This window comes from Furipterus horrens, unplaced genomic scaffold (genome assembly GCF_987537825.1).
Source record: "Furipterus horrens unplaced genomic scaffold, mFurHor1.1.pri manual_scaffold_1, whole genome shotgun sequence".
Taxonomy (NCBI): domain Eukaryota; kingdom Metazoa; phylum Chordata; class Mammalia; order Chiroptera; family Furipteridae; genus Furipterus; species Furipterus horrens.
The window spans coordinates 2,935,455-3,004,900 of record NW_028327171.1 but is presented as its reverse complement, the minus strand read 5'-3'; the positions used below and the strand labels follow the sequence as shown (position 1 = coordinate 3,004,900).

The following is a 69,446-nucleotide window of genomic DNA, read 5'->3' as shown; positions in this document are numbered from 1 at the left end:
ACTCCAGGACAGCAGCAGTGACGTTAATAGCTAATGCGTAGTGACGGATGCGTGCGATCGTCACCTTCCGGCCTGTCAGACCCCGAGGGGGTGACGAACAGCACTCTCCCCATTTCCGAGGTGAGCAGGTGCAGAGTCAGAGGGATCCAGTCGCCCTGGGAAGCAGCAGGGCCTGGAGTCCCAGCCAGGACTCCCCGACGGCTCAAGGCGCCCTTGCCCCTGTCCTTGCCTCGTCCTGGGGCACCTAGCACAGGTGTCAGGCGGATGTTTGCTGTCTGCCTGCCCACCTGAGCGAGTTGTTTGAACAAGCAAATGGACCGCACAGCGGACATCTAACCTGTGTGTTGTCCTTGCTCAAGTCATCAGCCAAGGTCAGCGTGAGCCCAGGAGCGCAGGCTCCAGCACCCGGAAAAGGCTCCCGTTCTTGGCGATTCCTTGAACCATAAGAACCTTGCCCAGAAATCCACTCCCCCCGCCCCCTGGACATTAACACCCAAGCCTGACACCCCACCGGGTCATTCCTCTCTGACTGCAAACCGGGAATGTGGACAGAGAAAGCAGGCTTCCGCTGCCCCATGGCATAACTGCGAGCGTCACAGACCCTCCAGGGCAGGTTGGAAACGTCCATTTCGTCCACACGCTTGATCGTAAGAGGAAGCCATTAGGCTTTTACTAACTGTCTGTCCCATCCTTCCTAACAGACATGTTAATGAACCGGGAGGTCAGAATTGGAAATGCATTTTTTCTCATGGAAACCAATATCATAAACAGGGATTAGGTGTCCAGGGAAGCTCCCTCGTGTGAGTCCTGGGGGGAGGGGGTCAAACAGGGGAAGGAGGAGCCAAAACAAAGCTACCACACATTCTTATAAAATGAGTGAGTTTCCGGAATCTTCCCCCGCTCCATTGCACGCCTGGCCAAGGTCCTAATCTTATTCTTGAGAATCCCTGGTTTTCTCCTGAGGACCCCTGCCCATCTTGTCACACACACCCCCTTTTCATCCCGGTCACCTCCCATCCCCCTCAAACGAAACTATTATCCTCTACATGCGGGTAAACCCATTGAATGTTCTGAAACGCTAACAGTGAACTCTGGAGTGCTGACTGAATGCCAGGCTCTTATGAACAGGAAACATCTATTAACTAATAAAGTTCTTATAATAATCTTGCAGTCAAATAATGTTATCACCAGCACTCACTAGAGATTGAGACTGAAGGGCAGATGAAGTGCTTCCCAGACAAGGTGAAGCTAAAGGAGTTCACCATCACCAAGCCATTATTATATGAAATGTTAAAGGGACTTACTTAAGAAAAGGAAGATCAAAACTATGGACATTAAAATGACGACAGACTCACAACTATCAACAACTGAATCTAAAAAATAGAAACAAAACCCAACTAAGCAAACAACCAGAACAGGAACAGAATCATAGGTGTGGGGATCATTTGGAGGGTTATCAGCTGGGAGGGGGAAGGGGGAGAAATGGGGAAATGGTGCAGGGACTAATAAGTATAATCTGTTGGTACAAAATAGACAGGGGGAAGTTAAGAATAATATAGGAAATGGTGAAGCCAAAGAACTTACATGCACGACCCATGGACATGAACTAAGGGGGGGGTGGGATTGCTGGGGGAAGGGGGGTACTGCGCAGAGGGGAGCAAAGGAGAAAAATATTGGGACTACTGTAGCAACATAATCAATAAAATATACTTTAAATTTAAAAAAAAAAAAAGATTGAGACTGGAACAGAGAGGTAAGTGATTTGCCCAAGGGCACCCAGTGGGAAAGCAGCAGAGCCCACAGGTGTAGCTAGACAGCCTGGCTCCAGCGTCCATGAACTTAACCCCATGAACTTCACCTCTCCTAATATTTGGGGAGCACGCGCCAGGCATTGTACAGTGGGTGCATGACCTGGACAGATATACCCTGGGACCTACTGGTGTACCAGCCACTGGCCCAGAGCTGGGGACACAGTGACAGGTCATATGGCCCCATGTCCAAAGGGAACCACATCCTGGGAGGCCTCAGACAAGTAGCCCAGCATGGGAGAAGCCAATGTCCACTTGGGGACAAGTGGGAGGAGTGCCCACCCCTGGCCGGGGGCTGGGGAGGAGTAGACAGAGGCTTGGTCAGGTTGAAGGTGCACCTGAAGGATGAAGTTTAATGGGTCAAAGAAAGAAAAAAAGGTAGCATTCCAGGCAGAGGGAAGAGCGTGGGGGAACCCAGAGCAGGAAGCACACCAGGGAAAAGGGTGTCATGTGAGGAGGAGGGAGCTAAGTGTGGTGGGCAATGGGGAGCAAGGGGGTGACACAGGGATGAGAGCCCGAGGGAGGCTCAGGGAGTCTGGGACTTGCCTGAGAGCATGAGGCAGCCTGAGGGCGCTCTGCTGGGGCTGGCATGAGCTGACGGGCATCTAGAGAGGGCACGGGCAGGGGACGAGTGAGGAGCACGTGGCCACGGTCCACAATGGGGCACCTGGCACCCACTGCATCCTGAGAGGTGGGGGGCGCCAACCTGGAAGTCACGAGCCCTAACAGCTGCGCTGGGCTCAGCATCAAGGGGGGATGGGCAGAGGCTGCCTGAAGAGGGCCACCCAACTGTGGAGATGTGACTTCCCGACAGGAGTTCTGCCCTGGGGGCCGTTCTGCCTCCCAGGGGCCATTCAGCAAAGCCTGGAGACTTTTTGGTTGTCACAGCTTGGGGGCCTATTACGGGCATCCAGTGGGTAGAGACCCGGGATGCTGCTCACCACCCTAGAACGCACGGGACAGTCCCCACCCCAGAGAGTGATCCAGCCCACAGTGCCACCAGGGCCACACTGCGAACCCAGCACTGAACACAGGGACTTGCCACCAGCTCAGAGACGGCGTCCCGTAGGACAGACAGAGAGGGAGGAGCGGGCCCTTCGCAGCGGCTCAGATCAGGAAGCAGACGTAGAAAAAATCCTTGAAAAATATCCCAAGCAGAAGAGTGCATGTCCCCCTCTGCTGGTTTCTTGGAGGAGGGGCTGGGCGACAGGTCACCCACCACGGAGCCTCACTGCCTGGAGTAACGCGTGACAGTGGTCCCTGCATCCAGGACAAAATGAGATGACAACGTGCTGATCCATTTTAAACGCTCAATAGACCTCCATCCCTGCTGGTCCGTCCCCACCCCCAGGGTAAAGGAAGTAAACACACACGAGTATTGAGACTTTTTTTTCATATCAACACTCTTAACGTATTTTTTGTATATGTTTAAATAGTGTAACATTCTCTTAATAATTTACGAAATGTATGAATAAAATACAGATGTAAACTTGTGGGTGACATTCATTAATATAGTTACCGTAGTGGGATTTTGGAAATACACATTGAAAAACCATGTCTGTTTTTTGCTAACAGGTGTTGGCATGGATGACAGGCTGTGGGTTAGCCCAGTTCCCTGGTTTGGGGGTGTTTGGACTGGGGTGGGGGCTGCTCTACTTATTCCAATGCTTAAAAAATAGTCACACAAAGTTTCCGCCCTCCCAAAATGCAGCTCCTCCCCGTGGGGAACTTTTCCAGCTTCTGGCGAATGCAGACATGAAGCTACTGTGCACAGTCCTGGGGCCTCGCCGCCCCCCACCCCCCCCCTCACCCCCCCCCCCCGGGCGGCCTGGGGCTCTGCCCCTGGGGCGGATAGGAGCCTGGATTAAAGGGGCCGCCTCCTGGCCGAGCTGGGAAGGGATGTTGTTTCCTTGGGGCCTGTCTCCTTCGCTTTCCTTTCCCACATTCTAAGAAAGGCAGCAGGTTCCGCAGGGAGGGGCTGGCTGGGCTTCAGGCAGGAAAAACCACCAGATCCAGTTACCCGGCGCGGGGCCGGCGTGGGACCGAGGGGTCCCTGCCGGCGCCTTTCAGTGCGGCCTGCGCTGCCGAACCTTCTGTATTCAACCTATTATATTGAAAAGGGTTACTATTCAATAGTAAATTACTTCCTGGCTGAATTATAAAATGACTTCTGCCAATTCAAGAATACCAGGTAATTCGTTTTTGAAAGAGGTCCGCCATGCAGATCTTCACATTTCTGTCCCGCCGGGACTTGGCTCGTCCACCCTGGATTTTTCTGATGACTTTTCTTCTCAACAGGCCGGCAGCATCTTTATCAAAACCGCAACCCGGCTGCCGCCCCTCCCTCCGAAATGTGCACAGTGGCCGCACGCTGTTCCTTTAGGAGGGCTCGCCCTTCCCCTGACTCCCTCCCGAGCCAGCCGTGGTCTGGAGCAGGGGCCTTGCTTCCCTCCAGGTCTGCCCTGCGAAGGGCACTTATTCCCCAGGGAGCCAGAGAGTGAATCAATCCCCCGATCCCTCCCCGGGGTCCACAGGCCCCTGTTTTCTCCGCAGCGGCCGCTGTCCCTTCACAAGCCTTTTTAAACGCCGCTGGCTCATTAGGAGGGCAGATCACATATCCAGGGAGGATAAGCCCTTTTTCCAGGGCAAGGTCACTTGTAAAGGGGTTATTGGCAGGGGATCAACCTCCAGGAATTTAAGGCTTTGACTTGCTACCCAAAGGCCTGGCTCATGGGACCCTGACGCGCCAATCGGGGGGGACAGCCCGTGGAGCTGAGGACACACCTATCGGTAGCAGTCTGGCTGCCATGCCTCCACCATGCCCAGGTGAACGGAATCGGGGGCCATCCTGAGCATCCAGAAGCGGGCCCCCCGCCGGCTTTTTTGGATGTGAGCCCCAGCAAAGAAGACCCAGAGTCCTGGCTGGACCTGTGGAAATGAGCCAGGAGGGGACTTGAGAAAGAGGGACATTCAGCATCCAACGCAGGAGGGAGTTTTCCTCTTTTATGGGACCCGAGGGACACCAGGAACCCTCTCTCGCGCATGGGGAGCCGGGAAAAGACGGGCAGGCAGAGGCGGATGGGGATGAGAGGTGGCGGGAGACCAGAACAGAGGGATCCCGTGGAGCCCGCATGGGCTCCATCCCAAACTTGGTGGTTGTTTTTTTTTTTAAGTTCTATCTTATTGACTTTATTATTTAAAATCTTTATGGTACTTTTTCCATCACCAATGGGTCCCCTTCCACCCCTCCCCCCAGCAGTCCCCACCCTGCGGCCCATGCCCAGGAGTCCTTTTTCTTTTTAGCTCAATCCCTCCGCCCCCAACCACCTCCACCACTAGCTGTCATCTGCTCCCCATCTATGGGTCTGTCCCTAGTCTCCGCGTTCGTTCAATGTGTTCATTGGCTTCCACAGATGAGTGGACTCGTGTGGTGTTTGTCTTTCCTGCCCAGCTTGTGTCTCTCAGCAGAGTGTGCTCCAGGTCCATCCATGCTGTCGCCCAACTTCTCCGCTATGTGAGAGAATTTTATTTTGCTTAAAAAGAGAGAGAGAGAAAAAAAAAAGACCATATACGAAAAACAGGTTGGTGATTCCTCAAAGAAGTAAGCGCAGTGTTCCCACCGGACCCAGGAACCCCGCTGCGTGGCGGATACACCCAAAATAATCGCAGGCAGGGACTCACATAAATAAGGACCTGCGCACTAACGGGCGCTGCGGCCTTCTTTGCAATAGCCAAATAGTGTGTCCACTGGTCACTGCTGGCCCGTCCCTGGCGCCTTCCTCCTCTGACACGCAGGGTCATTGGAGACCTGCTGCCGGTACGGACGGAGGGTGGCAGGGCTCCTGAGCTCAGACCCACCGCCTGCGGTGTTGGCACCTGTCGCACCGGCTCCTGGCTGCGCAGCTGGGTTCGAACGTCCCACTTCAGAACCCTGTGTTTGGACCGGCAGGCACAGCGCCACACATTCTTCCAAAATCCAGGGAGGGGTTGGTGCTCCCCAGCCACCCCGAACCCCCACCCCGTGTCTCTGAAAGGCAGCTGCCGGCCCCCGATCCCACCAGGGGCCCACCAGCTCCCGGGGACCCCAGAAACCCAACCGCGAGTTTGCATCAACGTGAGCTGAAACGCAGGACCAGTGTCACCGGGTGTCTCACCGAGCCCCGGGGCCTCTGCTTGGCCCAGAGGGGTGCACACACAGGCCCCTCAAGCTTCGTCCTAAGCCGTTCATCCCAGGACGCTGTGAAGCCAACACACCCCGCAGCACCTCGGCAGTCACTCTTCTCTGCGCAGATCTGAGCCCTCCGCCTCCACCTCCGCCTGTCTGTCTGATGGGAAATGTCGGCTGCCTGCCCAGGCAGGTGCCCAGCTCCCCTCCCGCCCCACTCACCTCTCTCCTGTCCCCCTTGGGCACGTCCCTGGCTAAGCAAGGAGCCACGGTTTGGGAAGCCCGCCTCCCACCACGGGGTGGCAGTGTCTCCCCGGCTTGCGCGCGGGAACCTGGCCGCGGCTGGGAGGGGTTCCAGCCGCAGGTCCCCTGGCTCATTCTCTTACAAGTCAGTTGGGCGAAAGCCAGAGATTTTTCCAGAGTCTCTTGCTTCTTAAAAATGACCAATGTAGCCCTGGCTGGCGTGGCTCCGCTGGTGGGAGCACCGTCCCTGACTGAAGCGTGGCGGGTTCGATTACCAGATCCCAGCGCATATGGGAGGCTACCAATCACTGTTTCTCTCTTCCCGCTCCTCTCTCTCTAAAATGAAATGAAAACAAAAAAAGGTCCTGAGGTGTGGATTTTTTTTAATTTACCAGTTTAAAGTAATCAATAGCCCAAAGAGACATATTTTGGGGTGTCAGGCTCGGCTCCCCTCACTCTGTAAGTGTTACAGACATGTAAGAGGCGGCTCCTACCCATAGGGTCAAATCAAACAAGGAAAAGGAACCTGTCACAGGGGTTAAAAGCCACCCTGAGGAAGGACCTTAGGAGAGGTACCAGGGACGTCCTACCCCAACCCCTAAAAGGAAATCTCTCCGGTTGCCAGATGACAGTGGCATCCGCTAGGTCTCAGGACAGGCCAGCCCAGCACACACAGGGGGCTTCTAAGGACAGACTGTCGCCGGCTGGGGAGGAGGTGGGACCGGGCAACAATGCACCTTCGTCCCTCAGTCTGAAGAAGAACCATGACAGGCGCCACAGCTAGCTGGTCCCTGGACGCAGCCCTGCCCTGATGCCTCCTCCCTAGAGGCTGGCCAGAGGGGAAGATCGATTTACCTCTCGTCTCGACGTTAGAAGATTTCAACAGCGGAGAGGAGGGGTGTGTACGTGGGAGACTCAGGCCTGAGAGTGGAGTGATGACCCGTCCATGCTGCGTCCTCCGCGGCCAGGCAGAGCTTGGACATGGTTTCTAGCCCCCTCGACGCTTCTCTACACCCCCTTTCTATATGGCGGGACTTCTGCGGCCACAGAGAGAGTAAAGGACAGAACGGGAATTTAGACCAGACCTACCTGCCTCTGGAGCTCTGCAGGCGGCTGCACAATCCCATTACAGGAGCGGTGGTCTGAGCTCCCCACAAAGGAAGGCACTGGGCCAAGGCAAGTTCATGGAACACGCACGTCTAAGGGGTCTTAGACACCCCAGTCCCTTCCTCTGATGGCCTCAGGATGCCCAGGGTGACAGCCTGGCTTCAGGGCAGTCGCGGGGGTCTAGTTTCTCAGCCCTTCCCCAGAGCTGATGGCATTTCTGCCTTTGGTAACCAAGAGACACCCTGCATCCTTCGCTTAAATTCTCTCTTGTTTAAACCAGCGCCGGGGTCTTGGTTACCTGCAATGGGAAGAAACCTCACGTGAAAGCCCCCAGGAAGGCGTCAGCAACCTTGAAAGAGCTTTGAGGGGGACACAAGAGCCTGTGAGCTCTCTTTCCGAACTTGCAAAGGCCAAGTAACCAAATTCCAACATTTCCCCCAAACGCCAATTTATAACGCTAGCTTTCTGATTTTAAAAGTATCTCAGACCATTAAAAAATCACAGTGATTTTTAAGAGTAAATTTTAAGAATGAACCTTAAATGAGGAAAAAAGTTCTGTTCTCTGAAATAACAACAACAAAAAATAGTGTATATTTTTATTCACTTTACGGGAGGTCACGAAATAGAAACTTTGGACATGAGCTATTTCAGGGGTTATTCGATCAAGCAGCCTTAGGAACGGTTTATTCTCTGTAAAGACACTCAGAAATGCAGCTCTTTGCCTGCTATCTAAAATAACATTTTAAATGTCTATAATTTGCCCGAATGTGCGGAAATGCCTTTGGTTCGCTTAATAAGCATTCAGCGGGGGCCTTCTGCACACACAGCCCCGTCCGTTTCCAGAGCAGAACAGGAAGCGCTTGAAAGCCGAACCGTGAAACTTCCCCACCTGGCAAATGAATGGGCCGGTTCCTCAGCGCGCAGGCGGGATCGCAGAACCGGGCTGCGTTACGTGTAAGAGGCAGGAGCCGAGACCCAAAATAACCACGCGCGGCTTCCTGCGCCCTCCTCTGCTGCTGTATTCGGTGATCATCGTGGCAGGTGCCACGCGGGGGTGAGGGGAGGGAATGGATGCGGGGGGCGGATCCTATTAACGAAAATCTGTGCCCCTTCTGCCATTTCACAAAGGGAGTCACTGAGAGGAGCTTCTTTCCTTTTAAAGAATTAGTATGATATTTTTTGCTCATGGTGGCAGTTTGTGTTGTCCATTATGATTTTATCATTTTTGTTTTCCCCCATCCACCCACTGCCTCCCTTTGTCAACCATGAGCTTGTTCTCCACATTTATGGGTCTGTTTCTATTTTGTTTACTCATTTGTTTTGATTTTGATTTCATATATAAGTAAAGTCACACGGTCTGAGTCTTCGTCTGACATTTGACTTAACATAATGCCCTCCAGCCCACCCATGTTGTCACACATGTAAGGCTTCCTTCTTTGTTGTCTCTGAGTCCTAGTCCATTGTCCCCACGCACCACATGGCTTCACCCACCCGTCCGCCGAGGGACACCTGGCAGAGGGGTGCAGCGGACGGCAGCTCTTGGCCTGTGTTGGTCCTTTCCCTCTGGGTTTCCGAAAAAATCAGGAAGCAAGGGGATCTCAGGTTCCATTGCCACAGGTGGGCCAAGAGAGACAGGTATCCATTCCCAAAGGACGTGGAGGATGCTTGCCCATGTTTTCTCTACAACGGCGCTGCAAGGTCACTGACCTGACCTCAGAAAGGTCTGCAGTCACAGCTCAGCCTCACATTCACTTGGTGTCTGTCTGGGGTGTTGGCAGCCCGTCTTCTGCCTGTCCTTGGGAGGGGCCCCTGGTGGCGGGGGCTAATTATTGGTGTCAGCGGAGGCAACAAGGCACAGTGCCTGCCCTTTTCAAGCTTATAAGGTGTGACAAAGATGGCAGTGACTATAAAATTTTATTTCCTAAGTGGAAGGAGACTCTGACATTTTATTACTAAGTACTGTCGCCGGCAATTGGGCAGGATCCTGGCGACGGAAGGCACAATGCTAATCCTATTTATTGAGAGTCTCTGTCATTTTGCTCTATTTTGGGAGCGCTGGCCCGGGGTGTCTGAGCGTGTGCCCTACACAGCCACTGCTCTGGGGGGGGGTTTGGCTCTTCCTGAGGGTCATCACCCCTGAACCCTGTTTTGATGAGCACGGCTGGTGTTCTGCTTGGCCATTGGATGCGTTTGCTGGGGAGGAAATCAGTCACTTTCTTTGAGCCTCAGTTTTCAGGCTCTGGAGTAATAATACCTGCTCCTGAGGATTCTGGAAGCTAGTTTGTGTGCACACGCATTAACTATGTAAGGGATACTCAGATGAAGTCAGTATTCGTTTTGGGGTCAAACAGACGACTAAGAAAAAAGATCACCCTCTTTACTTTGCTGCCTGGGGAGAAAGAAGAGATGGGCAGAGGAGGGAAGCCAAAGCCCCTGAGAGACCTGAGAGACCGCATGTCTCTGTCTGTGTCTTAGTAATGACTGTGCTGTGCCATTGGCTGCAGGTGACTTTGTCCTCGCCCCTTGCCTGAGCTTGAACTTGCCCTTGCCTCTCTTAGCTCAGCGGCGACCAGCGTGACAGCTTGCTCCGTGTGCACATCAGGTGTCTGTTTGTCTGGGCGTTCCTTCCTGCCCCGCCCTCTGTCTGCGCGCTCTCAGGGGCTGAGGGTAAGTGAGCGTGGAAAGAGCCTCCTGTCCCAAGGGTGATGACACACCAGGGGCCCACCCAGCAACAGGAGTTGTTTTTCCAAAACTGGTGCCTGTTCCCCTTTGTCCCCTCTTCAGAACGTCGGCTGAGTGTACAGAGAGCCGCCAGCTCTGCGATGTCACACACTCTGCGCACGTCACCTAACCCCTTCCGCCTTCCTCACACTCTTATTTTAAAATACCAGCGGTACTCAGACATGATTCACATACCATAAAAGTCACCCTTTCAAGTACAGTTAGTGGTTTTAGATATTCATGGAGTTGTACAGCCATGACCATAATCCAATTTTAAAACATTTTCTCTACCCCCAATAGAAACCCTGTACCCTTCACAATCATTCCTTCCCTGCTCTCCCAGCCCTTGGCAACCACTATCTACTTCCTGTCTTTCTGGATTTGCCTTTTCTGCATATTTCATAGAAATGGAATCCCATATAGCCTTCTGTGACTGGCTTCTTGACTTAGCATGATGTTTCAAGATTCATCTGTGTTGTATGGTGGGTTAGTACTTCATTGCTTTTTATGGTTGAGTAATATTCCATTGTGCGGGCACGCATCTGGTTTACCCCTTCATCAGCTAATGCACCTTTGGGTCAATTCCACTCTTTAGCTATCATGAATAATGATGCTATGAACCTTCTTGTATAGGTTTTTGTGTGGACACATGTCTTCGGTTCTCTCGGATCGACACCTGGAAGAGGAATCACTGGGTCATGTGGCAGCTTTCTGTTTAACTGTTGGAGGAGCTGCCAACCTGCTTTTCCAAAGTGGCTGCACCGTTTTACACCCCCACCAGCAATGCAGGGTGGCCCCGTCTCTCCGGGTCCTCGTGTCAGGTAGAAGTTCAGGCGGAGGAGGAGCGGCGGGAGGGGGTCCATAGTGCTTGCAGAAAAAGCTCATAAAAAACACTGATTAACTGCCTCCAGCCAAAGTCTCTGTTTTTAACGGGATATCAAGAGGTGGTCTGGAGCAAGATAAGAATCTGGGTTAACAGACCTCCACCCATACCTATGCCTAGGAGGCCACGCCCTCCCCTGGAAGAGTGCGCTCCGCGTTCTCCCACCAGATCAACGTGTAATAACCTAACCCCCCCCACACACAGACACACACACTCACACACACACACACTCACACACACACACACACACACACACAAATTATACACGCCCTCAGGACCCAGAGACCCAGCACCTGTGCCTTGCCCACGCACCTTGGCCAGGCCCCTTCTCTCCCACGAGAACGTGCCACTCATGGACGTGGCTTCCGTACCAGGAGGCTGGCTGATCTGTGATTCTTTACTGCGTCTGCAAGAAGAGCCGAGGCACCCACAACACCCACGTGCACTGTTTCACGAACGGCCCTGCCTGCGTGGCACCGCTCCCACTGGGTTTAAGCTACTCGGAGACCCGGACGGGCCTAAGGCCGTCCCGACAGCACCCAAAGCACGCGGCGCGCTCTGAGCGCATCTCGGCTGCCGGCGGGACATACGTTTTATCGTCATCGGTGGCGGGTCCTAGCTCGAGGGTAAGCCCCCGACGGGAGGACACGCGGGGCCCCCCTCCCAGCCTTCCAGACAACCCGGCGCGCCCCCAGCTGCCAGGCGTTGGGTCCTGCCCGGAGGCTCCCCGCACACGACCCGGTTTTTCAGATGAGGACGCGGGCCAAGTCGCTAAGGGCAGAGCTGGACCTCTGTCCTCCGCGGCGAGGGGCTTCTGTACACGGCGGGGGTGGGGGGCAGAGAGGCCGATCCGAGGACCTCCGCTGTCGCTCCCCGAGAAGCTCCCCGCGGCACGGAGCAGTGTTCGCGCCCTTGTCCCCGCCTAGGGTCCCCGATCCCTCGTGGCCAGTCCAAAGATGGCCCCCGATGGCATAAACGTTGCCCCAGGACATGAAGGCTGGCACGCCGGCACGTGAGGGAGGCGCTGCCGGCCTGGTCCAGCCGCACGTGTCCGCGACTACGTGTAATAACACGCGGTGGGCGTCCGGCCCCTCGCCCACGGCCGCGGAGCCACAGCCCGCACTGGGTGGCGCTTCGGTCTCCAACAGGCGGCCTGTGCGCTTCCAGACGCCCCCGCAGGGGGACCCAGCTGTCAGCCCAGCTACCATCGGTGCCCGGGACGCAGCCTGGCGCCGGGCGGGCAGCGGGCACCCGCTGCTGGGAGAGCGGAACGTGCCCGAGAGGCCTCTGCCCTTAGTCAACATGGCTGCCCGAGGCTTCGGGATGGGGGCGGTGCGACGAGGGTCACGTGAGAAGAACGCCGTCCCTTTATTGGCCTCCTCTCCTGGGGGGGCGGGACGCAATAAATAGAGCGATTCCAGCCTTAAAGGACCCGTGGCTGAATCCGCCGGAGCTCCGCCCTCGAGGGCTGGGCGGCCTGGGCGCCGAGGGGAAGGGCGGTGGACGGCGCTGGCGCGCGGAGGCCGCGTCCGCCTGAGCCCTGGTGACCGCCTCCGGCTGCGGCGCGACTGCGAGGGGGTTAACCGCGGTCGGCGGCCCAGAGAGCGCGAGCCGGGCGCTGCGGACGAGGGCGCCGGGGCGCCGGGATGGAGGACGGCGTGGCGGGGCCGCGGCTCGGGGAGGCGACCGAGGCTGCCGAGGCGGCCGAGGCGCGAGCGCGGCCCGGGGTGACACTGCGGCCCTTCGCGCCGTTCTCCGGGGCGGCCGAGGCGGACCAGGGCGGCGGCGACTGGAGCTTCATCGACTGCGAGATGGAGGAGGTGGACATGCAGGACCTGCCCAGCGCCACCATCGCCTGCCACCTGGACCCGCGCGTGTTCGTGGACGGCCTCTGCCGGGTGAGGGCGGGCGCGTGGGCCGGCGGGCGCAGGGCCGACACCTGTTGCGGGAGGAGGCGGTGCGGGGCGCGGGGCGGACGGAGGACCCCGGGGACGGGGACGGGACGGGCGACACCTCCGGACGCCCTGCCTGCCGCGGCTCCCTGCTGCCCGGTTGGGGTGGGGTCGCGCTCTCCGAGGGCCCCGGGTTCCCCCCCCCCCCCCGGCCCGCCCAGCGGGCGTTCAGAGCCCGGCTGGGACCTGGGCTGATCTGATCCCCGCCTCCCGGCGACGCCCCCGCCCCCGCCCCGTGTCTGCTCGGGCAGGGGACGAGGGAGGAACCAGCACGCGAAGTGCCCGGGGAGCCGGGGCGCTCGCGCTGGCACCCCGGGGCCCCTGCGCTTCCTGGCTGGAGGAGGGGTCGCCTCGTTCGCAGGGACCGGCCGCGGCGGCGTGACTCACGCGTCCCCGTCTGCGCGCGTGGAGCGCAGCCAGTGTTTGGGTGCGCGGCGCGCTGCTCATTACCCTGCGGCTGGCCAGTTCCGGGCGACGGGTGCTGGGAGGGGAGGCGCTCGCTGTCGGGGCCTGGAGGACGTTCGCTCGGGGGTCTCGCTCCCTGGAGGAGTGACGTGCCACCCCGGGGGGCGCTCCGGGCGCCGGGAGCCCCTCCGCCTCCCCCACGCGCAGTTCAGACGCTGGCAGGCGAGGGGGCAGGTGTGAGTCATCGGTGGCGGGGAGGACGCACTTGTTTCAAATCCGCAATTAGCCTGCGGAACGGAATTCGGACGACACAGGCCGGCAGCGCGAAGCCCGTCCCGGAGAGGTGGCCCTCCTGGCCTAGGGGGTGGGAGGGCGGCTGCCCAAGGCGAAGCTTCCCGGGCCAGGCCCTGGCCCCGCTGCCTGCGGGGCGCTGTCCGAGGAGCCGCCGGCCCCCAGAGCGTGCTGGGCCCAGTTGTGTGTCATCTGCAGGCCACGTCCTTTCAGGAGGGGCCCCCAGGGGCTGGGACCTTGCTGCGCTCAAAGCAGCGGCGGCGTGAATACAGGGTCTCGGCTCCTTCCTGGGCCAGCGTCCAGCAGCATTTCCAGTCTCTTCTTGGGGGTCCGAGGCCCTGCTGGTGGTAGGACACCGCGCTTGGCTGTCTCAGGCCCAGTTTCTCCTCCTTCCCGGGAAGTGTGCGCACAGCCCTGGCCACCCCGTGTGAAATCTGCGCGCACTGCCAGCTCTTCATCTGAACAAATGTTTGTGGGGACGGCGCCCTGGGCAGGCACCACCCTAGGCTCTGGGGGCACAGCAGGGATGAAATAGCATCCCTGCCTCCGGGACTGACATTTCTGTTGGGGACACAGACGTAAACAAATAAATATCAAATGTGTCGGAGGGGATGGTGCCAAAGAAAGGCAGACCCAGCGGCGGCCCAGAGGCAGCGGAGGCCTGGGAAGGGGGTGACCGCTGTGTTCTGCATGATGGCCGATGGCCAGGGAGGACGTCTTCACGCGCCGGGTGCGCAGCGGACGGTGGGCTGGTGGCGGCGGGGCCCACGATCAGTCGTCCACCCCTCCAGGATTTCCTGAGTGCGCCTGCCTCCCAGTCTCCGCCGGAGGCCCCGGGGCTGGAATGCTGCGCACGCCGGGCCTCCTGCTGTGTTCCAGGAGAAGAGACTCTGGAAGGACGTGAGCACGGTTCTCTCAGAGGGGTCAGGGCAGGGGAGAAAGTAAAGCAGGACACTGTGGCAGAGATGACTTGGGGGGGGCAGGGTGCTGTCAGCCAGGCCCCACTGGGACCCTGCGGGGGTTCAGGAGGTTCTCATGAGGAGCTGGTTCTCAGGGCAGGACTCAGGGAATCAACAGGGGTGTTGCTGGAACCCCAGGAGAAGAGCTGCCTGGCAGGAGCTGAGACATGACGGTATAGCGTGGAGATGCTGAGCCGGGAGAGACATCCCCACTTTCCCCTGGGTGACACTGGGATGCTGAGCAGGGAGACACCCCGACTTGCCCCTGAGTGATGCTGGGATGCTGAACAGGGAGACACCCCCACTTGCCCCTGGGTGACACTGGGTTGCTGAGCAGGAGAGACATCCCCACTTTCCCCTGGGTGACACTGGGATGCTGAGCAGGGAGACACCCCGACTTGCCCCTGAGTGACGCTGGGATGCTGATCAGGGAGACACCCCCACTTTCCCCTGGGTGATGCTGGGATGCTGAACAGGGAGACACCCCCACTTTCCCCTAAGGGATGCTGGGACGCTGAGCAAGGAGACACCCCCACTTGCCCCTGGGTGACGCTGGGATGCTGAGCAGGGAGATATCCCCACTTTCCCCTGGGTGACGCTGGGATGCTGAGCAAGGAGACACCCCCACTTGCCCCTGAGTGATGCTGGGATGCTGAGCAGGGAGACACCCCCACTTGCCCCTGGGTGATGCTGGGATGCTGAGCAGAGAGACACCCCCACTTGCCCCTGAGTGATGCTGGGACGCTGAGCAGGGAGACACCCCCACTTGCCCCTGGGTGACGCTGGGATGCTGAGCAGGAGAGATACCCCTACTTGGTTTTTGCTGATGCAGGAAAGCGCCGCCTCGAGACAGTGACCCCCAGTGCCCTGGGCTGTTGGTGGTGGTTGTTTGGTCCCCGGAATAAGAGTTGGTTTCGGTCATCGCCAAGCTAACCTGAAATTTCAGTTCCCAGATAATTCTCTGTTAGTTTGCAGGCAGTGGGCATAGTCCCATACAAAGGTGAAATGAAGGCTGCTTCTGTTGTCTGGGACAGGGATGCCCGTTTGATTGACAGCTTCGCCTGGAAGCTAAGTCAGAACGTGTTAACTGCAGAAAAATGTACTCTTCTAGAGAATGAACTCGCCTTTCTTGACAGAAACGCCCCTTCAGACCCGTGATACTTGCTGACTTTCTTTAAGTATCAGGGGCCATTCTGAGAGGCATAAAGGGAGGCCGAGCACTGTCCTTAAATTCTCTGCCCCAGCGGAGACCCCCGGCAGGCCGAAAACTCCCCTGCCCTGGCTGCTGCACACCACCCCCGGTCTCAGGGACTGGGGTGGCCGGGACAGCTCCCCAGGAGATCCCAGCTGGGAGTCACGTGAGGACTGCCATCCCAGCGACCGGGGTTTTGTCTGCCCAGACTCACTGTCATGAAAAGGCTACTGAACCGCTGATGGCTGAGTTCCGCTTGGAGCCGCATCTGCGCTCAGCGGGAGCCAGGCTCTGGGCCGCTCCAGAGGCAGGGTGAGGCTGCCCGCTGAGAGCCTGCGCCGCTGGGCAGGTGACCCAGGAGAGAGGGTCGCTGCCCTTGGCCTTGGGGATGCTCCTCTCTCCCTGTGGCTCCCCCCACCCCAAGGGCAGGTCTGGGGCCTGTCCTGAGGGGCGGGCTTCACTGACAGTGACAGGAGGGCTGGGATGGTTTGCAGACCGGGTGGCACAGCTGGTACTCACAGCGTGTGCTCGCGGGGCCGGGGCCGGGGCGCTCGGCTGGCCGCCCTCGTCCTGCTGTCCACGCGGCCTCCCGGCAGGGAAGTCCCAGTGGGCTGAAGGCCCTGCCGAGGCCCGGCGTTTTTAGGCCCCTGTCACTAGGCGTGTGGATTCTCAGATCCTGTTACACGCAGAAACTCCCCTCAGACCTCCGTGGGTGGAAAGGCAGGACAGCACCGCGGCGCCGTCCGAGTTGTTGGGGTGACCGGGACGCTGTGAGTGTTAGAGAACCGTAGTGCTGTACGCTGCAGAGTTTACCGACACGGCATCCGCTACTTCCCCAGGTTTAGAATTTCTGATGCTTACGTAACGTGCGTTTGTCATTGTTCTTCTTCCTCCCTGAGGTCCTTCTGCGCCCCCTCCCCTCTCACTCCCCGGCAGGGTTTGCGTCCCTTTTCAGCTCAGTCTGCTGCCGCCATCTTGCTCAGAGCATCTCCTCTCCAGTGACAGTAGCTTTAAAGGTCGCCACCGGCAGCGCCGGGCTCCCCAGCCGCGACCCTGTGGCACAAGGGGATGACAGACAGGCCCGTGGTGGAGCCAGGACGCTGAGGCGCTTTGTTTATGGGTCAGTTGCTTCTCTTCCTCTCTTTTCATTTCTAAAAACGTTTCTGACGCCGCGGTCCTGGGGGCCATCCGCCCTGTGCTTGGGCTGCGTCACCTGCCCCGCTCACAGCAGGGGACACGCCGCTCGGGGCACTTCTGCTGTGAGGCCTCCTCTCCGAGGCCGCGGGGAGTGCCCGTCACTGGAAATCCAGGCCCGTTGTGGGGGCGAAGGTGCCCAAACACGCACGGGTGCAGACGGCCCTGCCGAGGGGCCCGGCGCACAGCGGGGGGGACAGCAGCCCTTCTGCCCTCGGAAGGAAGCAGAGACGTTTTCAGAACATGACATCAGGGAAACCCGAATGGCCTTCACTGCACGCTGGGTGCTGGGGACACGGCTGTCTTCATGCCGCCAGATTTCAGTCCCCGTGGGAGCCCTGCACTGGGTGTGAGCCCGTGGCTACAGAGGTGTTTTCTTTCCGCCTGGAACGACCTCATCAGTGCAGGGTGCTCACGCTCCCACGAGGCGGTGCGGGTCCCGGCCTCGCCGGGACCGCCCCCCTAACGTGCCTTAGCCTCCCCGCCTGGGAAGTGGGGTGCCAGGAGCACTGACAAGGAAACCGTGAACACGGAATATAAGATGGTGTGTTTGCCGTCGTCTGCTGTGTAACAAACCCACTCAAAGCCATAGCGTTCCCCGTCTCGGCGTCGGCGGGTCGGGAGCCCAGGGCTGGCTTAGCTTGGCACCTGCCACCGTGTCAGCGAGCAGACAGCGGCCGCGGCCTTGTCCGAAGGCTGGGCCAAAGGAGCGTGACGCCCGGCTCACTCGCACGGCGACTGGCGGTGGGCTGGACCGGGCGCCCCAGCTCCCTGTTGGGCGGCCACTGCCACGTGGGCCTCCCCCTGCTGCAGCTTCCAGCCGGGCAGCCAGCCGGGCGCCATCAGAGCAGGCGAGGATGGGCGTGCCCGCGGAATGGGGCTCAGGTCTGTGTGACCCAAGCTCAGAGGGGGAGAGGGCCGCCCCCCTGCTGACGCCCGGCCTTTAGAAACGGGGCAGTGCGGGCTGCTCCCACCCCGGAGATCGGGGGGCTGCGGGGCGGGACTTCCCGGCTGGAGAGCCTGGAGCTGCAGACCAGTCGGGCCGGGGCTGCCCGCCCCAGCAGCCCCTTCTTGTACCTTTTTGCCCCTGTACACTTTTTTGATTTCTGCAGAGCAGTTAACATTCAGAATATTTATTAAGGCATTCTCTAATCTGACTTTTTTCTGGCTTCAGCTCCATGGAAGGATATAGTGTTAGCCCCTCAACATAACATACCTCATAGGTGAGATTATAGCGAAGTCACGAAGTTTGTAACGTATCAGAGGGTGTCAGCTGCTAGGGTTCTGACAGGCGGGGGGAGACAGGACCTTTCTTCCCATGGGAAGGTGCCGTACTTTTCCTTTCCCTACTAATTTGGGCAGGTGCGGCGTGCATTTCCCACGTGTAATCATAACACGATAGGAGGAGGTATTTGAGGTTGGCCTGATTTCCAGATTAAAAGGCAAAAATGTTACCTAATTCAGGTAGCTAATTATGGATTTTTTTTCTTTTTTTTTGCTCAACATGATATCTTGTTTTACGTTATCACCTTTATATTTTCTGTCAAACTTCCTGCTTTATTGTAAAGAACATGCTTTACATGTAACATCGATCACTTCATCTTTTTACAAGAACTCTGTGAGAGGGGGACCGTTACCCCCGCACGACCCCCCTCCAGGTGTGGAAGTTGAGGCCAGGGCAGGCCAGGCAGCCCGCCCCAGGCTACGGAGCCAGTAAGCGCTGGTGTCGAGCGGGACCTGGTGGCAGCCGCCTCTGCAGTGGGGCACGTGACGTCGCCTGTCACTCACGGCTCACACACACGCTGGGACAGCTCTGTGAGAGAGTCTTTTACAGCACGATGGTCCTTGCAGTCATCCATGGCTACTTAACGGGCGTGTCTGCCCGCCCACGGTGCACAGTCCTGTGTCCACGTGAAGGCCGTGCCGGGGCCTGAGCCAGGCGGACCGGGTTTGAACCCTGGCTCTGTCCCCTCACTCGTTTGCGCATGTCATTCGTCCATTCGTTCAGGGCTAGTTACTGGGGGCCTGCTGCGTTCTCAGCATGGTGCTGGCTGCGAGACCTGCTGGGACCCCAGGGGCCGGTCACCGTCCCAGAGCCCGGCCTCAGTTTCAGAAGAAGGACAGTCACCCCTGCCCCACGGTCACGGTGAGGTCCGTGTGCCCGGCTGAATGACACATGTGTGTGTTACATGACTGTGAATCAAGAGCTCCACAGAGACCAGATAAACGACATGTCCCCGGGCAAGTCGCTCACCTTCCCGGACCCCAGGTGCTCTCTCTCTGAACAGGCACGGGGAGCCAACAGCCTCCGTGAGACGTCGCCGGCCGTGTGCTGGGACCAGGGGAGCGCGGCCGGCTGCCCCGCCGCCCCCCGCCCGTCAAACTGGAAATCAGACTTTTCCAAGCAGGAGTTTGCTCAGGACGAGCATTTCTCCCGTGGGAGCTCCGCCGTCGTCGCTGCAGCCTTTCCAGCCTTCCACCTGCCGGGGAGACCGGCCTGGACTGTCCGGGTGTTCAGCTGCGGCTCTTTAAGGAGAAGACGGGCCAGCGAGAGAAGAGCAGTCACAAGTGCCACAGGCGTCACCCAGGAGCAGCCTCAGCGAAAGGGGCGCTGACGAAGAGCAGCAGGTCTCGCCCCCACGTGGCCCCACACAGCTGCCACGGGATGACGGGGCCACACTTGACACCCCGGCCGCTCTGCAGCTGCCCGTCTGTGCTGCTCAGTCCCGCCCCCCCGCCCCCCCCGCCCCCCCCCCCCACCGTGTGTCTGAGCGGCTGCTTCTGTCCCGCTTGTCTATTTCGTTTTCTAGATTCAGTCATTGATAGATATGTATTCATTGCTCTTTTATTGTTCATATATTTGATTTTTTCTTACGTAATAAAAAAAATTATTTAAGTGAGTAAAAAGTATTAAAAAACAGAGGAGAGGAAACGTGGAGGAAGGACAGGATGGGGACGCAGGCCTCTGGGCGGACGGACTGAGCGGGGTCCAGCTGCCTGCGGCGTCCCGGGCTGTGTCCTGGGCTGCGGGCCTGGAGTCACCCCCGGCCGGAGAGGGGCTCACAGCCGGCCTGTGCCTGGGGCCAGGGGCGGAGAGCTTCTCTGCCTGCGTCAGCTCAGCATGACCCCCTCGTCCGAGAGGTGTGTTTGGGGTGGCACCGTCTGGCGTCCTGCTTCGGCCTTGTCCAGCGCCGGTCCGTGGGAGGGAGGCCTGCGTGCGGTTTGCAGCTGGAGCGGGGGCGAGCCTGTCCCTGAGCTCGTGTCCCGTCGGCCTTGGGGAGGTGTTCGTCTCAGAAGGTTGTAGGAAGGATTGAATAAAATGATGCACGTAACACACGTGGCACCAATGGTAAGTGCCCCCAAAGTAGTGTGCTTCTAGTTCACTGTGTGACAGTGACTCCTGCAATGTATCCCCCAAACTGGAGCACACTGTCATCCTGTCAATAAGTAACAGCTTGGGGGAGATTGGGAAACGTCCCCGATAGTCAGCAGACTTGAAGCGACCCTGCCCACCCGTCTGGCCCGCAGGTCTGACGCTGTTCTGAGCACCCGCGGCGCTTGCCACCAGGGGGCGGGAGCGTCACGTCTGTTCTGCCGGGGAACCTAGAGGTTGAGTGTGTTTCAAACGTCAAAACCAGGAAGTGCGTTTTCAGAGGGAAAGAGTCACAGCTTGTGCGCAGGGAGCTATTATCCAGAGACGTTTGTAGCCGAGACGTTGGGGCAGAGAGACACACCCCCCCCACACACACACAGACAGACACCTCCCTGAATGGACCTGTCCCTGCTATGGGGCCACCAGACCCCTTTGCTTAAGCTGGAAACGCGGGCACAGCATTGGCCTGAGGAAGGACCCTTCCGCTCTGCTGCGCCAGGGCGCAAGTGTGTGACGTTCTCCGCCAGACATCGCTCGGAATTGCTGCGGTTTAGCTGGACTGTGATTCGGATGATCAGCGTAAAGAAATACAAGGAGGACTCAGTGGAGCAGGCACTAGTTCAGAGGCCAGGGGGCTTTCTGAGCTGGCCTCGGGTGAGGGTTTACTGCATCATGACTCGTTTCGTGTGCCTGCGGTTAGGTCGCCACTCCTGTGCAGTGGGGGCGGGGGTTCTCAGCTGGGAGCCCCGTCCTGGCGTGGTCCCAGAATTCCCCGCTGCTCCCGGCCAGCGGTGGCAGTGGCAGTGTTCTGGGCTGGAGCTGGGATTCTGGCGGATTCCTATAGATCTGGATTCCTTTCCCACAACCCACCTTTGCGTCCTAAGCTGCAGATCTCAGGTGGTGATGGGGACCCCCCGCCCCCACCCAAGCGGGGCCTGCAGTCTGTAAAACTCCCTTGCAGCCCCTAAGAACAGACCACCCACTGGGTGACAGTTCCCAGCCTGGCCCTGTGACACCGCAGACACTTGGGAAGTGATTCGGGGTCAGCTGTACCTGCGTCTCTCTCTCCAGAGGAGCCGAATCCAGAGTCTTTCACACTCTGCCAGCTGCTTTGCCCGCCACAGTATTTGCAGGGTGGATTTCATTATTTAAATCAATTCTGAATTTGTGTATTTCTTCACAGTGGCTCGTTAATGGGCAGAGGGGCCAACACTTGAACCCCATGTGCTCTGTTCTGTCAAACGCTCATTTAGTCTTTGACATATGTGGGGAGATACTGGCAATGGACCATCAGGCACTGCGTGACCTCTGAAGTTAGAGGGCTTTGGTTATTCAGAGCCAGTTCAGGATGCTGACCCGGTCTCAGCACCGTGAGCTGGCCTGAGGGTGTGGCTTACGGTGACAGGCAGGGAGGCTGCGTCCTGGGGGTTGGAGGGGGCAGTCGTGCAGAGGCCAGGAAGGAGCGGAACCAGCTGACCGCCTCCAGGGCGTGCCTGAGACTGTCCTGTCTGTCAGAGGAGAGCAGCAGGCGCCACCACGGTGTGACAGCGTCTGAGGGCAGGCGATGGCGCAAGCAGTTGTTTAGCCTTTAGCAAGGACTCGGCCTTCACGTCAGTGAGGTTGCCTCCTGGGCCGCCATGTGATCTGTGTTTCATTGATTTTATTTCCCTTCTTTTTCTCTGTAGACAGCACAGGGACCCCGTTGGCAGGATCGTCTGGTGCTTATGGTCCTTCTTTCTGTGGTTCAGTCAAGGGTGGAGCTGTCGGGGGGGTGTGTACGTATGTTACCCACGAACACCCACCCTTCATGCACAGGTGCCTCCCTTAGTCTGGAATCCTGCGTGTGAAAAGGCGGTGTCAACAGCGGTCAGGGGGGCAGGCCCTGGACCCAGGTCGGCCTGGTTCAAATCCCAGCTCTGCCAGCACCTTGGCTGTGTGGCCGTGGGCAAGAGCCTTAACCTCTCTGAGCTTCCGTCCCTTCCTTGGTAAGGTGGGGTTGAGGAGGTGAGTGAAGGGCTGAGAATGATCCCAGGCTCCTGGTCAGTGTTCAGCAGGTCAGCAAGTGTGCTGACGTCAGACGGCAGCGCCTGTGCTGCCTGCCGTCCCTTGTCCCGGGCCCAGGACAGGGCCCGCCACATGGCAGGCTCTCACTGAATATCTGTGTAGCAACGGAAGGAAAGCACCAAGTGACAGTACTGCTCTCTTGCGTCCACGAAACGTGAAGCCATATTTTCCCAGAGGTAACTGCGGCCCTTCTATAAGGTGCCTAAATTATTTTAGGCCGGCAGAGTCTTTTGCAGGGCTGTGTGCGTGTGCGTGGGTGTGTGTGCGCGCACGCGCACACGTGACGTTGGCAGGCTCGGGCCGCTGACAGCACGCTGTGACAAGGGGCGTCCCACCAGAACGCTAGCGTGGCTTGTGATGACCTGTAAGTACTGGGAGCAAGCAGGAATTTCCACACAGCAGGTTGGGACTTAAAAGGATGTTTTAACATGTTGCTACAAAGTTGAAAACTACTTAAGAAATGAAACACTTTTTAAAAAATAAACCTCGAATAAGATAATATAACAGCCCCATAAAATCATTATTGCGCCTGAGAAGCCCTAGGCTACCTGGCACAATTAAAATAAATATCGAAACTGAAATGTAAGTGCCACATTTGCGCGGGACGTTTTCCCTCTGCCCTCCCGCTTCCCCCTCCCTTCCTCCCTCCTCTCGCTCATTGTTCTCAGAATGCCCTTCAGGGTCCACACAGCCCTTTACGGAAAGTCACTGTCATCTGCTGACCCGCCACCCGCAGCACCAGCCGCTAGCACCTGGAGAACGCGGCTGGTCACCTCGGCCACATCTCATCCTAAAGGACTCCGTCAGCTCTGATCTTCTCCCCCCGCGTGCCGGCGGGTGTCCAGCGACTGTCCCCAGGAAGCGGACCACCCTCCTTCACGGGAGGCGCGCTGTCTGCTCAGGGCCCCGCAGCCCGCCGTGCTTCTGACAAAGTGCTCCAGTCTTTAAACACTTGACTCTGTACGTGCCGGGGCGTCACCCAGCAGTGTGGCCTAGCGACTAATTTGAGGGGCTCACTGCCCAAGGCTGCACCGGGCAGGGGGTGTGTGTGTGCACATGGGAGCAAGGGGCTTTGGCGTTGTGTGATCTGGGCTCACGGCTCTGGGGACCAGTTCTCTGTGCTCTAGGTCCAGGATAACCCCTTGTCCAGCCTCTGGCCACAGAGCACAGCCCTTGCAAGCTGACTGGGACATGAAGTTACCCACCAGTTGTACGAGGTACACCCTGGGCTGGGCGTAAAGTGTGTAAAGGCGTCGGGGGACTTCCTGTAGACCACGGCCGGTAATGTGCACCGTCTGCCGAGGGCCAGCTCGGAGCTGCTACGTTTGTCTCGACAGCTGCACGAGTAATTCATTGTGAAAGTAATGTTTGGTGATAAAATAAAGATAAGCAGTGACTAAAATTTCCCCATCCTTTGCTCTCCACCTGTTTTGTAGAGAAAGCCTCTGTTAAGTTTTACATGTACTCTTTCATCCATGTTCTACACATGTATGACATGCACAACATATATACAAACAGATAAGTGTAATTATATGAGGGGACCCAAAAAAAACAGAATTATCTTCTGGAAGAAGGGCCCCTTGCAGTACAGGCTTCCCCCACTAGGTGAGTGTTCTAGGCACCCATCTGGATCAGTGGACCAGCTGGCGTTGTTGTGAGAGGCTGCATTTGGCTACAGAGAGTTTTTTTTTTTGAAGACTTTCAATGCGTTTGCCCATTTCATGATGGGTGATTTACGAGCGCACCTGCCCACACCACAGTGAGTGTTCAGCAGCTTTTGATCAAAACCTGCATGACCCCCCATGCCCCACCTTCCCTAGTCACAGGGTCTCGCCCCCGGCGACTTTTGTTGTTGTTGTCATTTCCCCGGATGAAAAAATGTCCTCCAAGGAAAATGTTTAGCCGACGTGGAAGAAGTGAAAAACTAGAAGAAGCACTAAAAGGCATCAAAATCAACAAGTTCAAAAGCTGTTGAGAGCAGTGGGAAAAAGTCTCCATAGGCGCATTGCATCCAATGTAGAGGGCTTTGAAGGTGACCGAAGTCTAAAATGTGAGAATAAATACACGATTTTTAATAAATAAATCCGGGTTTTCTTGTGTCCCCCCTTGTATATACACTATATATATTTATACAATATACTATACAGGGATCCCTCACTTACTGCGGGTATTATGTTCTAGACGCCCCGCGTAGGTGAGAATCCGCGAAGTAGGAACCTTACGTTTATTTCAGTATTTATATGTATTTTAAGGCTTTATAAACCCTTCCCACGCACTTATAAACCGTTCCCGCTCCCTTATTAGCCTTTCCCACACTTTTATAAACACTACTTATGTTCTTAAACATCTTCTACACTCTTAAACCTACGTCACTTTAACAACATACGTATACAGGACCACAAAATCCCGCGATAGAACGAAAAATCTGCGATAAATAATTAAAAATAATATTTTTTAAAATCCCGCGATACAGTGAGGCCGCGATCAGCAAACTGTGATATAGAGAGGGACTGCTGTACATACTCTTGCTATTTGCCTTTTTAAAATGTGGTGAACATCTTCCTAAGAAGCTCGGTGCATTCCTTTCGATGACCGTCTGGCATTTCACTGTAAGTATGTAACAATTTAACCAGCAGTTCCTACCGAGGGGTTTAATTGTTTCTGGTTTGTTCCCTATATAAACAATGTTGCAAGCAGCATCCTCTCTGTGCTATTTGTGTAAGTGTTCATGAGATACATTTCTGGGAGTGAAATTTCTGACCCAGAAGGTGCCGTTAATTTTGCACTTTGATAGGTACTGCCAGTCTGCGGTGTAAAGCGTTCATGCTAATTTGTATTGCCTGCATTGCATTTGAGTTCCGCTTTCCTGGTTCTTCCCAGCGCAGGCGATGGTATCGGATCGTTGCCAGGGTCTTTGATAGGTGACAACGGTATCCCTTTGTCTTAACTGGCTTTTTCTTAATGAGAACTACGTTGATCATGTTGTATGCTTATTGGTCATTTATTGTTGATTTTTTTTCTGTAAGTTGATGGTTTATATCTTTTTGCTACTTTTCTGGTAAGGTTTTAGTCTGTACTTCTATGAATGTATAAGAATTTTTTATATAGTTAGGAAAGTAACACTTCATTACATATCTTGCCAGTATGCCCTCCAGTTTGCCATTTGATTTTGTTTGTTTTTTTAACCCTAGAAATTTTTGTTCTTTTTATGTGTAGCTCAGATGGAGAAATTTTACCTGCCTGTCTCCTGGGCGTGTCTCCTCCCCAGAGAACCCTCTCCGGGCCAACACGGAGGGAAGTGTGTTTCCTCCTAGTGCTGGTGCGTTTTTATTTTTGGTGTGTGCCTTTCATTCGTTGGAGATTTGGTCTAAGGAGCAAGGCTGGTTTCTGGTTTTCCTTCCTGGCCTGCTACAGGCGGGCCTCGGTGTTGCGAAGGAGGCCTTCCTCTCCCTGCAGATGGGAAATGTCACCGCAGGGGCACGCAGGCGGGAGGCAGGCTCTGCTGTGCATCTCTCTCCGTCTCTCTCCGTCTCTGATCCGGTTGTATACATCGTAGCCTATTTAACAGTTGATGGGACGGCCCCTCCCCCTTCCTTTGTTTCCGTCAGAAGTTATTTTGCTTATTCTTATTTGTGCACTTGAAACTCATTCCGTCCCATGCGAACTGGCTTCTACTCCCTACAGAGAAGGAAAAAGAAAATGCAACCACCAGACTGTTACAGTCTGGGCAAGGTCACTTCGAGTTTGTACTTAGGGAGGACCAGCATCTTTGCATATCCCGTTCCTGTGTTGTTTCGGCCAGTCAGGCCCTCAGCACGGGTTTGGCGTTTCCCTGGCATAAGCCCGTGTCCTGAGTCTGTACGCGTGTGCAGCACTGCGCTGTATTCTCTCACCCACGGGGCCCTTCCGCACTGAGTGACAGTGGCAGCAGGGGCACCCTTGTCTCGTACGGCCCTTTCAAGGGGAGTGTGGCGGTGTCTCCGCATGGACCTCGGCCGGCTGTGCCTTCAGGCGTCTTTGCCGGACACCTGCCTGTTCTGCACCTGGTTACACACAACACACACCCAGCTCTCCCACTGCCGTTCTGTGGCCTCTACCCTTGCATTCGGTTCTGCCTTGCAGGGTGACTTCAGGGGTCACACATGAACCGTGTGTCTCCACATGTGTGGTCTCCGCGCCACCCAGGGGCACTTGTTGTGTCCACCTGTGTTTGCGCGGCCCCGTGCGTGAGCTCCTGAGCGTTTGAAATGTGGTTGATAGGACAGAGGGACGGAATTCTTAATTTTACTTCCTTTCCGTTTATTTAAATTGTCACAAGCTATCGAGCACGGAGAATGTGGCTACGGGGGAACCGGAGTTTTAGCTTTTAGTTTGTTTGTGTTGAAACAGGCACGTGTGGCTAGGAGCACAGGTTCCTCCTTCTCCCCAGGAAGGGGGCGGGGGATGGGCTCGGGAAGTGGAGATCCCCTCTGATCGCACAGTGGGTTCACGAGAAGGAACCGAGGGGCCCAGCCCTGCTTCTCCAGCGCTTTCCCCTCTGCGCTTACCCCCACTGTACCCCCACTTCCTGCTCCCCTTCTGTAAACGACAGCCAGGCTCTCCTGTGCAGGCCCGTGAGCCCTGCCCGTGTGCCCAGCCCCGACCTCTGCCCTGCGTGGGCTGCCCCCCGGGCCGTGACATCGCGCCCTGCAGTGTAAGACTGTCCTGGGAGGGCCAGTGCCCGGGTGCCCTCCAGGGTCTGCTCTGGCCTCTGCTGGGTGCTGGGCTCGGGAAGCGGTGGCTGTAGGACATGTTTCTGTCCCTGTGTGTTCCTGAGTCCGTTTCCTGAGACTGTGAAGCCCGGCTTCCAGCGGGACAGCAGGGGGTCACTCCCGCACCCTGGGGCTCATCAGAGCCTGAGGACTCGGCTTGGGGCGGGGAGGGGCCGGGGCGCATGAGGACAGGATGAGGGCCTGGGCCAGGGGCTCCGGCGGGAAGCAGCCCGGGGTTTGTTTCCTGGGTTGGTCACTTCAGGCCGCTGCGGGTGTCCCCTTCGCTTTCCCTGCCAGTCGGTCATCAGATGAAGCAGGAGCGACCTGCCTTCTAAAGGACGCTTCACTTTTCCGGCCGAGAGGAAGCCCCACAGTCACATCCAACGGTCACTGGTCAGGGCTTGGGGAATCAGGGTGCCAGGCCACCCAGCGTCCCCAGCTCCGCTCATGCTCTCTGTGCCTCGCGGGCCCCCCTGGGAGCTGGGCCCATGCTGGTGGCCCCCCGCGGGGCTGCAGGGGCCTCAGGCAGCAGGTGCTCAGATGCGAACCCTCCTTCCCACGCCTCTGCCCCTCAGGGAGAGGTCACGGCGCGGGCCTGGGCGGGAGCAGGGGGCCCCGGTGGGCCCTGGGAGCCCTTCCCTGGCTGGGCACTTGTCCGTTCCGGCTCGGCAGGGGGTGGCTGCCCGTCTGCCAGCAGGCTCGCAGGCAGTGAGGCAGCTCGTCCCGCCCCGGGGGCTCCGTCGGCGCCATGGGGACCCCAGCCCACGGGCCCGCCCCGGCGGCGGGTCGGCTTTGGGAGCAGCGGGAGGGTGCGCACGTCTGGACCTGTGGGCCAGTGGGGGGGTCGGCTCCTCGGCTAGGACATGGACCCGCCGCCCGGAGCCCTTCCGCCGGCCCGGGCTCCCGTGCGCTGTGCGAGGACGGGACGGTGCCCACCGCGGGCCTGGCGCCGGGACCCCCGCGCGACGCTGGGCTTCGTGCTGAACGCGTGGGCTGCCCGCGCTCTGAGCGCTCAGTCACCGGCCCGGGGTCAGACTCGGCTGGGACAGGGTGTGAGTCATTCGGGTTCTGTTTCTTCCGCAGGTGTTGCCCCGTCTTTCTCCTGGTCGGGGAGGAGCCCTGAGCGTTTCTTAGGGCTTAGGAGCTCGCTAACCCCTCCTGCCCCTCCGAGGACCCCTCTTCCCGCCTCCCAGCACCCCCAGGAACGGGGCGGCTCCGGGACTCTCCCCTCCCGCGCAGCCCCTGCCGTGTGCGGTCCCGGCGCGGTGCGTGCTTCCGCGGGAGGAGACGCTTCCCGGGCTAAAACTTCAGCGCCCTGGAGGGCCGGAGCCCTGCGGGACGGCACTGGGTGCTGCGCTGGTCCCGCCGGGGTGGGAGCGGCTCGTTAGCGCGAGAAGTGTGTCGGGATCCTGTGGAGAAAGTGCTCGTTGGAAGGAATGGCCTTGGAGGAAGGGAAGCCAGAAGGTCCTTTCCTGTGCGTTCTGGGTCTTCTGCCCTCTGGGGTCAGCCTGCCGGCGCGACTGTCCCGTGACGCGTGTTCATCAGACAGTCGTCGATTCATTCCGTGTCCGCCCGGCACACACTGGCTGAGCTCTGTGGCAGCGCGCGCAGTCCCAGGGGACACGGGGCGGCGTCTTTGCCCCGTGGGGTGTACATTCCCACGGCAGCGGCAGGGAAGGTGTCTTACGTTTATGGTGGTGGGTTATACCTGTCACGAGTAAAGGGAATGGGAACCGAGGCAGACAAGGACGGGGACCCCGAGCGCCTCCCCCAGCCGGTGACGTTGAGATGGAGGTCGGAGGGGCGGCAACAGCCAGGTGAGGTCCAGGCAGAGGCGAGGGCTGTGGGAGGCCCCTGGCAGAGAGAGGGCAGCTGCTCCCACAGGAGCCACGTGGACGGAACGCAGCGAGCAAAGGGGAGATGTGTGAGCGATGAAAATCTTGGCTAGACTCTCGTATGGGTCAGGGTTCCCCGGGGAAATGAAACTAATAGGAGGAAGAGAAGGACTGATGGACGGGTGGGTGGATGGACGGACGGACGGATGGACGGACGGACGGATGGATGGACAGATGGGTGGGTGCATGGACGGACAGATGGATGGGTGGACAGATGGACGGATGGATGGATGGACAGACGGACGGACCAATGAATGGATGGGTGGATGGATGGACGGACGGACGGACGGACCGATGAATGGATGGGTGGATGGATGGACGGACGGACGGATGGACGGATGGGTGGATGGATGGATGGACAGATGGATGGATGGATGGATGGACAGATGGACGGATGGACGGATGGATGGATGATAGACAGAAGGGAAAGCTTTGCTTGCCCGGAAATGTATGTAAATGGACACATATGTTTCTAATTGTTTGTAGCTGGTTTCTTTAGTTCAACAGTATGTTTATGAAAGTCATCCCCACTGCGTGTGGTATTAGAGCTCTCCAAAGAAGCGGAACCAGTGGATGCGCGTGTCTGCAGAGAGAGCGAGTTACTGTATGGAACCAGCTCACACACTGATGAGGCGGCAAGTCCAGAACCTGGGGGGTGGGCCGGCGGGCGGGAGCCCCGCAGTTCAAGTCCACAGCTCCCCTGTTGCAGAATCTCCTCTTGCTCAAGGAGACGGGTCTTTTTGTTCTACTCAGACCCTAACTGATGGATGAGGCTGCCCGCGTCGGGGGGGGGGGGGGGGGGGCGGTCTGCGTCCTCACAGCTCACCAGTGCCAGTGTCCACCTCATCTAGAACACCCTCTTAGAAGCATCCGGAACCATGGCGACAGTTCTCTGACCGCCGTGGCCCGCCAGGCTGGCACACAGAATTAACCATCACACCGATGCTGTTTTTATTTCGTGATGTCGGGGTATCACAGTCTGCTTCTCGCTCCCTCCTCATCGGCAGCTGTTCGGATGTTTCCCAGTTTAGGGACACCCCAGCGGTGCCACTGCCCCGTCCCCCTCCGTGCTGTGCGTGCGCTGCCTTCACGTGGTCACGTGGCCTTCACTGTGGGGCAGCGTTCTGTTTACAGCCCCGGGTTTGCTGTAACTCTTCTGGTTGGAGTTTTGTGTCTCTGTTTACGAGAGACATTGGTCAGTGACTTTGGTTCATGTAACACCTTTCTCCAGTTTCAGAATCAAAGCTGTGCTGACGTCCTAGAGCAGGTGGGAGGAGCTTCCCCTTTTGCCTTTTCTGTGGAAGAGTTGATGTAAAATTGGTGTAATTTATCAAGGTTTGGGAGATTTCACTGAGTTTCGTGAGGGCCTGGAGAAGCTTTTTCATGAGAGATTTACTTTCTTTGATATGATGTAAACCTAATGGGTCTTCTCTCCTGGCAGTTTTGTAAGTCACAGTTTTATAGGAATTTGTCCATTTTCTTTAAAATTCTAGATAATTGTCATAAAACTTTTAATTATATTTTTATAGACTTTTAATATCTATACAACTTGTAGTGATATCTCCTTTTTCAGTTTTGATAATGGCAACTTGTGCTTTCTTTCATTTTTAAAAATTAATCCTGTCAGAGGTTTGTTGAATTTATTGATGTTTTCAAAGAGCCAATACTTGACTATTAATATTTTTCAGTTGTATGTTTGTTTTCTATTTCTTCCCCTTCTGTCTTCTTTGGGTTACGCTTGCTGTTCTGTTTTCCTGCTCTCTGAGATTAATACGTAAGTCATTGACTTTTTCCATCTTTCTTGTTTCCAGTATAAGCGCATAATGATATAAATTTCTCTCTGAATATGGCTTTGCTGCATCTTACAGTTTTGGTGTGTTGTATCTTCATTATCTTCCATTTCAAGATATTCTCTGATTTCCATTGTAATTCTGCTTTGACCAATGGCTTATTTATAAATGTTATGATTTCTTGAAAATATTTGGGGAGTTTCTAGTTATCTTTTACGTTACTGGTTCCGAACGTAATTCCACCATGGGATCAGGAAGCACTCCACCACAGTCCCTGACACCCTTTCAGACTTGCTGCATGGCCCAACAGAGAACCAGTGTCAGGAGAATGTGGATTCTGCAGGTGTAGCGCTTACAGGTGTGGCACTTAAGGTGTAGCGCTTACAGGTGTGGTTCTTACAGGTGTAGCGCTTACAGGTGTGGCTCTTACAGGTGTAAAGCTTACAGGTAAGGTGCTTACAGTGTAGTGCTTACAGGTGTGGCGCTTACAGGTGTAGCGCTTACAGGTGTAAAGCTTACAGGTGTAAAGCTTACAGGTGTGGCGCTTACAGGTGTGGCGCTTACAGGTGTGGCGCTTACAGGTGTAAAGCTTACAGGTGTGGCGCTTACAGGTGTAGCACTTACAGGTGTGGCGCTTACAGGTGTAAAGCTTACAGGTGTGGCGCTTACAGGTGTAAAGCTTACAGGTGTAGCGCTTACAGGTGTGGTGCTTACAGGTGTGGCGCTTACAGGTGTGGCGCTTACAGGTGTAAAGCTTACAGGTGTGGCGCTTACAGGTGTAGCACTTAACAGCAACTTACAGTCAATTGGGTTTAATTTCTTAGTTGCATTATTCCTCTTATGTGTTGCCTTACTGAGTTTTTTCTGGTCTGTCTGTTACTGAGAGAAGTGTTAAAATTTCCAACCATGATATTGATTTATTGCTCCTTTCCGATCTGTCAACTTCTGTGTATATACATACATATGTATATGTATGTGTGTATACACATGTGTGTATACATACAGGCTATATTATTGGGTACATACACATTTAGAATATGTCTGAAGCCAATTGCCCTTTTGTCATCAGCAAATGCCCCTCTCTTCTGCCAGGAATGCCCTGTCAGGGAGCCTCTCTGCGTGCTATGGGACAGTCCGTCCGCTTCCTTCTGGTTACTACTTGCAGGGTAGAGATTTCCCTTCCTTCTACCTTCCGTCACCCCACTATTTGTTTCCTATTTGTTCCCCTTATCTTGTGTTTCCTTTTCGTTCTTGACTTCTTTTGAAGCAATTATTACCTTTTTCCTGTTTCATCAGTTCACTCTGCCAACGTATTAATTGTATGTTCCTCGTACTGCTCTGTGAGTGGGTATTCTAGAGATTACAGCACGCATCCACGACTTACTAAGGTCTGGTAGAAACTGTAAAGTAGCTCATGCGATGTTCTGGGAATGCTCATAAATGCGCATCTCTCTGTCTGTCCCTAAAGACCTGGCGCTGTTCATGTGACAATCACCAGAATGAGTTAAAAGGCTGAAGTTGAAACCTTACATAATCTTTAGAAATTCTTATACTTTTTTGAAATGCTGTTACTAATTTTCCTAGAAAAGAAAAAAAAATGTTTTAAACAAGAGTAACTTATAAATTATTTTTATCTGAATCCGAGTACACAGTTCATGTAAAAACGCAAAAGGTTGTTCCTTCAGCACCCAGAGAGCTGCTGCCGAAATGCGCATCGAATCACACGCCCCAGGCAGCGGGTAATTGTTGCTTCCACTCCTGACTCCACATACTCATGAAGCCACAAATTGCATGAAGGGCTGGGCGTTGGTGTGCATTTGGTTCTGTCCTTTGGATTCATGGTGCCTTTGTGAGTCTTGTGATGAAAGTCGGCTTAGACAAGGTCCAGGTTTATTTGCAAAGAGCCTCCGTCAGAAGGCGGGCGGGCAGGCGGGCACAGGTCCCTGCGCCGTGCGGCGGGGCCTGGCCTGAGAGCGCACTCTAATTTGCAAGCACATGATGCTAAGTTAAAGCCAGTGCTGACCCTCAGTCTTTCCCTCCTGAGGACCCATGTCCTCTGCATCCTTTGTAAATTTCCCCCGCCTGCCCCCAATTACATCAGCTCACCTTGCAATTTAATGAAAACCTTAATAGGTGTTACTATCAACAGGATTACATTTCGTAGGCGATGTAATTTTCCACTGCTGTCAGTAAGAGGAAGATTCCCGCACCAGAGCAAACTATAATTATGAAGATTTATTTTTAACCACGGTGATACCTGTTTTCTTAGATTTGGTAGAAGCATTCAGAAAGAGACTACTCTGGTGTTGGAAGGCTTAGTTTTTCCTTGTAAGTTTGCTTTGATGAATTCATTCTGAACGAGACATTTTGGATATTTCTAGCCGAGTTTCTGATTTCAGTTTGGATTCTTACTATCCTCTGGGGGCTAGGAAGGGATATTAATAGAGATTACTGGAAATAAGGTGTGAGATGTTTCCGCCTGGAGAAAATGGGCAAAAGGTTAAAGTCAACAGACTGTTGCATGATGGCTTTCGGCAGCTGGGACACCCAGGTGGCTCTTGCCAGCTGTCGTTGGCTGTCCCTGTCCTCGGGCCTCGAACGGGAGCAGCAGCAGCCATGCCTGTCAGCAGCAGCTTCAGAGGAAAGTTGTCGTGGGGTCCCAGAGGGTAGAGAAGGAGCTCTTCACAGCCTGGCTGGTGTGTGTACGTGTGTGTGGGGGGGTGTATGTGTGGTGTGTGTGTGCGTGCGCACACGTGTGTGGTGTGCGTGTGCGTGTGTGTGGTGTGTGTGGTATGCGCGTGTGTGGTGTGTGCGTGTGGTGTGTGTGGTGTGGTATGTGTGTGTGTGGTTGGTGTGTGTATGTGTGGTGTGTGTGCGCGCATGCGTGTGGTGTGTGCATGTGTGTGCATGCGTGCGTATGGTGTGTGTGCATGCGTGTGTGTGTGGTGTGTGCACGTGTGTGTGTGGTGTGTGGTGTGAGCATGCGTGTGTGCGCGTGTGTGCGTGCATGTGTGGTTTATTTCATGGCCAGCCTCGGGGCGGCTGCTGTGGCTGGTCTGGTCATGGAACCTCTGTAAACTCTGGTGAAGCTGACACACCAAGAGAGATTCAAAGCAAAACGGAGGCTCTGTGGACAGTCCGCTCGGGCTGCGCTCCCAAAGCGCCACCGACGGGGCGGCTTCTACGGCGCGCATTTGTTTTCTCACGGTTCCGAAGGCTGACACCCAAGGCCAAGGGGCCGGCTGGTCTGTTTCCCCCGTGGCCTCCGTCCTTGGCTTGCAGACGGCCGCCTTCTTGCTTGTCCCCGTGTGGTCTTCCTTCTTCGTGCACACGTCTGACGTCTGGACCTGTGTCCTCCTCTCCTCTTCTGTGAGGACACCAGTCCGGTTGGAGTGGGGCCCCCTGCAGGCCTCTTTTTGAGGGAATTACCTCCTTAACAGCCCCAACTCCAACTGTAGCCCCGTCCTCCCCCGCCCCCACCCCTCCCCCCGCCCCCTCCCCCCCGCCCCCTCCCCCACCCTTTCCGCTTGGGTAGCTTCTCAGGCAGGAAACGATCCGACTAACACGTTTTCAGATTGAAAAGATCTTCAAGGAGCAGCATCCCTTCGCGGCCTGGCGCGGCGCCATTCCATCCAGCGGAGGTGCTGGGACAGGGGCCTAGCGGTTCTGGGACGCCGAAAGCAGTTCCGAGGAAGCTTTTTAAACTTTGCAGCTTGGAGGCCTTTCCCACGGAGACAGAGACGCCTCTGGGGGGACTGGGCCCCTCTGGAAGGGCCTAGAGCTCCCCCTCACGGCTCAGGGCTCTTGTTTCTCGGGTTCTCACCTAGTGCTTTTCCAAGGGACGTGCCCAGAGTTTTATCCTAAAAGCGTCCTCTCGCATCTCCTCGCCGGCCCCCTTCACCACGGTCCCCTGTCACTTGCCTTCCTGTGCTTTTCCTCCTGTGGGACTGGGACAGGAGCAGGGGGGTGGCCGGCAGTCTCAGGGTCCCCTCTCCATAGAGCGGGACGAACACCACACACCCCGCAGCGCCGCCATGAGGCCTCAGGGAGGTGGGTGGCCCAGGCAAAGCACCCGGCCCCGCCAGGCGCGCGGTGGTGAGCACAGGCCAGGCGCACACCTGTCCCTCCTCGCGGCCCCCACGCTGCTGGCCTTTGCAGGCTCTGCTTCAGCTGCGTCAGGTGGCAGCATGGGGTCCCCGCAGCCTCCGCAAAGGACGTGACTGGATCATGGATGTTTGCACATGCACCTGGTATGATTGTTCTACAGTCACCCAACCCCGGCAGGCACGGAGTCACGCTTTCCCAGGCCGCCCGGGCCCACCGGTCCCCACGTCAGCCGGAGCCTCGGGAAGGTGGAAGGACGCGCTGTCACCCTTTCCGTTCGTGCCAACCCCGCTCCCTCTCAGGCCCGGCGCCCGCTGGGGGCGGCTGCAGGTGCCAGCTGGGCCATGCAGACCGGCCTCCAACCCCAGCGCTCGGGGGGACAGAGAAGATGGCTCTGGACGTGCCGACGCTGGCCCGGCCTTCTCTGTGAATGCAGAGCAAGCAGGGCCTCTCCCTTCTCCCCGAAACGTCGTCCGGGCGCGCTGGCGGTGAGCTGGGGGGCAGGTGCCCGGTGATGCCCAGGGTCTGACAGTAACGCCACACGTGGCGTTCTACCCTCTGCTCCCTGACACCTGGTGTCAGCTGTAGAGACAGGCTGATGGCAGATCCACGCGAATTCTTCCCGCCAGCTCAGGGAGACCGACGGGGGCTGTGATTTTTGCTTTGGAGAGGAGAAAGCAATTTAAAAGAAAAAACAAACAAAAATTCTTCTGCTTAGGGTCGAGCCCTAAAATCAGCAGCCCAGACAGGATGAAAGCTCCGGCCCTGGCCTACCGGCTCAGCACCCCCCGCCCCTCCATGCCCAGGGACCTCGCTGGCGCCCCTGCAGTTCCAGAAAGCGGCCCTGAGGGCGTGAGAGGCGGGTGTGCTGCAGGACCCTGACCGGTTCACTTCATTCCGTTTCGTGCCAAGGAAAGCAAGGGTCCAGGACAGTATAAACTCTTACTTGTCCGTAGCAAACAGCTTCCTCTTGCCCGTGTCTGTTACCAGCCCACGCTGGCTGTCCCCGGGCTCTGACCCGGGCTGGGCCACCTTGCGGGTCCCGTTGGACCACTTTCAGCAGTGTGTGGGCTGGCACCCCCCCGCCCCCCAGCCTGCAGGGCCGCAGACCCACCAGCCGCAGACTCCGCGGGCGTGGGAGCTCTGTGTGTGCCGGCCCCGCCGTGGCCTTCACACCTGATCTGGCTGTCCCTCTTTGTCCTCTCCCATCCACTCAGTCTTTCTGAGCCAGAAACAGGGGACATGGTGACACCTTCTCTGTCATCCTCATTTATTCGGCCAAAAGTTTTGTAGATTTCACATCGGAAGGTGCCTCCATATGTTTCCTCTTTCCTGTCCTCCCTGTCACTGTCTGGTCTGCCTCAGAATGCCCCCTGCCTGGGTCCCCCCCGCCCCTGCCTGGGTCTCCCCCACCCCTGCCTGGCTTATCCATGTCTCTAAGGTCAAGGTCAAGATCCTTACTTTGCAAATAAGGCCTCCCATTTGGCTCCTGCTTCTGTCTGTCTCGTCCCTCCTGTTCCCTAACACAGTTCTTCAACGCAGGGGTGCAGAACCCCCTGGGGCCCCCGGGACATGGCACATGGGGCGGCAGTCACAGCAGGCACCGCCTGGGCACCTGACCCCTTCCCACAGTGCACTGAGCCCGGGCGGCTAAACAGTTTCCAAAACACACTGTTTTAGAGCAGTTCCGTGTTCACAGCAAAGTTTCGTGGGAGGCACAGAGACTTCCCATGTGCCCCCTGCCCCCCGCCAGCCCCTCGGCCCCTGCCAGCCTCCCTGCCCCTGTTACCAGCGCCCCCACCTGCATGGCATTTGTGACAGCCGGCGAACCTTCACGGACAGTCATCCTCACGCCTGGCCCACGGTTCCCACGAGGGCTCACTCCTGGGGCTGCGGGTTTGCACAAATGTGCCGTGACGTGTACCTGCCACTGTGGCACCGCACGGAGCGCTTTCTCTGCCCTAGACCCTCTGCGCTCCCCGTCCACCCCAGGGAGCCTCGCTCGGCCCTGAGCCTGCCCTTCCCGAATGAAGAGGCTGTCCCAGCGTGGCCAGGTCCGGGCAGCATCGCCAGCCACGTTCTGTGTCACTAATCAGTGCCTGATCAATGAATGAGTTAGCAAGTCACTTAAAACCCGGTCGTGTCGGAGAATTCATTAAGCGTCTCCCCCCTGCTCATCTGCATTGTAAAATCATTTGGCTGCGGTGCATTTCCTGCTGAGCAGCAACCAGACCCCTTGGAAATCTGCCCAGTTTCGACTTTAAAATGTCCGCATGTGTTTACAAAACGTGCAGACAGCTCCAGTGCGGGGGCCTTATGCCCAGCCCGCTGTGACTTCTGGTGGTTTGGGTTTTGTTTTTAATAAAAGTCATCATGCTTCCTTAAACAGAAAGGCCGCGGTTCAGAGCGCCTGGGACAGTTACAGATGGCTTTAAAGGGAAAGACGAACTCTCGAGCCTGGAAGTCCCGGAGCCGCCCACCACGGGGGCTTGTGTCCTTGTTGGACGGTGACCCAGGGGCTCTCTGCTCCGGTGGCAGGCTCTTTCGGGAGCTGGCCAAACCCAGCCTGTGCAGAGGCCCCAGCTCACTGCTGGAAAGAACAGGACAGGCAGCGGGCGTCACCTCCAGGCTGGAGTGGGGCAGGTGCGAGCCTGCAGAGTCCCCCAACTCGGTGGTGGCACCTGTCAGACAAAGACAGTGCAGCGCCCATGTCCCAGTGTTGGGAGACAGAAGGAAGGACGGGGGCCACCGCGGGACCCTGCCATTTCATCCCTGGTGGACCTGGGTCGTCTAGGGGGAGCTGCCTGGTGGAGCTCTGGGACCCGAAGCAGAGTTGTCCCCGAGCGTCCTTTCCTGCAGGTCCCCTCTCTCCGCCTCCGGCCACCGCACCTGGGGGCAGCGCTTGGGGACTTCCGTGGGAGCCTGGCTCACTGCTCACTCACTCAGAGGGACCAAGGGTTAAGGATCCCCGCAGGGACGGAAGGGAAGGACCCCAAGTCTGGGCTCCCCAGGCCTGGTGAGGCCTGCCCAACTCTGTGAGTCTTGTTTCCTCATCAGCAAAATAACCCCCCCCCCCGAAGGGCGTCCTAAGGGCTCAGTGCCGCGACATCGCCCCCCTCGAAGGGTGACTGCAGTGATGGGCCCCAGGTCACAGCGGGGCCGCTCAGCAAACCACTGTCTCACGGTGCCCTCTGGCTTCAGTCTGGGCAGCCGGCGTGTGTCCTTCCTGAGGCGCTTGTGCCCGGGAAGCCCAGGCTCTGCTTTCTGTGCTCAGTGCCTTGTCCCAAACCCTCCGCCGCCCACCCCTGCTCCGCCACATGCAGGCGCAGACTCCTGGGCTCCGGGCAGGGTCTTATCTAGGGTGGGCTTCCCGAGCGAGGGGGGCCGTCACAGCCACGGTGCTTGGCATAACCGGAGGGGAGGGAGGAGGGGGGAGAGGAAATGCTGTCCCAAGCAAGTCGAGGGTGGTGGTCCCAGGTGGGGACAGTGAGGACCGGGCTGTGTGCTCCTCAGCAGCGTTGCCGTCCCTGCAGAGGGTGGGCCTGGGCCACTCGGGACCAGCCAGGCGAGGGTGACTGTGAGCGGCCGGCAGCGCCGCAGACGGGGGCACCCATCAGACCCCTTCCCCGAGGAGCCCGGGACCGTGACACTGCTGGGAAACTCACTTGCGGTAAACGGACCCATCCCAGCACGTGCCCTCGAATCCCGAAGCTGGGGGTGCGTCCTTCCCTCCGCCCTCGTGCTGCCTGGTCCGGCTCTGCCCGTCCCCTCCACCTGTGCAGCCGCCGTCCCCGGCCGCCGCTCCTCCGCTGGTCCGGACACCTGAAATCCAGTTGCAGGGCTCGTCTCTGCCAGCTAGCGAGGTCCCCTGCGGTGTGAGCCCAGGGGTGGGTTAGCGTTATATGTCCTTCCAAGTAGGTCCAGCGTCACGTCCCAGGAGGCCCTTGAAGGGAATGCGTTGGCCTACAGGTCAGATGGATACTCTTTGTACAGCCGTCCCTCTCTGTATCGCGTCTCACCGCGGCCTCACCGCATCGCGGGGTTTTAAAAAATATTATATTTAATTATTTATCATGGGTTTTTTGCTCTATCGTGGGATTGTGCGGTACTGTATACGTATGTTGTTACAGTTACGTAGGTTTAAGAGTGTGGAATATGTTTAAGAACATAAGTGGTGTTTATAAAAGTGTGGAAAACGTTAATAAGGGACTGGGAACGGTTTATAAGTGTGTGGGAGGGGTTTATAAAGCCTTAAAATATATATAAATACTGAAATAAACGTAAGGTGCCTACTTCGCGGATTCTCACCTGTCGCCGGGGGTCTGGAACGTGACACCCAAGGTAGGTAAGGGAATAGTGTACACTCAGAACACACTCAGCTTAAGTCACATCAGGTGACGCTTTCCTTTGCGTTGGGGCCTAACTTTCTTGAATTTTCTTCGCGTTTCGGTCCCTTTTCACGTGCCACGTGCTTCATCAGAGACCTGAGCTCTCGCGTCCTCCCAATGACGGCAGGTGTTCTGTCCCTCCCGCTCCTGTGGAGCAGGGGGGCTTCTCAAGGCCTGACGTTCTCCCGTCCCTGGGGGTTTCCTGGAGCCCACAGCTTGCTCTTGGGTGGCTTAGGCTTTCGTTCTGCTGGACGACAGTCACACGAACTTCTCCCCGTCCCCAAAGAGACGAGAGTTCACTGTCTTCTGGGAAGTAGCTTAAAACACACACACTCCTCCCCGTCACACTCAGGGCTGGCTTCCCTGCGCGTGGGCCTCCGTGGCGGTCCCTGTCCTCTCTCAGCGCGTTGGGGGGAAGGTCCTCGTCTCCGGGATCCAGTCGGTTGCTGGGGAGGTTGGCAGTCTGCCTGCCACACCTTGGAAGATGACTGGTGTTTGTTGCTCCCAGAACGTCCCTCTTCATCCTTGAGACTCTGGGACGCTGCGCAGGGTCTTTATCCGCGGTCCTCTTCCTTGGGGGAGCTCTGTCCGGCTGCAGACTCCGCGTCTGTGGACCTGCGCGTTTCTTCCCAGCGTTCCTTGATTTCCCCCCCTTCATCTATTGCTCTTTTTTCTGGAACCCTAGGGAGTGAATGTTGGGATTTCTAAACTGGTGTTCTATATCTCTTACATTTCCTATCTTCAAGTGTTTTCATGACACAGATAATTCCAGCAATTTTCTGCTAACTAGAGAAGAAATGTACATAGTAACAGCAGTCCCAGAAATGACAAGCAGAAGTCATTGCAAGATGGAGTTAGACCTGGAGGAGGCGAGAGCCAACAGAATCGAGGGAGGGAGTGAAGCTTTGTCTCTGGGAAGGAGGAAGGACGTGTCTCATGGACGTGGTGGAGGAGGAGCCGAGACGTCCAGACAGTACCGAGGGGAGACGCGCGTTCAGGTTCCTCGCCTCGATGGTCTCACAGAGTGGGAGCTGAGGTCGTTGACTTAGCCGAAGACTCCGGGGTTGAAAAAGGCACGAACGCCTGCTGGTCAACACGGTGAACGGAAGCCATCTGAGGTTATGCAGGATGGATTTGCAGTGGGACCGGTTGGCCTGGTTTTGCAACATCCAGTAATTAGAACCTGTGAGCAGGTGTGGGATGGAAATTTGGCAAAGCCAGCATGGTACCAGGACGTTCACGAGGGACCCAAGCAACCACAGCAAAATATTTTCACCGTGAAGGTCAGTATCGAGAGGTTAGCTCAGTGACCATGACTGCATCCAAGTGCATGACTTCACGTTCTCCGCGGCCCCCGCTCCCTCCCTCAGGCGCCATCACCACGCCAAAGCCTGACCCAGGAAGAAGGGAGACCAGAAAGAAGCTGGAAGCGTGTGGCCCCCAAATGTGAGGCTCTCTGCTGAAACCCTTCCGTTTGGGTCAAGTCTGTTTGCATCCTTGCGTGACTCATAAAACCAAAGCCTCGCCCCAGAGCGGGCCTGCGTCTCACAGCAGAGCCTCCAGCAGACCTGGCCTCGGGTCTAGGGGCCCGACTCACCCCCTGCGGGAGCCGGAAGAAACCTTAGCCACCGGCGCAATGGTTTCGAAATGGCTTCGTTTTTTGCTTTTGTTGTTTCATGAAATATTTTTTTAATGAACTTTTCCACTGAACCCGACACATAAACAGAACTGAGTGGGGCTGCAGCCCCACCCCGAGTTCCCCTTCACCCCTGGGCCGCTGCCACCGGCGTGTCTCCTTATTTTAGAATTGATGAAAACTGAGCCCCGGGGAGGGCAGGCCGGGTCAGAGCGGCACCCTGTCCCTCCATGTTCCCTGCACTGCGCCCTTCCCCCGGCCAGCTGAGGAGCGGCCGGGCCTGGACCGAAAGCCACGCATGTGCTCTCAGCCCTCGCCCTTCCAGCCCCTCGAGGGTGGGGTGGCGCGGTCCCAGGCGAGGTCAGTCCCAGGCCTTCTCGCCTCAGGCTCCGAGGGCTGCTTGCGTTCCGCCTGCAGGCGCCTGTGTGCCCTCCAGACCCAGGGCCGGTCACCCCGGCCTGCGTCCCGCGGCAGGATGGCGGTCCGCTGCCTTTTCTCGGCCGTTGATCAAGCCCCTGATAATTACATTAGGTCTCTGGTAGGCACGCAAGTCAAAGCAGCTTGCTGTAATTCACCAAATTCAATAAATTGCCGTAATGACTCCTTGTAAAGTCATTGAGCATTTTTCTCTGTAGCCTCTGCATAGTTTTAATTTAAAATGAGTTATTGGCATTATTAGGGAAATTTGATTTTTTTTTAAATTAAAAGTGCGTTCATGCTTTGACATGATACTTATTTTAAAGAGGTGGATGTCAGTTTAATTTCCATAGACTACATTTAATCAGTCTTAAGTGGTGACTTAGTTTTTATTTTTTCAGCATAATTTGATCAGGAAACGGACCCGTGTTTCGCCATATTAAACGGGTTCCGTTCAGGCACACAGCAGCTTCCCTCGGAGAACTCTCCGTGATCACGGTTACCCTGCCCTGGGATTGTCGGAGTTTGCAGCTGCCTGAGGGCACGGCGCACAGAGGGAGCCAGGACTCAGGCCTGGGGCCGGCACCCCACTTTGCCCCGACAGGCTGATGTGGAGTTGGGGGGAGGAGCTGCTGTCATGGCCATTGTTTTAGGAAAGTTGCGGATTCCGTGCAGGTCCCCGGTTTCCTTCCTGAGCCATTTGAAAGCAGTTGTCCCCAGGCAGCAGACTGCCGGTCACCAGGACACCGTCCGGGTCAGCGCGCCCACCGGACTCGGCGCGGCCACGGGGGTGGGGTGCGCGGTTCTGTTTCCAGCCCCCGCCCCTCCCCGCGATGAGTGGCGCCCGCGGAGGCTGAGGACCCGGAACGAGCTGATGGTGTCACGTCCCCGTGATGGTGTGCAGAACAGTGGGTCGGCTTCTGTGGACGAGCCGGCCCCGCCCGAGGGCCACACTTCCGTCCCCGCAGACACAGGGGAGAACATGGACGTGAGGGGGCCCCGGGGCCCTGGAGTGACCCGCGACCTGGAATTTCCAGGCTCGACCCCAGAACCGGGAGAGCTGGGACTGAGGGGAATCGGCGCCCCCAGCTCCTCTGAGCGGGGACAGTGTGGCCCCGACGTGGGCCATGGCAGCAGAGCACGTCTACAGGAGCGTTCTGGTCTCATCAGCGCCGGCCCTGCGCAGCTCCTCTTCCATCAGCAGCTCGGTCAGGTAACTGGCCTTTCCGTCAAGCCGGCCAGAGAGAAGCCAACGTTTTCCGGAACAGTCGCGGTTCTGCATTTAAGTGCTCCAGCCAGCCGGGCAGAACCAGCAGCAGCAGTTTTAGCTGGTGGGGGAAAGGGACCCTCCCGACGCAGCGCCGTGCCCGCAGAGAGCATCGGGGGAGCCGTGCGGGGAAGCGGGCTGGGCGGGCGGCCCCTAATCCTGCCCCGGCGACCGTCAGCCGGGGCTTAGCGGGCGCCTCGGGGACTATTTTTCTTTGTACCAAAAATAAGTTTTCAGGTAACCAGTTGTCAAAAAGAGTTTCCTGGCAGAGATTAGAAGCTCTTTCCGTGTGTCTGCGCTGACGGTCACGTCAACACAGCACAGGCGGTCCCGTCAGATCAGAGCGGCCCACGGGCGATACCAGCGTGGCGCTTTATGGCTTCCGTTCCCGGGAGGAGTTTGCTTCCCCCGAGGCTCTCACGTGCTTCCACCGCCTTTGCTGACTTCTGCTTCGTTTCTAGTCATTACAGTAAATATTGAAGCCCTTAAACAGTTGCAAACTAGTTTCCAGTGTAAAACCCTGCGCAACCCTCCTCTTGTAGGACCTTTTCCAGAAAAATCAACAGCCTCGAGGTGAATACCAGTGTGGATGTTTGTTGTTTGCTTCTGTTCTTTTTCCTCGATTTTTATTCTTACTCTCCCCTGCCTGCTTGTTCTCAGTCTCACGGAGGCTTGGGCGCCTCCACGGGAACCGTCCAGCCCCGGGTCGGGGCAGGGGGGCGGGGACGTCCTCGCCACCCCGTCCAGGGCCCTTCCTCAGCTGCACCCCGAGACCAGACAGCCTCCGAGTTATAAATGGAGCGATCTCTGTGACAGATTTAGGCAGACCTGGGGTTTGCGTCAGAGCGCTTGAAAGGGCCCGGAACCTGACTTACTGGAATAGAAGATGAATTTGGGGGGAAACTGTTTTAATGATTTTAGCCCTTTCTCGGTCCAGAGCTGGAGGCCTGAGTGGCTCCCCAGTAAGTCAGGTTTCCTGACTCATCACAGAAACCGGGGGCTGTACCCGGGTACCTCCCGGGCCTTTCCGCTGCCGCCTGAAGGATTCACGGGAGCGGGTATCTGGGTACAGCCATCCTGGGGAGCAGTCAGAGGGCATAAATGTGCATGTTGGCACCCCCAGTTACGGGGTACATGACCTTGGGCACGTAATCTGAGCTCCCCGATTCTCGTTTCTGCAGAGGACAGGACGGATACACGTGCCTTCCTCACGCCCGCTCCAACGGCGACAGCGCGCTCCACGGGTTCCTCCACAGGCGGAGAAACCTGTCAGCCGCAACGCGTGGCCGACTGTGACTTACAGGGACGGTGAGTCAGAGCCCGCCCCATGCACGGGAAAACGTGAGTTCCGTGCTCCGAAGGTCAGGCCAGGGCCGGGTATCTTTACAGACACAGTGCCCTGGCTGTTTCCGGCCTCGCGTGGGAGGCGCAAGGTCAGCAGGACGTCCGCGCAGCTCACAGCACGCCCTCCTCTTCTCCTCGCCTGCGGAAGTCACAGGGACGCCCCCACAGCAGGATCCGGCCCGGAGCGCGGTCACAAGCGCGTCGGCCACTGTCCCAAACAAACGGAGTTTGATGGGGGCTCCCGCGGAAGGAGTCCTGGGCTGTGAGCGAGGCCCAGGCTGCGTGAAGCTCCCTGACACGCTCACCCGGTCATGCGAGGGTTCTTTTCCCCCTGCTTCTGGCCTCGGCCCCAGTTTCCCAGTGACTCCTGGCAGGAGCAGGCTACTCGCAGCCAGCTCTGCCTTCTCGCCGTTTCCAGGGACTCGGGAATTTCACGCAGCAAGGGTGACAGGCATTCGTGATCTTTCTGTTAGATGATGGCTACTGGGAACGAATTTCTAGCCTTGGGATGAAGCGTTTCTGCAGCGCTTCGTTAGCAGAGTGCTAATAAATACCTGTCGTGTTGTGTGCGAGTGTGATCTTTCCCGCCCCTGCCGCTGCCCTCTTGGTTCTCGGGGTTCGGAGCGTGGGAGCTGAAGGGGCCTTTACTGCTGACTTTGCCGCAGGTGAGCTGAGCCCCACGTGGTGAGATGTTGGGTCCTTGTTGCTTTGCCTGAGCCGGGGCAGGGAGCCAGGACCGCGACTCCCAGGCCAGCATCCTCGCTATGGTGCCGTGACTCGGTGGGCCAGCGTCCTTCCTCGCTGAGGCACCGCGGCTCCTTGGTGGGCCCGAGGACGGTCTCTGCCATTCAGAGCCCTTGGATAGCCAGGTCTCCTGTCGAGCTGAAGGATGTATAACTTTCTGATGATTAGAAGTTCAGGGTTTAGATAACTGTTTGGGGATCAGTGCCTACAATGGATGGTCCAACTCCGACTTCTTAATTAAGGAAAATTTCTTCTTGGTAACTTCCTTTCTTGGTAGTTCTTGATGACGTCTTTTCTAGGTCCTTCCAGCTCACCGGTCACCCCGAGCCTCTGTCACCGTGCGCTGCCTTAGGCGGGGGCGGCGTGGCGGGTGAGGTTTGCAGCAGGCCCGCGCCCGAGGCCCGCTTTCTCAGCAAAGGCCACCGACGCCGCCGAGCCCCAGACGGTCGCCTTTGCCCGGTGCGCGTCTGTCAGGTGTGTAGGTGCGGGGCTCCCGCGCGGGGGCACCTTCCTCTACAGAGCGGCCAGTCTCTCGTGCAGCGTCTGCGTCCCTCAAAGAACCGTGCCTTTCCCGCTGCTAGTGGAGGGCCCGCAGGCACCGCCTTGACAGCTTGAACTTGTCAACACGGTTTGTCAGCGGCTGTGAGGGATCGGTCTTCACTATTTTAAGAATTTGTGTTAGGCCGGGAACAATTCCGCTGCCGCTTTGCTCCGGGTTCTGATTCCAAGCCAGACATCCAAGGGAATTAGGCGTGACGCGTAGCCTTAGCTCCTCGTCTGCAAAGAAGACCTAGTGCCTGCGCCAGAGTGCGGGCTGGGGGAGCCGAGGGGAGCGCGGGGACCTGCCTCCGTGCCTGGGGGAGAGCCAGCCGCCGGGGGGCGCTGCCTGTCCTTCCCCGTCTTCATCATCGTCCGTCTTTGCTGCTGAGTCCGTGAACGTCATCCTCTCTGAGAAACGGATTCCACCTCTTCTCACCTTTTAAGTGCATTAAACGTGAAAGTGGTTTTAGTGTTTATTATCTTTAAAAATTATCCGGGAACTTAAAACCCCACCGTGGGATGCTTGCTAACCCGCAGCCGTGTACTGTGCCCTTCAGCTCAGCGTCGTGCCCCGGCGTGGAAAGAAGTACGCTGTGCCACCCGCTATCAGGGGCCCGCCGGCGTTTGGGAGTGCGGGGCTGGGCTTATTTCGGGCCTTTCCCCGACTCATCGTGGACTGGAGCAGTCACGTGGGCTGTGTCAGCCTTTTCACAGAGGGACTGAAGACGCACAGGTCGCCGCTGCCCCACACGCGCACTTCGTCAGCTGTTGTGGCGTTTGTGGTTCCTGCTTCTGAAGCCAGTGGCTGGGAGGAGGGGCTGAGGGGCGTGCCTGGCCTAGAGGACGTCACCTTGGCCGATGGCTCCAGTGTGGCCTTCACTGCCTGACGGTGCAGGGAGTGTCCCAATGCTTCAGTGGCGGGCCAGGAAGAGCCCCTTCTCAGACAGCCGTGAACCTCTCTGGGCACATGGCTGACCTGACACAGGGTGTCGCCCAGTAAGGAACGAACCTCGGCGAGGCCCACCTTCCCCTGGCGGGCGGCCGGGGCCTCTCCCTGCTCCTGTGCTCCAGCGTCCGAAGTATTTTCCCTGCGGACTGGGTTGCACTGATTCCAAAACCAAACGCGTCCAGGAGACCCTGTGGTGTGTTCGCAGTGTGGGGCACGGAGCTTCCATCAGACCTCGCTCTCTTGAAAAACGGTTAAAAATCCAGTTATGGATTTCCAGCACTGTGAGTTATAGTCTCTGTTTTGAAAATCATGTTATACCATATCCATTTAAACTTAGTACAGGTAGTGCTGACCTTATTTGAAATACATAATCAACTTTTCACTCCTTTTTCTTTGCCGTCTGGCTTTTTATTATGGAGGTTTTCAAGCACGTACAGAATAAGGAGAATGGTCTGATGAACCCACACGCTCACCTCATCACCAGCTTCAACGGTCCGTCAGCTCCCGAAGGGCTCCCCTTCCCCTCCCCCATCCTCACACCATGGGGTGATTTTAAGAACACCCCAGGTACGCATCATTCCAGCTGTGTGCCTCGTTAAGAGGTAAAGCCTCCCTTCTAAACAAACAGATGCGTGCACGTGCTTTCTTAGTGTCAGACAAACGTTCTGCGTTCACGTGTCCCCAGTTGCCTCGGGAGTCTGTTTTCAAAATTAACGCGTTTGACTCCGAATCCGAAGAGGACGCAGCCGTGGCGTTGGCTGACGTAGCTCTCCTGTCTGTTACTGTCCGCGCTCCCTGTGCACAGTCGTTTGTATCTGAAGACGCAGGGCCGTTTGTTTGTCTGGGTGACCGTCGCTCGGTCTGGAAGCCGGCGGGGCGGGGGGGTGTCCGCTAGCACCCATGACTGCACCCGTTCCTCGCTCGGTTTATTGTGAAGCTCTCGGGCTGGGAGGCTGGTCAGGATCGGAGGGCCCTGCCTGGGCTCTGTTTGCCTGGGAGGCCCTGCTGCTGAGGCTGCCGCACCGCCGCAGCTCGGGGACGGCCGCCGTCTCTCCTTCCAGGTGCCGTGCGGGGTCCCTCCTGGGTCCCGGTGCGGCCAGCCTGACCCAGTGTGCAGAATTCCCCACCAGTTTCTCAAACCTCACGGTTTCAGCAGCCGTGGCTGACCTGGCCGCTTGGATCGCCATTTCCCTGGGCTTTCAGCGCATTAACTCAGTTCGAAAGGTTTTCCAAAACTATTTCTAGAACTAGAAATACCGGATGAGTCTAATAAAGGAATGACTTTTTTAGGTGGAAGTGCGTGGTTTCACACTTCAAAATAGAAACATACTCTTTGGGATGCTAACTAGAAAAATAAAAATAATTCTAAGTCTCAAAGAAAGGACATGAATGTAAAAATACCTAGTACGGAATTGGCTTGTGGACTCTCTTTCCATAGCCCCAGCTGAGACCGGAAAGGTGCGCTGTGTCCAAGGGAACGCAGTCACTTTAAAGCATGTGCCTTCCTTAAAGCGCGAGCGCAGCGGTCCATGCTCCTTTCGCTAATCATGTGGAAACAGCGCCCCTCTGAATAAAGCGTAAAGGTGCGGAGTGCCCCTCACAGGCCAGGAGCACGTGCGGCTGTCCACCCTCTGCATCCTGATCACACTCCGTCTCGAGCCCAGAGCTCTGGGGTCTGAAGAGACCATGGCTTTTCAGCTTATCCGCTCCGTCAGAGGTCGCTCTGACCCAGGAATCGAGCTCAGTGAGCTGTGGTCCTGCGCCCAGCCCCAGGCTCTGGGCTCCTGTCCTGGAGAAGAGGATGCCCCTTAGCACCCGGGGACGGTGGCCCATCTCAGGAATTCGGGGCCAGAGAGTATGGTGGACCTGGCGTGGGGACCGGACCCGTGTCCCTCGGTTTCTGGGTTTTGTGTGTCATCCGCTTCTGTGGAATAGCCTGCATCAGGATCGTTTCAGGAAATGAGGAAAGTAGGAGCCGCTGGTGAGTCAGCCCTGGAAACCGGCAGCGCGGACGGAATTAGTCAGGAGAAGGTTCCGAGGCCAGACAGGAGCCGGAGGCCATCAGCGAGGGGCGCGGCTCTCCCCGGCCGCCTGTGCAGTAAATCATGTGGCCTAATGCTGCGGCCCCTGGGGTCTGTCTCTCATGTTTCAACCAGGAGTTTGAGATAAAGTTGAGACGCGGTGTGGAGCAAAAGCACTGAGGCCTTGACATCATCGGCCTTCCCAGGCGTCAGCTCGAGGGGATCTGCGCCCACCACCCCTGCACTGGGAGTGGGACTCTCACCCAGAAGCCCACGGGTCTCCTAGGTCACGTGTGGGAAGCCACTGGCTGCACCAGGGCGGCCTCTGCTCTTGCTCCTGCGCGTCACGCTCCTTCTCCCACCGCAGGTCTGGTGCTTCCAAAGTGCGCCGTTCGGGTCTGCGGGACAGTCGCCGCGCCCTGCGCCGTGCTGGGCTGCGGGACGGTAGGTACCCAGAGGTTCAGAACGAGGCAGCGCACGCCAGTCTCCCAGCATCCCGTGGCATCTGTGAAATTGCGTCTCTAGAGGCGAATGCTGACAGTATATAGCCAGCCACTAACCCTGCATGTGGAGGGCAGTGAGCCGGCTGTTTTGTGGGCAGTGCAAGTCAGTGACATTGATCGGGTAGTAAGTCACATCTTCCCTGTCTGCTGCGCTTGGTAAGTACAAAGAGCACGCACTAATTCCAGCCTGGGAGTCTCATCTGTGTGTGTAAGGACATATTTTCCATTGGCATTTCTAAGGGAACAGTTCAGTTGAGAGGAGACCCTGGTACTCACACTCCCATTGAACTCCTGGGAAGCATTTTCCCCCTAAGAATCCTGCACAGCAGGTTTGCCTGGTTTGCGTTTGTGAAGGCTGGCAGCTCCTACAGAGTGACCGGGGCCAGGTTAGCCGGGAGAACTCCGTCCTTCCTCCTCCTCCGCCCTGGACCAGGCTTCTCAAAGCTCTGCATGCCTGCCCCTAGTGTTTGTGACCCACCCCTCCAAGTTCGTGTGTTGGAACCCACCCCCCGTGTGAGGGTATCAGGAGGTGGGGCCTCTGGGAGGGGATTAGGTCATGAAGGCAGAGCCCTCACGAATGGGGTTAGTGTGTCCTTATCACGGAGACCCGAGTGCCCCCTCGTCCGGTCCACCATGCGAAGACTCAGTGAGAAGACAGCTGTCTCTGAGCCGGGAAACAGGCTCTGAGTCCGTCCACCAGCACCTTGACCTTGGACTTCCAGCCTCCAGACCTGTGAGGGATCAGTGTCTTGTTATACGCCGCCCGTCTCTTGTCTTCTGTTATGGGAGCCCCACCAGACTAGGCCCGCGTGATGGGAGTCACCTGGGGACCTGTCACAACCCACACAGCTCTCAGGGGGTCTGCATTCGTCATGACCCATAGGGATGAGTCCTGCTGGCTCAGGGCCACCCCGGGTGTGTCAAGGCCAGTGCCCCCAAGTGACTGTCTGCAGATCCAGCAAGAAGCCTGACACCAACACTTAAAGCCCTCGTGTGTCCGTGACCTTGAGTCTCTTTACGTCTCACAAACCCCCTCAGCAGGCTGGGACTGGCCCGGGAGGGGGGAGAGGGAGCCCAACATGGCCGAGTCCCTGCCGGCCTTCCCACCGTGCACCTAGAACCACGCGTCACCCTCTGCGCACGCGCTGTGTGCCAAGGCCCCGCCAGAGCCTTGTGAAGATCCGGCAGTTCCTTCCCTTTCTCTGTTGACTGGGCTCTTCTTGGTGTGGAGTCGACCTCTGGAGCCCCTGGTCACCTAGGTCTTCTCCGGGGACCCCACGCCAGCTGCCTCTTAGGTCTCCATCCCGTGAGCGCTCCCTCCACCGCGCAGGGAAAGGCTCAGAAACTGCGGACGGACCAGAGGGGGTTTCAGCTTCAGGGACCAAGGGACCAAGGGAGCTGACTTTATGAATGAAGGTCTCACAGGTTTGCAGGTCCTTAAGGTTGATGGAAAGGAAGACTCCAGAAGAGACGACCCCAGCCTAGAAACCCGCACGGCTGCGTTTCAGAACCACCAGCTGTCAGGGCTCGGGCTCCGGGCTCACTGAAGGATGGCTGAGCCCAAGTGCCACCCCCTGTTCCTGCAGCTGCCCCAGTGGAAGCAGGTTAACTCCTTAGCGGGTTATATTATTCCCATGGAATTTTCAAATAAAGCAGCAAATCAACATTATTATTTTAAGGTCCTAGGAAATATGATTCCGAGGAGGAAACTGCTGTAGATGCTTTCTGCAAGGGTGAACGTCTGCGGCTTTTCCGGGGAGCGGCCAGCCAGCGGCCCCCCCAGGCGGGTGCGGAACGCGGGCCTGTGCGCACCCCGGACGGCGTCTTTCACGGAACGGGCACCTTCGAGGGCCTTCCCTCTGTTTTCCTTGGGTCTTTGTTCAGGGAAAAAAGTAAGTCATCCAAACGACCGCCAAGAATGTGGCGTCTGAGAAAGCAGGTTTAATCGCTGTCATAGAGCTGCGTGTCTCACTTTGTCAACGTCAGGGAGTGATGTGGCTTTGCGCATACAAATGGCCGGCTCCCAGCGTGGTCTCGCGTGAAGGCAGGGTGTGACGCCCCCACGGATGTGCGGTTCGTGCTGCGTGCCCCACTGAACGTGCCGAACGTGGCGCCGGGTGTGTTTGGAGCGGGGGGGGACTGGAGCCGTCTGTCCTTAGACTCCTGTCTGACCTTTTCCTCCAGGGACCTGTCCCTGCCCACAGGAAGGCACGTAGGCTTCTGTAGGAGGCTGGGCTAGCGCCCTGGGGCTGCCGTCACCAGGGGCCGCGGCCCGGGTGGCAGAGTTCACCTTCCCACAGTTCCGGAGGCTGGGAGTCTGAGGCCGCGGTGCCAGCGGGGTTGATTTCTTCTGAAGCCTCTGCCTGGGCTCGCAGGCGGCCACGGTCTCACTGCAGGTTCGCGCCGTCCTCCTCCGTGCGTGTGCCCCCCGCACCCCGTTCTGGGCCCGCAGCTCCTCTCATGAGGACACAGATCTGTCGGGTTGCGGCCCACCCTAGCAAAGCCATCTAACTTGGATACGGTCACATTCTGAGGTGTTGGGGATTAGGACTTCAACGTACGAGGATGAATTTTCCAAGTCTGCCTCTGTCACCCGCCCTTCTGTGGCCCCAGGCACGCAGCACAACCCTGGATTTGAGTGGCCACAGCGAGGCATCTGCTAGACGCACGGTCAAGCTCCGAGGCAGATTAGAGCCTCACCTGAACCCCTGCAGGTCAGAGAGGGGGCATTGCTGTAAAGAAATGAAAATGACAGTTCTAGAAATAAAGTCCCAGGCTGCCCAGGGAGCGCCTTCCCGGCAGACCTCGCCATTGTGAACGCAGCTGCCCGGCCAGGGCCCCGGCGGCCTGACTCCCTCCTCTTGCCCGGTACCCGCGAGGCCCACGCAAAACACACGCAGCGCGTGTGCGGGTGTAGCCGCCGAGCCGCTGGCCATGACCACGTGGTGACGAGCCTGCGTGCAAATGAAGGGCTTCAGCCGTGACCGTTGGTCCCATCAGTGTCCAGCCAATGAGATCGCAGGGCCTCTGTCCCGGGCGTTGGACCCTGAGCCAGTTTGTTTGTTAGCTGGGAGATTTCGCGAGGTCACCGCACTACTCGGAGTGGGACACAGACTCACGAAGAGGGCACAGAGGGGAGCACGTGCATTGCTGGTGATGGCTTTCGGTCCTGCAGCGGCTCTCTGCTCGGCTGCACAGCGCAGACTTAGGGGAAGCGACGCTGTAGTTAGAAGGCGGCAGGGCAGGAGTTAGCGCTCTCTGCCGGCACACTGTGCCCGGCGGGCGTAGGCTTCCTGGTGGATGTGGGGTTTCAGAGGAGCTTTTTAAGTTCTCATGAATAATGTTTCTCGGTTAAAACAATATTTCTCATGACGTTAAGCAAGATTTCGATTTTTATCACAATATAGTTAAAGACAAAGATTTTTAAAGTAGCATAATGATACTTAAATTATATCAGTAAAGCTGTTTAAAATGTACTATGTTCATTTTTCAAAATTTTCAACACTGAAGAGAATTTAAATCCTGAACATGTACTGACTCAGGCTTTTTGAGCATCTTTACCCTTTAGAAAACTGTCCTTCCCCAGGTTGCATCTGAAAACCCAGTGTTCCCAGTTTCAGAGGTCACTAAAGAGCTTTACAGAAACCAGAAATGTCATCTGATTAAGAGAACTGTTGTGATTATTGATACGTTGATTTCAGAATTCTTACCCAGTACATGTCTGACCGTGCAGAGCAGGTTCCGTGTGCAGCTGTAGAAGGAGGAAGTGCTCCAGCGGTGACGCACGCTGGCTGCCCCCCTTCATGCTGCTTGGAGCGTGGCGAGGCCACAGGCTTTGGCCCCAAAGCTGGGTGACAGCTCAGGCTGCTCTAACAAAACACGGCGTCTGGGCGCATCCCGTGGTGCCCTCACGTGGCAGAGGGAGCGCAACTCTGGGGTCTCCTCTTCTTGCAAAGACCCTGACCATCCCCTGAGGGCCCCACCCCCATGGCCTCCTCCAGCTCCGATCACTTCCCCCACGTCCCTACTCTCTGACACTGTCACATGGAGGGCTGGGCTTCAGCACGTGCATTTGGGCAGAGACACAATTAGTCCACAGCAGTGGACAAGGTGCTTCATCATGTCCTCCCTCTCCTGGCCTCTTCGTGGGTGATGGTAGGTGGTTGGATGGATGGTGGGTGGTGGATGATGGATGGATGGATAGTGGATGGTGGATGGTGGATGGATGGATGGATGGTGGATGGTGGATGGATGGATGGTGGATGGTGGATGATGGATGGATGGATGGTGGATGGTGGATGATGGATGATGGATGGATGGATGATGGATGGTGGATGGATGGTGGGTGGATGGTGGATGGTGGATGGATGGATGGTGGATGGATGGTGGGTGGATGGTGGATGGTGGATGGATGGATGGTGGATGGATGGATGGTGGATGGTGGATGGATGGATGGTGGATGGATGGTGGATGGATGGATGGATGGATGGATGGTGGATGGTGGATGGTGGATGGATGGTGGGTGGATGGATGGATGGTGGATGGATGGATGGTGGATGGATGGTGGATAGATTGATGATGGATGATCCACGTTGGTGGCATCTTCTTTGCACCAGCTTCTAAAATAAATAGTTATACACCTTTTGACAAAATATTAGCAACATTATTGGGATTTTTCAACTCATTTAATGCTCAGTTTTACCAGTAAGTGATTTTAAGTGAAAGCCTGTTTATTTTGAAACCAAGAAAATGATAGGTAGCTACCTGTTTTTTAAAAAAATAAAACCTAATGATAAGAAAAATTAGTGAACAAGTACACAGAGTCAATATTTTATGTCATTTCTTTTTTAAAGTTAGTCCTTATTGTGTTTTCTGCTGAGACTATTGTTTTCCAAATTCTCTGTCTCCCGGGGCGTGTGTCTGTGTGTCAGGCAGGCCCGTGACGCGGACAGGGAGGAGACAGCGTGGCGCAGAGCACTGGGCCCAGCAGCACCCGGCTGCCCGCGTGGGGCTTTCTCGGCTCCGCTGAGCGTGCCTGCTCCCCGCTCCCTCAGGGGGCCCACACCTGGGCTCAGTCTGCCGAGATACCGGGCACTGGGGGCGGGACAGGGCTGCAGCCGGGCGTGAGCCTTTCTGTGACCCAAGGTCACATCACCCCCAGAGCCACCGTCTTGCTCACTGCATGGACCTCTCAGAAGTGTGGACCCCAGACACAGAGGTCTGGGGAAGAGTTTGTTCACGCAGGGATGTCTTTGTGGGTCCAGAAAGTCATTTTTAAGAAGCCACGCATTGATGACGCATCAGTTTTTCCGCCTTTCTGATTTCCCAGACAGGACAAAAGTAGCGAAGCGAGTACTTATACCTTTCCTGTTCCCCTTGACATGGGAAAAACACGCTATCTTTCCACCTCTAAAATGGAATCGAACATTTCCTGTAAAATCTGCCTCTCAGGGAAAAACCCGCTGCTATTCTGGACCTGCTTCCGTTCCTGGGGCGGTGGGGGTCGCTGTGCCCCCGGCCGCAGCTTTCCGAGTGGGAGGGTCGCTGGCTGGCTGCTCGCTGGTGTCGGAGAACAGCGGGTCCGTCCTCCTGCTGCAGACAAACGGGGCTTTCCAGCGGCAGGACTGTAACCTCACGCTCACGCGGGTGGTCTCTTCTTGCCACCAGCTCCTAAACTAAATAGTTATACACCTGCCGACCGAATATTAGCAGCATTATTGGGGTTCTTCAACTCATTTAATGCTCAGTTGTACCAGTGAATGATTTTAAGGGAAAGCCTGTTTATTTTGGAACCAAGGAAGTGGTAGCTAGGTACCGTTTTGTTTTGTTTTTAAATAGGCCCAGTGGTAAGGAAGAAATAGGGGACAAGTGCATTGAGTCCATATCTGATGTCATTTCTTCTTTTTAATTTAACCCTAACTGTGTTTTCTTACATTACCTTTCAGGCCCCTTATGTGCCCCTCCCCCCACCCTGCTGTCCAGGCCGAGTCCTCCTTCCTTTCTGCTGGGTCCCTCCGCCCCCTGACACCCCCCCACCACCGCCACTCGCTGTCATCTGCTCTCTGTCTCTGCGTCTGACGTCACTTCTTCGTAGAGCTGGCGTTTGGCAGGTCCTCCGCCTGCTGACAGAGGTTTGGATCCGCTGTCGTGAGCCTGGGTTTTTTAAAGGAAAACGGGGACTGTTTGCCCGACGTGATCCCTAGCGTTTTCCGAGGCCCTGAAATGTCTCTGTCACCCACTTTCTGTCTGTAAAGGACTTTGCTCACCGTCCTCCGGCTGCTCCAAGAGCCCGCGGTCCCTGTGGGGGATCTCACGGTGTCCCTCCGGTGTCTCCGCCGAGCAGGGACGGTGTGGGCGCCGTCCTGGGGCCGCTGCCAAGGCCGGTCCTTCCTGCTGGGGGGGGAGCAGACGGCTGTGTTTGCCGGGCTGGGGCTGTTCTCGGGGTGTGGGTGCCCGCCTGCTGGATTTGGGACCCCAGGGTGGCTATTTCCTGGGGTGATCCCGACGTTATCACGGAAACTCCGCGGGGGGCGCTGCGGGCATTTGGGGAGGGGCGGCTTCCTCGCTTCTGCCTTTTGGTTTTGGTTTGTCCCTCTGGGCTGCAGCTGCTGGACAGTCTCGGAGGCCCAGGCCAGGGCCGCATGAGGAACATGGTGTTCCCCAAAGTGCGGTGAGTGCGGGCGCCTCCTAGGCTTCCGGGCCGCTGGGGCTCAGAGGGTCACCCCCCGGCCCGGCCGGCTCGTCATGCAGAGGCACGGCCTGGGGGTCTGCGCTGACGGCGTTGCCCCCCTCGCCCCCCCACAGCGCAGCCCATTTCGTCAGAAACCATGAGGAGCCCCAGCTCTGCTTCCTCATTTCTGCAGGGACTTTCTGAGTCACGGTTCTGGTCAGCTCTCCGTGGAGACCGGGGCTCGGGGACAGCACCCACCCCGCCTTCAGTGCGGAACGTCCTGCCGGGGCACCGATCGTCCCTGGCCGGGGTCGGAAGCGTGGGTCACACCCCGGGTCACACACGCTGACCCGCCCACACTGCCCGTTGTGCCACGCTGTGGCCTCCACAGGAGCAGGAAGCAGACTGGGGGGCCCCTGCGGGGTCGGGGGGCTGGTGAAGAAGAAAGAAGAAAACCAGGAAAACTGAGTCACAGGCAGACAGCAGTGTGGTGATTCAAGAGGGAGGGGTTGGGGGGTTGGAGGGGGCAAACGGTGATGGACGGGGCCTTGGCGGGGGCTGCTGAGCGCCCGGGACTGTGCAGATGGTCAGTTATATACACAACTGCACCCCTGAAGCCTGGAGAAAGTGAACAAGGAAAGGCGTGGGGATCGGGGCTGCTTTTGTGGCCCGTCTTTGCTTTTGCCTTTTGGTTCCGTTTCTGAGGGGTCGGGTCCCACGGAGCAGCACAGGGGGCTGCTGACCGGCAGACGGCCAGTCCGGCCGGCCCGCGATGGCCGGCCTGCGCTGTCACACCCCGGACGGCGCAGTCACATGTAAACGCCTCCGTCTGCAGAACTGCTTCCTGGCCTCCAGGGGTACACCCGGAAGTTCACGTCCGTGGCCTTGGAGAGGCTGCCCTCCCTACGGTCTGGCCTGGCCGGCCCGTCCCTTCGGCAGGCACTGCGCACTGGGCTGGCTGAGACAGGACAGTGCCCTGGAAAGGCCCCGTCGTCCGTCTTGCTCACCCGACCGCGCCCTCGGGGACCAGCGCAGCCCCTCGCACGGAAGGTGTCAGAGGGTGCGCGTTGAAAGAACGTGGAAGGCAATGCCAGGTGGCCGAAGTCCGAAAATCAGAATTTCTCCCACTCGTTTACAGGTTTTAAAGCCACAAGTCCCGTTTCTTTTTTTCCTGAATTCCTCTTTGTAGATCAGTATTTTGGAGTTTACAGAGAGCCGTCCCCTCCGCTAAGCACTGTGTAAAGTCCCCCGTGGGCATCCACACGACCCTCAGGGAAGCCCCGGTGAGGGGGTCCACCTGGGACGATGGATGGAGGATGATTCAGGAACGAGCCCCCCAGAAGGAAGGAAGGATGGGGGAAAGGAACAGATGGGGATTTTTTAAAAAGTCAGAAATCATAAACGTGGTAGAAACAAATCAAACTAAATCAGTAATTGCTTCGACCTTCCACGGCGCAAATGCTCCAACTAAGAGACCGGTCGTCGGAGCAGCTCCAACAAACCCAGCCGTGCGGGCGGCGGGCCCGCCAGGGGCACCGGAGGGCTCAGACTGCAGCGTGCGCCTCGGTGTCCGACGGCTCGTTAAACACGGAGCTGCCGTCTCGGGAAATATCTTCCGTGGCCGCGTGGTGAAGTGCCACAGGATTAGGGGTCCCATGCAGCACCCACTTACTAGCTGGCAGGTCTGTGGTTGCAAGTCTGGGCACACACAGCGTGACTACCCTCTCTCCGGGCAGTTACTGATTTGCTTTCCGTCACTACAGGTTAGTTCGGGCTTTTTTGTTATTTATTATTATTATTATTATTATTATTATTATATAAGTTTTAGGTGCACAGCATTATACTTTGACAACTGTATTCACTAAAAAGTTATCACTCCCAAGGGTCTCATTACCATCCATCACCATGCAGTTGACCCCTTCACCCCTCCTTCCCATCCCCCAACCCCCTTCCCCTCTGGTGACCACCAGTCTGTTCCCTCTGTCCGTGAGCTTGGTTTGGTTTGGTTTGGTTTGGTTTCGATCCTGCGTATGAGTGGAATCACACACATTCGTCTCTCTCCGGTTTGAGCTCCCTGAGCATTACATGCTCCAGGTCCCCCCACCTTGTCACAAGTGGCAAGGTTTTGTTCTTTATGACCGAGCAGAGTTCCGTCGTACGTGTGCTGCGTCGTCTCTCTGCTCAGCCGCCGATGGCACGCGGGTCGTATTTGTGCCTTGGCTGCAATGAACATCGGAGTGCACAGAGCATTTCAAACTAGTGTTTGTGTTTTCTTCGGATAAACACGCACACGTGGGATCATGGAGCATCTGGTCGTTCTGTTCTTGATTTTTTTAGGGCGCCTGCAGACTTTTTCGTGGGGGCTGCACCAACTTACATTCCCACCAAAGAGGGTTCCCGTTTCTCCACATCCTGGTTATTTCTTGTCTTTCTGATAATAGTCATTCTGATAATAGGCGTGACAATGAGGTGGTATCTCATTGAGGTTTCGATCTGTATTTCCCTGGTAATTAGTAATTTTTAATATCTGTTCATGCACCTGTTGGCCATCTGTATGTCTTTGGAAAAAGGTCCAGACCCTCTGGCCACTTTTAAATCGGGTTGTTTGGTCTCCTGTTGTCGAGTTGTAGACATTCCTTCTGTGTTTCGGACCTGACCCCTAATCCCGCGTACCATTGACAAAATTGCCTCCCGTCCAATAAGCTCCCTTTTCATTTTGATGATGACTTCCTTCGCTGGGCAGAAGCTTTGTAGTTCGTGTGGTCCCACCGGTTTATTTTGAAAGTCAGTTTTTTTCAGTACTTGCTTGTGGGTCAGTTTTTCTTCTCAGTGGGGACAATCACTGTTTACAAAGCAAGTTCTTCTACACAGGACGTTTAGGAATCCAAGTTCATGTGTAATGGACAGGCAATCACAGAGCAGGCACTGTCCGATTAGTACAGAGAAGGGCATTGGGGAGAGATTAACGCTGTGCTACCTCTGGGTACAGGGACAGTGTCTGTGCCCATGGCCAGCTGGGGTGATGGAGCGGCAGGAAGGAGCCGCACGCTCAGCCTGACCCTGTGAAAACCCGAATCTGCTCTGCACCTGCCCCTCTGAGGCTAAGGAGCCTGCCTTGGCGGGCTCGGGGTCCCCTCTCTCCCCGCGCGGGGCCCTAGTACCATCTGGGGCTGGTGGTTTTTGTCAGACGGCGTCCTGTCCACCCTCCCTGCAGCTGACCACCGTTGTGAGCCCTTTTTCCCCAGACGGAAAAATGAAAGCGCTCAGGTTTGCTGAATTTGATTCAGATGACGCTTAAAATCAGCTCAAAGGCAGGTTCAGAATTACATGTTCTGTCAAACTTTCGGGCAGCCCAGTGAAAAAGTCAGTCATTTATCATTTGTTTCTATGAGCAAAGACAGCTGGTCAGTCCTCAGATATCTGACTCTTCTTTTTTCCTTTTCACACTGCAAAGTCCGGTGAGCCCCGCGCTCATGTCTCAGGGGAACAGAAACGTTCCGCGTGCGCCCCACACCTGACCCGGGGCTTCGCGTCCGCCTGTTGGACAGAGAAGACAGTGTGATTTAAGTGGACACAGGAGGGGACGAGGTTGGAGCGAGGAGGGAGGACCCCCAGAGGGGGAGCAGCCCTTCTGGAGGGCGCAGTGGGGTTCCCTGTGTCCAGGCACCCCCCACCCCTTAGGCGCCCCCAACACCCCCACATCCGCACCAGCAGCAGCACCCCAGGAACGCCCTGTGCCCCCAGGACACGCGGTGTCCCCTCCCCCAGCACTGCCAACTTGCACAGCAGTCCAAGCACCCACTCCCCTCCCAGGCGCCACGCACGGTGCCCGCTCCCCCGGGGGTGTGAGGCACACCGTTCCGTTCACGGTGTTCGGCGTGTTTTAGAATAACGCGTGGAGATCCTCTCAGGTTGGGAGCTGTGGGCAGTTTGGCAAAGGAAGCCCCACACCCGGCTCCTTACGTAACTGCAGTAGGCAGCAAGGCCCGGTGGGCTGAAATTCAGCAACGCTCAGCAACGCTCAAGCACCCGAGACTTCCCTTTTCCTTCTTTAGGAGGAATTAATGTTCTGGTTTGGTTTTTTCCATTACATATAATCTTTCTATCATTGGCTGAGTCTTTACAAGTGACTGGGAGGGTTCCACTTGACTTCTGGAACCTTGAAAGGTGTGTCTGTGTCTCCAGCCTGAAGAATGCTTTCAGGTGATACTGACACTGGGGAGAGGGAAGGACCCAGGACCCAGGACCCAGACAGACAGAGGGATCTAAACTAGTCCCGTGCCCAGAAGGCCCAGCCATCCCAGAGGCTTCCCAGACCAGACCTCTCCCCTGAAGAAGGCCGGGCCAGCCTTCCACCTGCTCTGTACGTCCGTCCCTCCACTTGGTCTTCCTTCCCTAGAAAAACAAAAAACCTTTCAGTCCCGGAGTCTCAAAGCAGGACACCCTCTGAATGCTTCTCTCAACCCCTGACGCTCCATTTTTTTAAATGTTTTTGCGGCTTTCTCTGAATTCAGTAGCTGTTACAAAAGGATCAAAGGGCTGCATAGGCCTAGTTCTCAGATTACAGTGAAGTTTTCCCGGGAAAACTCTCTGATTGCGCAAGGCTCCCTTCCCGCGCTGCCCCTGCGAATGCAAGTGGGACTTAGGACACGCCCCCAATCAAGTTCAAGTGGAAAAACGAAAAGCCGTATTTCACAGTGTAAGTCCCCTTTATTCTTTGAAAACGGAATTCATTGACAAAGACATTTCAGATCTTTCTCTGCCACCCCGACTCGAAACTTGGATTGTTTTCCAGGAAATAACAGGGATCAGACAGCCGGCCCGGGCTGGCCTCCAGGTTTCCCAAAACCTTGAAAATCCCCTGCAGGCTGATGACTGCTTTCTGGGGACCTTCCTGCTTTTCTTCCGTAACATTTTCCATCTCGGGGAGGGTCGTCCCACTGAGCGCGGCGGGCGCAGCGCGGGGTCTGAGCGCCGAGTGGAATTACTACCAGTGGAAACTATGCTGCAGGGGCCGGGGAGGCAGCTGCAGAGAACCTCGCAGATTTTTCCATCCTGCCCGGGCCGCGTTCACGAGCGTCGGGAAAATGACTAAGGTGCTGACGTCACCGCTTTCCAGCAGAAACTCACGCTCTGTCCCTGTCCCCTGGGGCTTGCAGGGCTTGACTCAGGAATGCGCTGTCCAAACAGGATATGCGCTGGGAGCGGCGCCCTCCCCCGGGGGGCCGGGCCTCGGGCTTTATAAGCGGCGGCGGCGCGGGGCGCCCCAGCCTCTCGGAAGCGGCCGCGCTCTGCTCACTGGCTCGGCTGGGGCGCGCTCCCCGTAAGGAAGCAAGATGCATTTTAGAAATTTTAACTACAGTTTTAGCTCCTTGATTGCCTGTGTGGCAAACAGTGACATCTTCAGCGAAAGTGAAGCGAGGGTAAGGCTTCTTACACGGTGTGGTTTTTGAGAGTTTTCAAACGTTACGTTAATTGAGACTATTAACGGAAATATTTGGGGGGGGCGGTATGTGGATCTCTTGAGGGTTTGGGGTTTTTGAAATAATCCAAAATACTTCGAGCCTTAAAAACAAAAGCTTTCTCCTGAGGGATTAAGTGTGAGGGATTTTTAAAGTTCTCAGTTTTTGGAAACATCCAGGTCCCTTGAGCAACAAGGTGGACTTTGGGGCATGGTGTGATTTTCATTCTGGGTAAACTTTTTAGGAGGAGATCTCAGTGAAGAGGACGTTTCCCTTTGGCATTTGAATTCAGAATAATTTGATTTTATCTTAGGAAGTGAATGCTGTGAAGGTATTTGGGTGTTTGCGATAATATCAGATTTCTCTAGCTAGAGAGAACGCAGCCATAGCAAATAATAAAACGGGATAAATAACCTAAGTGTGTGGTGAGTGTACCTCCTGGGAAGCAGCTCTCGATGTTGGCAATTAATGTAATTAGTCATTTTCATTACTATAATTTCCTTCTTCATTTGATTAGGGTGTAAGATTTGCATCAGTGCCGACCCAGCTATCTAGGGCTCTTACCAATATTGTACATGAATGAATTCTGAATGTTCCATTTGGGGGTGCCATGCATGTCATAGGCTTTATACCCAAAGCCATATTGGGATGTGTGAAGGTTTCTTTCTTCTTCTTTTTGTTTTTAAATCAAATCTCACCCCATAATTATAACTACAATGCTTGCCAGCTCGGGCTGTAGATTTTGGACTAGATATTAGAGCACATTTTATGTTTAAAAATACAACATGTATTTAATAGCAGCCTTCTGTGGGTGAAGTTGCTAAATCAGCCAAGCCGAGCTGTCACCCCACAACCATCCTAATGAGACACCAGGTTTTAGAACAGATACAAGTATTTTGGGAGAGAACTGTGTGGCAGGGACGGGGATTTAAAGGTACCGGCATTCTCCGTGCTGCGGTCCCGAGCCCTGACTCCTAGTCTAAAAATACCCCTCAGAGTCCTCTCTCCTAAATTATGAATCATATCTTCAAAACTACACAGTGGGTCACAGTGCCTACGGATGAGGTCACGCGAGATGCCGGATTTAGGCGGACACCTGTCCGGGGCCCTGCCCGAGCTCGGAGAGGTGGGGGGAGGAGCCCTGGTGGGCCCGGAGCGGCCGGCCTTGGCATCTGTTCTGCCCGCTTTCCCGTTCTTTGCCTCTGCGAAGGCCTCAGAGGGTGCAAGTCCGTGACTCTTCCCGCCCCGCCCCCCAGAACAACCTGCCCCGTGGAGGCGGCCGGTGGCTGGCACACGGCCTCACAGCCCCGCCAGGCAGTGTGGACAGGGCCCCAGGGGCCGTTCCCTCCCTGCTTCCCAGCACCGGGGATTCTGGAAGACGCTCTCCTCTCTTGGCTGGAATCTTCCCTCCCCTCGGCAGAAACACGGCCTCCCATAGGTCTCCAGGGTCCTCTGTGGGCCCGCCTCCTTTCTGCATCTCTCACCCCTGTGGAGGGCCCGCTGCCCCTCCACCCTCTTCAGCCAGAAAACAGCCCCGAGAGCCCGTGCATTGTCCCCCAAGTTCCAGCTGTCTGTCCATCAACACCCTCTCCAGCTGGCATCCGGGGGGGCTGCAGAGGACGCCCAGCGCCCCCCCTTTAATGACACCCCCAAGGACACCTCCAGCCCAGGGAGCTCTCCTCAGAGCCTGTGCAGGGCGCTGATGAGCTCTTCCTGGATCTAAACCTGTGACCGTGAACTCGGCATCTCCCTGCTGAGCACGCGTGCTGTTTCCGTGATTTTCCCCAGCCACGTAGCACTAGGGATGTGCACGCGTGTTAAGGCCAGCGTGCAGAAACGGGCCCTTTGGCAATACGGTGGTTTTTAGCCCAGTGTTGTGTTAAGTGTTAAAAAGCAACAGATCGAGTGAAAACAACAGTGGGATTTTTTTTTACCTTTCTTCACATCTGAGAAGTGCAAGGCTTCTTCCTCATAACTCCATTGTTTCCCGGCTCAGTAACAGTGGTTTTCCCCCGTTAGCTGCACTGCTTTTAATCCCTAAGGACACGCGGGATGGACACCAGCCAGGTGGGGAGGTGGAGTGGGGAGGGGGGCTCCCTGGGCTGGGGACGGTCCCTGGGCTCGGGAACCGTCGGGCCAGAGGGGTGACGGGTGACCAGAGGACACTTTGCAGGTGTTCGGTCCCCCTTAAAGAGAATGTTTCCATGACTGTAAGGCGTGTTTGAGTATTGGGGGTTGTTCCACTGAGTGAGGGAGGTTGGTCCGCCGTCCGCCCTTCCCTCCCTGTAAAATCGTCTGTGTTAGGACTAAGTGGGCGGACGTGGACCCTCTCAGGGCAGGGGTGCTCACCTGTCTTCCCCAAGAAGCTGGGAGCTCTGGGGACGGCTAATAATTCGCTTCCTCGGTGAGAAATGTTGTGAAGGCGTCTAGCTGAGGGTCATATGAAGGTAAATTTTATCCCTTTTATTTTTGTTTTCCAGGCCAAATTTGAGTCCCTCTTTAGGACATATGACAAGGACATCACCTTCCAGTACTTTAAGAGCTTCAAACGTGTCAGAATAAACTTCAGCAGCCCCCTGTCCGCAGCGGATGCGAGGCTGCAGCTGCACAAGACGGAGTTCCTTGGCAAGGAGATGAAGTTATATTTTGCTCAGGTGAGTTGACTTCAGGGCTATGCATGCTTCCCCCTCTTTTTTATGAAATAGCTCATCCCATAATAACACGATGCATTGATTTCAAACTACAAGGATCCATCCTGAGATCGAGGCAGAATTCACACCAGATTTTCAGTCTCACCTCTGACAGGAAGCGTCAGGGTGTATCTGAAGGTGCCTCCTTGGCCTTCTCGGGTGGAGCAGTGGTGGTGATGGGGAAGGGGTAGTGTGCAGGGGAAGGGGGCACTCGGTCCCCAAGACTCGTGTGGCAGGTTTCCGTGAATTTGCCCGGCGTTGCGGGCCGAGGACAGCCCAGTCGCCCCACTGTGTGCAGGTTCTGAGGGCCTGCTCAGCCCGTGGGGAGCAGCTGCTCTGCACACCGGGAGTGCGCCCCAGCACAGGTAGCGATGCTGTGAGTGGGGTTTGCTGTCTCCCACCCACCACGATCCCAGCGCTCTCCCGGGCCGAGACCCAGGGGGTGATGTAACAGGTCTGACGGGTTGGCTGGAGAGCGCTGGGGAGCGGAAGGAGCTTCTGGGGGGCTGCTCTCTGATGAGCCCCTTGGGGCTCTGGGTGCCCCACGCCCATACGGAGCAGCCCCCCCAGGGAAGAAGCTTCCAGACAGTGGAATAGGCACACTTGCTGGACTTCAGAGCTGGGCGCTCCACCCTGCCCCCTCGTGGTGTGTGCGGGGCACAGGTTTTGACTTCAGATGCTCAGCCTAAGAACACGCTCCTTTCTGCATTGGGGCGGGGGGGGGGGGGGGGGTTGTGTAAGTAAACTGTTTAGTCTCTCCATGACCATTTCTGATTATTCAAGTAAATGCATTGTGAAAATTGGGGGGGGGGGGGCACCCTGGTAAGATGTAAGAAAAAAGTTTTGTTGCGGTTTTTCCATTGCCATTTAGTCCTCTCAGACCACCCCCCGCAGCCCCCACACAGTCATCCATGTCCGGAGCCCTTTTTCCTTCTGCCCAGCCCCCCCGCCCCGCGGACTGGTAAGGTTTTGGTGTAAGACCTTTCTGACAGCCCTCTGTCCAGTCACTGACAGACCTCTGAAGCCCCAGCTGGGATCGTCGGTCATTTTTCCTTGTGATGATTTTCCTGTTCCCGGAAGAGGGAGGCTTTCTCCGCCCTCTCCTGGAACTGATTCTCGGAGCCCCGGGGGAAGGGGATTTCGAGGCTGCCATGGGCAGGTGGGAGTGCTGGGTCCCGCCCTGCTTGGTGCCCTGTCACCTGCCTGCAGAGGCGTCCCGGAGGCCTCTGATGTGAGGGGCTGGAAGGACAGGGCGTGTAGATTCCTCCCGACCTGGATGCCAGCGTCTTGGTTTTCTGCTGATGCAAACGTCTGTCCGTTTCCCATCCGTCTCGGTCCAGCATGTTCACTGGAGGCCTGGGCGGGGCATTCATCACATTTGCACCAGCCGGAGTTGAGCGCCCTCTGGGCCACTTCTCGAGGCTCCCGTCCCACGGCCCGGCCTGGCCTGTCACGCCACACTCACGTCGCCTGTGCCCGCCTCTCTCCCCAGACTCTGCACATCGGGAGCTCGCACCTGGCCCCTCCCAACCCGGACAAGCAGTTCCTGATCTCTCCTCCCGCCTCGCCGCCCGTGGGCTGGAAACAAGTGGAAGACGCCACCCCCGTCATAAATTACGACCTCTTGTATGCCATCTCCAAGCTGGGGCCAGGTAAGCTGGGCCCCCGTGGGGAGGGAGGGCAGGCGGGCGTGGGGAGACGGTGCTGAAGACCCCAGACACCGGTGCTCGCCCGCACGGGGAAGTGCGCCGCCCCCACCGTCCCCTCCGCCCGTGTGACGGCACAAGCGTGGACGCTCTCCGTCTGCGTCTTCCTTTTCCGTGTGATGCGTGCTGGGGCGCGTGCACCTGCCGCGGGCCTCTCCCCATAGGGAGGCGGGCGTGCAGCAGGGACTGCGGTCAGTCATGGGGACCAGTCACCAGGGCCCCTCCCAGTCGGCACCACAGGGCTCCATCCCCTCACCTACTGAGCTTGAGACCCCAGATCCTGTCGCGCAGGTGGGGTTGAGCGGTTGGACGTCGGAAAAGGAAATGAGACCCCACCTTTGGGATGTTTAGTGGGGGCAGGTCTGTCCTTGATGTGGTTTCCCCTGCGCTGTCCAGTGTCGGAGGGAGTGCAGGGCCGTGGGCCGGAGTGAAGGCGGAGCCCAGCCCTGCCCCCGGGGGCCCCCCAACTGCCACCCCCCCCCGGCTGAGCGTGCCAGGGGGCAGAGAGGTTCCAGTCCTCCGAAGGGACAGCGGTGTGAGCTTTTGGGGAGACGGGCACTCTGGCCGCAGGCTCCTCCTCCATAAAACGGGCCCTAACTGCCCGGCGGGGCTGCGAGCGGTCCGTGAGGCCGCCCTGCGGGAAGCAGTGCCAGCCGGGCCGGCCCACGGTAGCGCTCCCTTCGCGCTCGAGAAACAGTGGAGTGGCGGTGGCTCCTGTCCCGTCTACAGAGGGTCTGGGTGAGGAGGCAGCTGTGAGGGGCCCCGGGGTGGAGAGGCGCGGGCCCCCCGCTGCCTGATCCTGCCGCCCACGCCCCTCCTCTCCGCCTGACCCTGATGCTCCCCTGCGCGGAGGGTGTTGGTTTCTCCGGCCGTCAGCAGCTTCCTCCCGAGAAGCTCACATTTCTGAAAACATGGCCCGGGCAGGAATTTCCTCTGTGGCGGAAAGCAGGGCTCACGTTCCTTCCTGCTGACCGCGGGGGCGTGAAGGTCGGGGTGGACGTGGCCAGGCTGAGGAGCCACGTGCTCCTCCTGGCAGCGCTGGCCAAGGTGACCAGCAGAGCCGAGGGCGGGCGTCCCCTGGGCTTGGAGCAGGGAGGCGGGTCAGGCAGCTCCGGAGACGAGGGTGCTGTCAGAGAACCCCCTCACTCCGGGACCCCCCACCACTGCGCCCAAGGCTATTAGAGAAGCTTTTTTAGAACAAAGATTCCATAAAGTCGGCTTGCCCTTAGTTTACGTGGCAGCGAGCACGGATAATGTCGCTCCTGTCTCGGCGGCGCTCCGCGGCGCCCAGGACCGCAGAGGGCTTGCAGGTGTGGCCTGTGCCCGCCCTTGCTGGGCTGTGACAGACAGGAAGGCGGTGGGGCTTGTAAGGAGCTGCCGGGCCAAGGCTCCGGTGACCCCAGGCCCCGCCCCGCCCCACCCCCACCCCTGAGCGAGCTGGGGCTCTTTTCAAGTGCAGGTACAATGACACCCAGTCTCACCTGTGCAACCCAGAAAAAGCGTCCCCCTTTCTTAGTGAGTGAAAGCGCCTTCCCTGTGGAGGGGGTGCCCAAAGCAGCGGGAGGAGGAGGCCCCGCTCACTGCTCCTTCCAGCTGGCAGGAGCCACCGAGGATGTGCCCACCCAGTGTGTCCACTGCGTCCCTCAGCCCCCCAACCCCCGGCCGTGCCCAGGAGCCGGCCGAGCAGACCCCAGGGCCTCCCCACGTGCCGCCGCTCTGGGGCTCCCGTGCCCCCGCCGGCATCACCCTGCAGCGCCCGTCTTTCTCCAGGGGAGAAGTACGAGCTGCACGCGGCGACCGACACCACCCCCAGCGTGGTGGTCCACGTGTGCGAGAGCGACCAGGAGGACGAGGAGGACGACGAGGCGGAGCGGATGCGGAGACCCAAACCCAAAATCATCCAGACCAGGAGGCCGGAGTTCACGCCCGTCCACTTGAGCTGAACGGGCGCCCGGACCGGGGGGTCCCAGGTCATGCTCGCGGGGAGGAATCTTTGGCTGTGGAAGCAGCCACTCACGACTTTGGAAGCGGCAGCCGTGATCGCGGTGGCGGGAATTCCAGTTCACGCTGCCCAGAACGGGGTCAGGGCTTTGTCCCCTGGTTCTGACACTGCACACCCATGTCCGTGTCACTGAGTCGGGGTGATCGCACAGGGCATTGGGGAGCGCCTTGAGAAACCCGGTAGCCATAGTGTTCTGTGCTTGTTTTTCCCTGCTGGGTTCTGCTTTGGCCGAGGGCAGGCTGGTCAGTGGGCCGGGGCCCGTTCCCGGGCGGCCCTCTGGGGTAGCCCCGCTCCTGGTGTGAGAGGCGCCCACACCCACGCGTGTCCGAGGCAGGAAGGTGTGAGAACCAGAGGCGTGGGAATTGTCGTGTTTGGTGTTTCTCCCTCGTGTGCCCATGTCTGTGCATGTGTGTTACTGATTTCCAAAACTAACCGTTGTCCGTAGGTAGAGTTTCGCCCTCGTCATTTTGCATGTTTTGGGGAGACAGGAAAGCGTTTGGAAATGAGCACCTTCCCGGAGGCACAACTCCTTAGGACAGCACATGTGGAGTTCTGCCTGGCACGTGTCCCGTCCACGCAGCACAGAGCATGTGCTCTCACTGCAGGTGTCGGTCTGAAGTTCCCGGGTGGGTGTCACTTTCCCGATTCGAGGATCTCACTGCCAGTGGGTGAGAAATCTCAGCTCAGGGATCCTGGGCTGGCCTCGACCCCATCTGTTCCTCTCACACGGTGGCTCCTGCCGAGTTGTGGCCAGGAACCTCTGCTGGGAATTGGCTAAGGGAGCTGAGTGCTTTCACCGAAACATCGAGACCCACTTGGAAAGACAGCTGGCAGCCCATGTTCCCACCTGCTGTGCCCTCGAGGGAACAAACGTGGCAGCGGAAGGACAGCGTGGGACACGCCTGTGACCACACATTGCAGAAAACGCCGTTCCAGCGCGGGGCGGGGCTGGGGTTCAAAGCGTGTGACGCAGACAGTGGACGTGGGGTGACACGAGAGGGACGCAGTGCCTTCCCCGTTCATTCCTGACGGAATTGTGAACACGCGGTTAACGTCCGTGGTTTTTTTCTAGTCGTAGCGTGTGTGTCTGGTAAATGGGTGTCTATTTTGGCCTTAAAGCAGTACCATCGCAGTGTGTCGTTTTGAAATACCTATCGCCGAGTGGCAGGGCGTGCTTTGGGGACGTGGGAGACGGCTCTCTCAGAAGCGAGGGAATCCGGTTGTTCACATCCGGGAGCTGACCGGCTGTTCTCCAAACCCTGTTTACAGTGCTTGGTGGGGGCGGGGCAGGTGTGGGGGCGACCGTGGCAAAGCTGTCGGGGTGTTACTAGTTAGTGCTTTTCAACTGGAGAGGCTAACCTCAGACTATTTTTTTTAACTGCATTCTATAATAAATCGACAGAATATGCTCTTTATGGAAAGGTTACCTGGTTGTCCTCTTATTTCTAATGATCAGTCTGTGAACCCTTTGAATTCCACGGTCTCGGGACACATTCCTTCATCCGTTGGAGTTTAGAAACTCCTGCGTCTTGGCCCTGGCTCCTGAGGGTCGGCCTCACCAACCGCATAGCCCGCAGTGAAGGGGACTGGGCGCAACTCCAGGAGAAGTGTTTCTTTAGTCTGGGCAGGTGACATTGGGTGAAGACCCCCTAAGCAATAGCATCCGTGGCTGCTCGTTGGAAAAGTGCTCTCTTCTGTTAGAAGAAGGCGCCCAGGGCAGACCCTGAATGACAAAGGCCAGGGGCGTTCCAACGTCTGCCTGTAAGTCTGTCTGCACTTCAGGCGGCCGTTCCCGGAAACGAACTACAAACGGGAGGGGGCTTTCCCCAGGGCCTGCCTCACCCAGAACGTACTCACCGAACTCCAGCAGACGGCGTTCGCCTTAATCAAGGTTAACATGAATCGTTTTTCCATGGAAAATCCCACGTTGCTTTGCTCTCCTTCGATGGGGAGCCTCGCTGTGCCGTTTCCCGAGAGCATTTGCTTGTGTTAACGGCTGCGGGGGTTTGAGGCCGGAACACACTGGGAAGCCCACGTTTTGGTCGGCCGGCCGACTCTGACCATGGAGCAGATCCACCGATTGCCCACCTGCGGGGCGGGCGGGACGGTCATTTCTCGTCCCTTTGAACGCTGAGGAGTCCGGTGCTGACCAGAGGGGACCTGCAAACCCGCTGCAGGCCCGGGGTCGTTTCATCAATAGCCCCTGAGGA

General features: G+C 57.0%; 1 protein-coding gene and 1 long non-coding RNA gene across 3 annotated transcripts; one reads left to right on the top strand and one right to left on the bottom strand.

Moving 5' to 3' along the window:
• Nucleotides 1-12,569: 12,569 nt before the first annotated feature.
• RCAN1 (regulator of calcineurin 1) lies at nucleotides 12,570-68,657 on the top strand. Of its 2 annotated transcripts, none has more exons than XM_090271536.1 (4): nucleotides 12,570-12,825; nucleotides 63,319-63,492; nucleotides 65,021-65,180; nucleotides 67,005-68,657. In XM_090271536.1, exons 1-4 carry the CDS (start codon nucleotides 12,574-12,576, stop codon nucleotides 67,175-67,177), a joined length of 759 nt encoding a protein of 252 aa, XP_090127662.1. In that variant the 5' UTR covers nucleotides 12,570-12,573; the 3' UTR covers nucleotides 67,178-68,657. The 2 variants fall into 2 exon arrangements, with proteins under 2 accessions (XP_090127662.1, XP_090127670.1); XM_090271544.1 differs by lacking the exon at nucleotides 12,570-12,825 and adding an exon at nucleotides 60,557-60,799.
• On the bottom strand, nucleotides 53,416-55,052 carry LOC150020524 (uncharacterized). The gene is made up of 2 exons (XR_016509950.1): nucleotides 54,973-55,052; nucleotides 53,416-54,397 (listed from the first exon to the last, which is right to left on the bottom strand). It is a non-coding gene; the product is annotated as an uncharacterized LOC150020524 (long non-coding RNA).
• Nucleotides 68,658-69,446: the final 789 nt, after the last annotated feature.

Coding starts and splice junctions, on each gene's coding strand:
- RCAN1 (XM_090271536.1), top strand. CDS start 12,574: ATGGAGGACGGCGTGGCGGGGCCGCGGCTCGGGGAGGCGACCGAGGCT. Junction 12,826..63,318: donor TCGTGGACGGCCTCTGCCGG/GTGAGGGCGGGC, acceptor TTTGTTTTCCAG/GCCAAATTTGAGTCCCTCTT. Junction 63,493..65,020: donor TGAAGTTATATTTTGCTCAG/GTGAGTTGACTT, acceptor CTCTCTCCCCAG/ACTCTGCACATCGGGAGCTC.